At 37.7% G+C, this 72,089-nt stretch overlaps 1 protein-coding gene across 2 annotated transcripts; it reads right to left on the bottom strand.

The window, feature by feature from the left end:
- Positions 1 to 19,237: 19,237 nt before the first annotated feature.
- On the bottom strand, positions 19,238 to 63,583 carry LOC129514491 (protein disulfide-isomerase TMX3). 2 transcript variants are annotated; one of them, XM_055333103.1, is made up of 16 exons: positions 63,411 to 63,581; positions 62,329 to 62,383; positions 55,587 to 55,626; positions 54,026 to 54,149; positions 46,321 to 46,366; positions 44,939 to 45,019; positions 41,358 to 41,457; positions 40,654 to 40,731; positions 36,704 to 36,770; positions 33,168 to 33,266; positions 30,791 to 30,848; positions 30,549 to 30,602; positions 29,647 to 29,703; positions 25,449 to 25,578; positions 24,025 to 24,093; positions 19,238 to 22,632 (listed from the first exon to the last, which is right to left on the bottom strand). In XM_055333103.1, exons 1-16 carry the CDS (start codon positions 63,454 to 63,456, stop codon positions 22,375 to 22,377), a joined length of 1,362 nt encoding a protein of 453 aa, XP_055189078.1. In that variant the 5' UTR covers positions 63,457 to 63,581; the 3' UTR covers positions 19,238 to 22,374. The 2 variants fall into 2 exon arrangements, with proteins under 2 accessions (XP_055189078.1, XP_055189079.1); XM_055333104.1 differs by lacking the exons at positions 19,238 to 22,632; positions 24,025 to 24,093; positions 25,449 to 25,578 and adding an exon at positions 27,587 to 27,655 and having other exon boundaries at positions 63,411 to 63,583.
- Positions 63,584 to 72,089: the final 8,506 nt, after the last annotated feature.

The following is a 72,089-nucleotide window of genomic DNA, read 5'->3' as shown; positions in this document are numbered from 1 at the left end:
AGTATTAATATTTTAACCAAGTGGAAAACTTTGGAATAAATAGTATAATGTGAATTAAATCACTATTACTTTCCTATAATTTAGATTTATTACTATTCATGTAAAACTGCTGAGCCTTCTCCAGGGTACTCAACTTTCTAAGGCCAGCTTTCTGCTGAATCACACTTGTCAGTAAATCACTGATTCACTGATAATTTTTCAGGTTCAATGACAGTTTTTTTCTTCTTTTATATCATATTATGGACTCTGGGTCCCTTAAGATAGTCATATTTCATTTTCAGCTAAAGAAAGAATAACCTGGGTATATAGAGTGTACATTTAGATTTTTCTGGGCTTTCAATAAGTACACTGTTTCAGAAATATAGTCAGTTATGAGTCATGATGCCTTTAGCATTTTCCAGTATCCTTTGCTTGTATATAGTCAGATTATATATCAATATACATCAGAAATTCAGAAGTAGCAAATGACACCTTATTATAAAGCTGAAGCTGCAAATCAACAACCAATATTGATTGCTGTTTGTACAATACAGTCTTATTCACCATGACTCTCAATCATAAACCCTTCAAACTGTGCACACTAATTCACTTATTATTAGCGTTGATTCGTCACCTGCCTTAATTCTATTCTATGATCTTGGATTTCTTTTTTTTAAAAGATTTTATTTATTTATTCATGAGAGACACAGAGAGAGGCAGAGACACAGGCAAAGGGAGAAGCAGGCTCCCCGTGAGGAGCCCGATGTGGGACTTGATCCCAGGACCCCAGGATCACGATCTGAGCCGAAGGCAGACACTCAACTGCTGAGCCACCCAGGTGTTCCTGATCTTGGATTTCATTGCTCATTTAAATTTCAACAATCATTTCATATCCAATAACCACTTCAAGAACTTACCCTAGCTTTGTAATCCACAGATGTCTCCAGGAGCAGGTAATGAAAAAATAGTGGAAAGACCAGGTTTGAATCCTGGCTTAAGTGTTTCCTGCCATATGACTCGAGTTCCTGATTTGTAGAAGTGGATGCTGATTATACCTGTTTCTTGAGTGTACAAGTACTCTAAAATGAAATAATTCAAAATAAATCATTAAAAGCTATGACACATAAGGGCACCTGAGGTGGCTCAGTAGGTTAAGCATCTGCCTTCAGCTCAGGTCATGATCCTGGGGTCATGATATTGAGCCCCATATCAGGCTCCCTGCTCAGCTGAGTCTGAGTCTGCTTCTCCCTCTCCTCCTCACTTGTGCTATCTCAGTCTCTCTCTCTCTTTCTCTCTCTCAAATAAATAGAATCTTAAAAAAAAAAGTTATAACACATAAGTTGTTTTTAAATTTCCACAAATTTTTTTCATTATTACACTTGGAGTCTGTGCATATCTCCTAGCAGGTGAGTAACACATTGTTTCCTCTTTATCTTACCTCTCAATATAGATTAAAGCTTTGCGAGGCTAAATAATATGTACAGTGATTTTATTATGTTCTGCACAGCTAGTCGTATCCTTGATTCAGTAAAATTTGATTATAGATAGATTCTTTCTCTTATTCACTAGATAATGAGTTATCTAGTTTAAATGACTAGGTTAACAAATGATTTTAGCTCGATGGAACTTATCTGGTTTCACTACCTCTTTTCTTCAAAAGTGACGAAGGCATTTGTGCCATTTACAAGAGTTTCTTTCTGAAACAGAACATTGGAAGAGAGAAATAAATAAAACAGCCACACTCTTTTGTGATGGGAATGAAACAGTGTCTTAGGATAAAGCAGCAATAAATATCACTGAAGAAAAGATTATATGCACTGACAAAAACTAAAACTGGTAAGAGTTAGCCAAGAAAGGAAATAGAGGAATTTGAAAAATGGTCTGACCAGGGCAATCAGTCCCAAGTTCCTACTACAATGGGAGCTATTCGCCAGCTGGAGGAAACTCTGAGTTTTGGTGACCCTTCTAGTTCTGAGGTCTTGCAGAAGTAGGTTAGACTAGGATTACAAAATTTGTCATCGATAAAATTAGGGCATGATACCACCTGGTTCATAAAAGTAGTGAAAGATTTTTGTCAATTATTAATTTTACCAAAAAGCAAGCTCTCTGGTTCTCTAACTTTGGAGAATTTTCTCTAAAACATTAGCCTTAGGAGGAATGTACTAGAATGATCACATCTGAATAGGTCATTAACATAATTCAAGAGATACACAGGGTCTTGATTTTTCTTTGTGATTAAAGGAAAGCTAATCCTTAATCTGTTACTTATGTAGCATGTTTTCTAAAAGAAAAAGTTTCCTATTATCAAATACGTAATAAGTTATAACAATTCCATGTAATAAAGTACAAAAATCTCTGTTGAAGCTTTATTGGATTACATCATTCCCCCAAATTAACTCAAAATCATAGACCTACATGTAAAATGCAAAACTATAAAATTTCTAAAAGATCATGTAGGAGAACACCTAGATGACCTTGAGAATGAGGTACAAAGAAGTATTATTAATGGCTTTTATGATAATTGCTAGCCTGGTTTTGCTGAAAGTTACCATTTGAGCTTGAGTCATGTAAAAGAGACAAAACCAGGGAGGTCATGCAGGTTCCACACGGCCCTGCCGGTCCGTCCACGAACATGAAACTTTTATTTTTTTCACCTTCTTTCATCCAATCTTCTTCACACCCAACCTTGTTCCTGTTTGCAGGCTTTCTATTAATTGGTTTTCAAGTTCCTTACGTCCATACCTATCCCAACCTGATTCCAGTTTGTGTAACTCCATTTCTTATTTATCTGGTTTTGGTTCCTGGCTGTATCTTGTCCCTGTTTCACTCAAAGGAACTCAGAAGTAAAAATCCTGACCCCTTCCCTTCGCATAAACCAGAGTATGGCAAAGATGTTATGGAGAAGGTGCTCATCTATTTTTCTCAAAACGGTTAAATTTAAGCCACTTCCATAAACTCCCAGGTTAAGTTTCATTTTCAACAATAACACTTTTAGAGTGTAATTAAAATATAAAATGATACTTTACAATGCTAAAGTAGACTGCAAAACTTTGAAGATTAGATATTGTATAATTTACCTTATATATCTCTATATATGTAAGATAATTATGACCAACCAATAGAAACAACATCAGCAGCAATGAGAAATACACACATTCATAGACACAGGCATTAGGGTTTTAGTTTCCGCCTTCTGTTGGCACCTAATCAAGAGCTGATTTCTTTAAAAGCTAACTTTGAAAAGATCCGCTGGGGGAAACAATGTACGATATTCATATGTATGTTAGGTCTTGGGCTTTTCGTTCAGAAAAGTGACTGGTTTGATTCATATACAAATTAGGAGGATTGCTCAGTTTGATTCAGTTGTCAAGAATTCCAAGCCTGCCAGTTTATTGTGCAGAATCCTAAAGCAGAGATTTATCCATGAATACATACTTGGTGTCTTTCCTGATCAATAGGACAGTGATTGCTTATACAATCATCCTGTGAAGCAATTTCTTTGCCTCCCATCTCTATCACACTAAATTAGGAGGAAGAATATGGAAGTTTTATTTTCTCAAGCATGCCATGCCTCAAGGATTTCTTCCCCATATTTAAATACTAGAAAATAGAGATTAAGTGAGAAGCAGTTTGGAAAATTTCATGCTTGGATTTTATTTGTTCCCACATGTTCTTCATAAATTTTGAAGATAGTAGAAGATTTAAGATGCACACAGCTGACAGTGACAGAAAACCACATCACAAGCTAGTTTAAGCCATGAGAAAATGCATTATCTCACAGGGCAGGAAACCAGGCAGTTCCAGGACTCAGTAGGGGACTTGCTTACGCTTAAACGGAGGGTTCTCTTCATCCTTCCCAGTGTGGAAGTGTGCCTGCTTGGCTCTCAGTTTAGTGTCTCACTGTTACAAGATGGGTGCCAGAGGTCCGGTCGTCTCATGTTAACTTCACAACAGTTAGCAGAAAGAGATGGACTATCTTCCTGTGTATCTTTCGTTTGAAGGTAAGCACTCTGACGGGAAAACTGACAAAACGTGTCCCATGCCCATTTCTAAATCAGTTACCGGCAAGGGAAATTGGATTGTTATAACAGATTTAGGAATAAACACAAGTGAAGACTATAGATATAGAAATATATCAACATCTTTTTCTAGGAATGAATCCTGAGAAGCAAAATACCCCCCCCCCGCTTTATGGAAATAGAATTGACAAGCATTGTATATTTATGGAGAAAGTGATATTTTGAAATAGATTCCATAATCAGTTAACGTATATGTCACCTTACACACCTCCGTGTGTGTGTGAGTGCTGAGAACACTAAAGACCTACTATCTCTTAGCAAAATGCAAGAATACAACACAGTATTACTGATTATAGCCACCATGCAGTATATTGGATCCCCAGAACTTATTCATCCTGCATAACCAAAACTTGATAGCCTTTGACCAACGTCTCCCCATTTCCTTTACCCCCCACCCCCGACAACCACCATTCTATTTTTTAGATTCCACACATAAATGGGATCACACAGAACTTGTCCTAGTTTTATCTATCCCTGGGTAGCTCCAAAGGCCAAAATCCTTTGGCAGTTCCATGGTGTAATAGTGAGCATTCAGGACTTTAAGAAGCAAATTTTATTGACCATGAGGACATATCACTTGTATGAATTCTTTTTATGATTGGCTTCCCACACTAAATTTCAAAATCCTTTCTTTGGAAGATGATCTATTTGCGCCTCTATGGATGTTTAGTATCCACAAAGAAGATATGCAGGAAAGATTTTTTTTTTTGTTCATTATGTTGTGATTTAAAAACTCATAAATAAAATACTCTGAGGTTTGGCATAAGAACCCTGCCTCCAGTCATGAACTGCAAGATAAGAAATAGCGTTTTATTTAGGTTAGTGCAAGCTCTGTAATAATTAGTCCTCAAATATATAAAGTTAAAGAAACAAATAGCTTATTTCTTGCCCACCAGTACTTGTCAGATATTGTTGGTAGTATGTGGCCCACGTTCATGCAGTTATTTCTGGACCCAGGATAAGAAAAGTTCTTCCATCTTTAATTTTTTTTAAAGATTTTATTTATTCATTGATGAGACACACACACACAGAGAGGCAGAGACTCAGGCAGAGAGAGAAGCAGGCTCCATGCAGGGAGCCCAACATGGGACTCGATCCTGGGAACCCGGGATCACATCCTGAGCCAATGCAGAGGCTCAAGCACTGAGCCTCCCAGGTGTCCATTCTATATTTAATTTTTAAAGCTTTCCCTAGGGATTACCTCTCTTTCAGCCTGCTGGGATGGTCACATAGCATGAGAGGACCTCATGGACCCAGCTTGGAAATGTTACAAGTCATTTTCATTCACTGGCCAAAACTTCATTGTAGGATCCCAGCCAACTATGGGGCGAGGCTGGGAGAGGAGGCTGGTTCTGTTCCAGCAAGAAGAGAATCCAGACAGATGAACTATTTGATGTACACATAGCATGCTCTACATCGATGACCATGTCTAGTTCTCATAATGACCCCATGATATAAATATGATTAATACCCCCATATTGCTTATGAGAAAACAGACACATTCAAATAGGTTAATCAAGTATTTTACAGTAAGTAGTAGAGGCTGGAGTCAAAATTTCCAAGTTTTATCTTTTTTATGCTATAATATTTGGTTCTCTGAGGTAGAGTAAACTGGCCATTTGTACTTTCAACGTTCTCTCAATCATTCCGTGTGCTTTGCTTGACCCAAATTCCAGCTGCCAATATCTGATGCCTCCTGCAGAAGTAAGTGTCAGGGACCTGCTGTGCTTGAATGCTTAATGCCTGCCTCTGCCTTCCTGTGTCATTCTCACACCTGCCCACTGGTGTTCCCAAAACTTTCCACAGAAACTACTTTTATTCAAACCTGTTTTAGGGTCTGCTTCTGGGAGAACCAAAACTGGGACAGTGAATCTCAGGAACAGAAATTTGAAGGGAAAAAAAAGTTGCAGAAGAATTCATAGACTATCCTATTATTACACAGAGACATATGTAGAAATAAATAACTTACTGTGTAGGGGCATACACATATACAATAAATCATTCCTAAAAGGAAAGAATGATAAACACAGAATTCAGGAGCATGGTGTCCTGCAGAAGAGCATGTGCAGAGGTCCCTCTGGGAGCAAGTGGGTGTTGGTGTCATCTCCAACAGCCTGGCTCTTTTGTATATGGAAAGTATATTGTGTTTATTTATTATGATGATTCATAACTTGCAAGTGGATTAGCACACACTTATTCATGTGTATGAAATAGTGGATGATTTTAAAGTGAATATATTAAGAAAAGGACATAAAAATATTCCAAAAGAAATAAATAAAGTAGGTATCAGCTTAAACCCTTAAAAACCAATGGGGGGATTTAAGGACCTCTAAGCTACATCTTCAATTTATGTTTTTAAATGAATACTTTTCAAGGAGCGAGTCGCCACATTGGAAACAACCAGAATGGCTCAACTGAAGTTTATTTTATTTTCTATTTCTTTTATTTTTTAAGATTTTATTTATTTATTCATGAGAGACACAAACAGAGGCAGAGACATAGGTAGAGAGAGAAGCAGGCTCTATGCAGGAAGCCTGATGCAGGACTCGATCCCGAGACTCCAGGATCACACCCTGAGCCAACAGCAGACGCTCAACCACTGAGCCACCCAGGCATCCCAACTGAGGTTTAGAAAAAGTGCAGAATGCCCAATGACATTTGAACTTCAGGCGAGCAATAAATAATATTTTAGTATAAAATGTTCCTAGTATGTGTCTCTCACTTTAGTCCAGTGATGTCCATTTTATTGACCTCTTTTAGCCCAGTGGGATATATATCTATGTTACATAGTTTATGTGTTCAAATAAATATTGCATGGGATACATTAACACTAAAACATTTGTAGATTATCTGGAATTCAAATTGAAGTGGGCATTCTTTCCTGTTTTGATTTTTCCCAAATCTGTTAACCCCACCAATGAGCCTGCAATTCATCTGATTCTAAACACACTTGTTTATGACTGAGCAATTGGTTAGAAATTTACTTCTTGTTATGTCTCCCATGTTTGAACAAGTGAAAGTCAATTAAGATATATGTATAAATTAAGTAAAATCATACTTTAAGTTAGATTTTAGAGTAATCTGATCTTTGGCTCCGTGTGTCCTTTGGTCATATGCATTTCAATTTACAAAACATTTTTTAAGTCTCTTCAAACATAACTACTGTACTAAGCATCAGAGAGATGAACTTTAAATTTAGGTCATTCACACACAGAAGCTACCATCTACTTCCTATGAGGTATAGAACAGGTGATCAACAGACCATTCCCCAAGATGAAACTATCAAAACACTGCTTTTAGGTATGAAATTCAACTTGACTGCATATACAGTATTATTTACCACATTGCAATTCCATGTCATTTAGGAAAAGCAAAGTATTTTTAGTTGCGAGTTCCTCCTTGACAAAGGGTAATGAAAATAAAGATTAGAAGTTGACACACAAAAAATTTTAATTCTGCTGTGTTCATTCTATTTTTAGGCACAATTTAATTATAAAACAAGTCAAATCAAATGAAGTAAACTGGTGAAAGGCCAGAAAGGAAGCTAAGCTTAACAAAAATAACAAAATAATTATTTAAAACACTTAATCACATTACATGTTCAAATTAAATATCAAAGACAAGCAATGCAAAAATACAGCATGTTAAATTACCATTTTTACATCTTCTGTTAAATTCTCTAGAAAAATAGAAATAATGTATTATTTTAAATTGAAGCTGACTAGTGGAGGAAATGGTAGTTGTGGGAAGCTTAACAATTATAATGATGATACTAACAGCTAATATGTACTGTGTTTTAAAAGGGACACCTAAATGTCTCCATCAGTTAAGTGTCTGGCTCTTGATTTTGGCTCAGGGTCCTGGGACTGAGCCCTGTGTCAGGCCCCATGCTCAGTGGGAAGCCTGCTTGAGATTCTCTCCTTCTGTCTCTGCCCTTTCCCCTGTCCTCTCTCTCTCTCTCTCTCTCTCTCTCTCTCTCTCTCCAAAATTAAAGAATCTTTAAAAAAAATAATATATACCAACTAAATGCTAAATGATGCATTGTATCATTTATTTCTCAGGTCCATAATGTGAATTACCTCCACTTAACAGATAGGTAACCCCTTCAAGATAACAAACCTAGGAAGTAACTAAACAAAGATTCCCACCATTAGATCTGACTTTCCAGTAGGAATCACTAGATACAATTCTTTCATTACAGCTTTAAGGGCCAGAGGTGTTCTAAAATGCATTTTTTTCTATTCCTGTAACAACTAGATTTTTTCCAGTTTTAAATGGGAACTCAATTTATTAATTGTTAAAAATATATAGATTTTTTCATTTGGTAGATATGTAACACACATAAGAATTGAAATACTATACCGAATAGCACTGTTATACTTCAAAATGCACAGACAGTATTAATTATAAGGAGATATCATTGGAAAACCGTTTGACAGTTTTGTACAAAACTGAACTTACTCTTTCCATGTCATCCAGCAACCACACTCTTTGGTATTGACCCAAAAGAGGTGAAAACTTGTGTGCACACAAAAACCTGCACATGAAGCTTTACAGCAGCTTTATTCATAGTTGTCAAAACTTGGAAGCAACAAAGATGTCCTTTAGTGGGTGAAAGGACACTGCAGCACATCCAGACAATGGAATACTGTTCAGTGCTAGAAAGAAATGGGCTATCAGGCCATGAAAAGGAACCTTAAATGCATGTTACTGAGGGAAAGAATCCAATGTGAAAAGGTTACATGCTGTATGATTCCAACTGTATGGTATTCAGAAGAGTCAAAATTATGGAGAAAGTAAATGGTTGGGTTGGGGTTGGGTTAGGGGATGTATAGATAGAGCCCTGAAGATTTTTAGAGCTGCAAAAAGACTCTATAATACTATAATGGTGGATACATGTCATCATACATTCGTTAAATCCCATATTCTACAGTCCATAAAATAGTAGACATAGGATAGACTTTTTCAGCTACATTCTGAAGGTGTTTGCTCTTCAAGGATGCCATTAAAGGTGCTACTTTGGGATGCCTCGGTGGCTCAGTGGTTAAGCGTCTGCCTTCGGTTCAGGGAGTGATCGTGGGGTCCTGGGATTGAGTCCCACATCAGACATGGAGCTTGATTCTCCCTCTGCCTGTGTCTCTACCTCTCTCTGTGTGTCTCTCATGAATAAAGAAATAAAAGCTTAAAAAAAAATTAAAAAGGTGCTACTTTAAAAAAGAGAAAAGAATTTTGTAATGTAAAATAGTTATACCTAATGATTTCACACTAACAGCATACTACTTAAGAGTACTTATGAGTAGAGATTAATAAACAGACAGGTACTTTTTTAGTGTAAAAAAATTAGTAATAGGGATGGTTTTGTGGCATCTAAAATAAAGGTATTATCGGATAAGTAATAAATAATCTCTGTAATAATATTTCTATGTGGGGTTGTTGTCTTCATATCTGATAATACAATAACATGGCAGATGGAATTATTATAAAAGTTGAACTTTACAAAGTTGGCAAGTCAAAAAAATGTCTTAATTTACTGACCCACATCACTAAACTTTCTGGAGCTTTACCACTCTCATTTCAAAAACGTGAAAGTAATTCTGCACTTCTTCACTTTGCTAAGGCCAAATGAAATTACAGATGATACAATGGTTTGAAAATCTTAATGAATCATAGCTCAATAAAGCTGTCCAATAAAAAGGTTTCAGGACTAGAGGATGTTCCAGTGGATTTATAATGTAAGATCTAGGCTGAGAAGGCCCAGAAGACACAGCTTTGACCACAGCCATGAGAAATAATTCATGAGGGGAGCTCCGCCACTTCTGAAGAGCTATGTGGCCTCTTCCATGTCACCAGTTACAAGAGAACTGCTACATGGGAGTGTGCTCTCAGACAGAGATGGGGGTAAGAGGACCCAGGGTAGTAGGAGCTGAGGGAAGGACTTAACCACCAAAGGCAAGGTGAGTGTGGTCACTGTGATAGTACATAGTTTGATTTCAACGAGTCAAACTAGAACTGAAACCAATGGTCAGGCCAGTAAAGTCGAGCTGTATAAATAGAAAATCTGTAGGTCTGATGAACTCAAGTCTGAATTGAATCATTGAAAAGGACAGCCAATGCCCCTTGATTTATTTCTGATTCCCACATCCAGAGTCCCTCAAATGAAGGGAAGGCCAGATTCCACTATGGAAAGGATGCTACTACTCAGAAATATATATACATAGTTATCGTACATCATCTTCTCTTCCTTTCCCTTAAAGAGTACCATCAGCCATTGACCAGGTGACACTTTGGGGGAAGGAAAAATAATCACATATTGATGATTTATAGACATTGGCCCCAAACTGGCAGTACTTCCTGAGACCTATCCGAGTAGGAAGGTAAGGAGGTCAGATAATCAGTGGACTTTTGGCTTGAGTTCATCTCATAGTGAGCTCACTGATTATTTTCCTAGTTCTAGAAAGCGTAATTAGAATACATGTAGAACAGCTTGCAGAACTTCCACATGGTTCCCGAAGACACACCGAGGGCTATGAGAGAGTCAAACGGAAACCACTGGAACTGACTCTAGCTTTGAAAATGGCAAAGCAAAGGCCGTACCACATTCCTGAAGACACTGCAGGAATTATCACCACTGTCAGGGACTTAAAAAGTGACATGGCTGGTGATTTCATCCAACTCCCCTGTTGTGCCTGCGTGGAAAACAGATGAGTGTTCAAGAATGGAAGGAGATTATTGACTATTTAATCAGGCCCTGACTCTAATTGCAGCTGCTGTTCCAGATGTGATTTCTTTGCTTGAAGCAAATTGAACACATACCCCGTCCCCGGCCTGGTGTCTGATATGTAGCTGTCTGTCTGGTGAGTACTTTTTCTCTCTCTAGCAGACAAACTGTGGCTTGCTGACCAAATCCAGCCGGAGCCTGTTTTTGAAGAGGCCTTGAGTTAAAGGTTTTTACATTTTTAAAGAGTTTTAAAAAAAATAAAAGAGGGGCACCTGGGTGTCTCAGCCGGGTAAGCATCTGCCTTCAGCTCAAGTCGTGATCTCAGGGTCCTGGGGTCGAGCCCCGAGTTGTCAGCTCCCTGCTCAGTGGGGAGTCTGCTTCTCCCTCTCCCTTTCTTCCTTGCTTTTGCAAATAAATAAATAAAATCTTTACAAATAAATAAATAAGCAAAAGAATATGTGACAGAATCCATATGGGGTCTTCAAAGCCTAAATTATTTATTATCTGGCCCTTTACAGAAAACTGTTTGCTGACCCCTTGTGGGACTTTAAAGAAGAATATTTCTATTTCTGCCTAATGAGAGCTTTCTGAGCACATTTTCCCGAAACGTGGGCTATGGGCTGAAGGCAGGCCTTACCAGGCAATTTATGACGTTTGCATGGAACGTCAGAGAGTTTGCCTTCTGGAGATATGATTTTCATTTCAAGGGGGCCTGAGACCTGAGATGTGGACACATCCCTGCTTTGCGACATCTAATGGTGGTGTCTTTCCCCTGGAGAAGTGTACTGACTTTCCAAAGGGTTACAGTAAGCAGAACAGGAAGGAAGGAAGGAGCAGATTTTTTTCCCTTCTTTCAGGAGGGAAACTGGGCATGTGTATAAGCACCTAGTGGTGTATGCAGCACCTCATTTTTGCAGGATTTTTCACCCATGGCACCATTATGGCCTGAAGGTCTGTGCCCCGCTATAAATTCATATGCTCAAATCCTTACCCCCAACCTAATGGTAGTAGGTGGGATGACTGGGGGTAATCATCCAATCAGATCAGGATGCTGAGGTCAGTGTTGTTACACTAGACACCCCAGAGCTCTTTTGCCCCTTGACCCATGGGAGGACCCAGCAAGGAGGCTTTGAGTCTTTGGCTATGAAGCAGGAAGCAGTGGGGACTGCAGATGCTCCACTTTCCCTTGGGTCCGCCTGCTTTTCCACTCCCAAGCCAGGTATTTGTGTTTAGCACTGTGCAGACTTCAGAAGGATCCTCATACCGCCAAGGTCAGAGGCAACAAGAACCGACATGGGCTTCAGTTGGCTTCCTGCCGTCCACCCCCTTCCACCCGTCTCCCTGTCAGGTAGCCAGCTCTGTGTAGCACACACTCAAGCTCCACATGCAAAGACCACAGCCTGACAGAGAAGCTTCAACCCATTCCTACCACGGCCCACATCCAGATTCCTGTAGTGAATCCTTTTATGAGTGTGTGTGTGTGTGTGTGTGTGCACACACACGTGTTACAAATCACCTAGTGGTTCTGCTCCAGATACAGTATACTTACTGATTTAGCTGTCTCTGCACAGAGGGCATTTTTGTTTCCTTGTTTTATGGAAATATGCAATAGAAATGTTGCCTTGTGGTAGTGTCATGTGAAAGGTATGATTTTTGGAATTTATGTCTAGGTGTGTGCAGTCATTCCCAAGCAACAGAGAGTGAAGATAGTAGCTTTTATTTGAATAGTGTGTGGGAAGCAGTGTGATTTTGGTATTTATAGCCATTCTGAATCTTTGAAAATGCCATCTTGTCTATCTAACCATTGATCGATTCAGTCATTGTTCATTCAAACTCTTATTGAACATTCAGTCCAGGCCACATGATGTCAATTCTTAAAAATAGTATTAGCTTTGCAATAAACAAATATGTTGATTTAATTCATTAATAGTGCAATGTTGTACATTAAACACCATATATGTGTATATAATGTCCTGTGTAGCCAAGATGGTGGGAAGAAGGAATCAATATCCCTTAAAAGGGTTGTTAAAAGCTACAAAGAAGTGATTTATAAATTAGGTTGGTATTTGTTTAATAAATTAGGTTGGATTTTTTTCCCTTTAATTAGGATTAGTAATACTCTGATATAAGTGACGGTAGTCACTCGGAGAAGGACAAACATTATATAGTCTCATTCATTTGGGGAATATAAAAAATAGCGAAAGGGAATAAAGGGGAAAGGAGAAAAAAATGAGTGGGAAATACCAGAAAAGGAGACAGAACATTAGAGACTCCTAACTCTGGGAAACGAACTAGGCGTGGTAGAAAGGGAGGTGGGCGGGGGGTGGGGGTGACTGGGTGACAGGCACTGAGGGGGGCACTTGATGAGCACTGAGTGTTATTCTATATGTTGGCAAATTGAACACCAATTATAAATAAATAAATAAATAAATAAATAAATAAATAAATAAATAGTATTAAATCTAAAAAAAAAAACTCTCCAAAAAAATTATGATCAAATGTCTGCTAATATATTTATTATTGTCCACGTTGATTGAAAGGGATGAAACTTTCAACCTATGCTCATGGCTTTTGAATGTGATTTATTCTTTATTTTTTAATAGCAAGAGCCTTTAAGATTCCATGAACCAATTTGTTCAAACCTTTCATGTGCATCTTCAATATGTTATCAAGGTTTTCATTTTACATAAGGCCATTTGCATCTAAATTATTTGAGAGACAGTACTTCTAAAAATGCAGGTAAGGGGATCCCTGGGTGGCGCAGCGGTTTAGCGCCTGCCTTTGGCCCGGGCGCGATCCTGGAGACCCGGGATCGAATCCCACGTCGGGCTCCCGGTGCATGGAGCCTGCTTCTCCCTCTGCCTGTGTCTCTGCCTCTCTCTCTCTCATGAATAAAATAAAAATTTAAAAAAATAATAAAAAAATAAAAATGCAGATAAGCGCTGCCATAGCACATATTTTTCAGAGCCACAATGTATATTTCCATCATATTTAATGTTAAAAGCACCTTTGGATGCACATTCAAGATTATCACAATGAAACAAGAATTTACAGTAATACTTGCTCCAATTTCTCCCCAACATTTATTTTGAATCTTTTGAAACCAAATAGAAGTTGTATGAAGAGTATAATTGTTGATTCCAGTGAAGAGTACAGGACACCCTCCTTCCCTGTATTTAGAACCACAAGTTGTAAACATGTAGCTATATTTGCTTTACCTGTTTGCCTCCCTAAATATATACAATAAAAAGTATCTATGTTTTTTTTTTAACTAGAATATGTAAAATTGACTAAAAGCAGAACAACTGGGGCCCAAGCCATGGTGCTGTCCCTTCTTGCTTTGTAAGGACAGCATCACGCCACTGAAGACTGCGAATTTTAGTTCTTCTCTCATTATTATTCTTTGACAATGTGAAGTTCTGCAATCCAGCTTCTTAGGGAAGAAACTGCTTTTGATCACGAGAGTTCGATGAGCTAGGAATGAGCTGCACCCGACGACCACAGGCGGTTGAGCAGAAATGCCCTCCTGCAGAGATGTGCTTTGGTGTTTGAGCTTTGCCTTACACTGTCAAATGGGTATCTTGGGACACATTTTATATTTGGAACCTGTTACTGGTCACATGAAAACTTGTTTTCCACTAGATAGTGTAGAAGAAAGAAGTAAAATTGTGACCACTTTTGTGTTTTACGTTTCACTTTCTACACAAATGACTCATGAGGATGAATGAAAGCAGAAAGTATGACAATGACACTCTGACACTCGTGCCTGCCACCCCTGCCACCACTCTGCCATCACCCTGCCACCGCCCTCATCTCCAACAGCAAAGGCTCACTTTAGTCCTGAGCCATCCTGCTCATCTCTAGAGAAGGATGGTAGGATGCAAAGGGAAATAAATCATCCCAGCTGGACATAACCTACTCTCTTGTTCGCAAGAATAAAAACCACTTTCCTGAAGCTGCTGCTGTTGTGCAAGCAAGTTTACTCACGGTTGGCGGAGGCTGCGGGGTCGTGAAGGGGAAATGAAGCACATCATGCTCTTGTATCATATTTGACCTCTGGATGCTCACAAGGAATTCCCAGAAAACACAGCTTCTTTTAAAGGCGCTGACACTTTTTACCTTTCCTAATGATCATTTAAAACACTGTTTCCCAACTGGGAGTACACATCAAGATCAACTAGGGGAGGCTTTTTTTCCCTCTCTGTTTTGGCTTCAAGCAGAAGCTCATCCAAAACCAACCAAATGGATTTTCTAGGACTTTTGTGTATTTTTATAAAGCATCTGAGGCAATGGATGCTCACAGAATTCTGAGAAGCACAATCGGTTAAGAATCCATAACTTAAAATATAGTAATTACCACCACAAGGCTAACAATGTTATGTTTTTTTTAAAAAAAAATTTTAAAAGACTTATTTGAGACAGAGAGAGCACATGAGTAGGGGGAAAGACGGAAGGCGAGGGAAAGAGAATCTCAAGCCAATTCCATGCTGAGCATGAGCCCTATACTGGGCTGGATCCCACATCCCTGAGATCATGACCTGAGCTAGAACCAAGAGTCGGACGCTTAACTGAATGTATCACCCAGGTGCCAAGGCTAACAAATTTTTTTAAATTTTTATTTATTTTTTAAGGCTAACAATTTTAGATTGACATTTGCAAAAGGGCTAATTGTTTATTTTTCAATAATATTTGAGGGATGTTGAATATCTGGTTACCCAAAAGTTTTCATAGTTCTTGACCTCAAATCTATTTTTATTTTCAATGACTGTACAGATTTTAAGGTTCTGGATCCTAAGCTAAATAATATACAAATCTTCCATACTAAAACATAAAATATTTCCAAAGCTTATGACTCTTTCATGTTAATTACTCATCTTTTGTATTGTTCAATCAGTAAGCACTCAGATACTTTCAGAACATGCACTTAAAATTTTCAATTAAGTCTTTCTGATATTTTTAAAAATCAGAAACCTTCAACACTAACATACTCATAATAAATACATTGTCATATAAATACAATATATTCAAATATTTATTCATCCATTCATTTATTCAAATATTTATTTTATAAATATTTATTGAATGCATACTTCATGCCAAGGAACTTAGACTGTAGCCTTGAAAAAAAAACCCAGAAAATGTATCTGACCATTCAGGGCTTACATTAGTGTGTATTTCAGGGGGAAGCAAGCAGTAAACAAACAATATATAATATTATAGAGAAGTGTTTGTAAAAAAATAAAGCAGCAAAGGGGTTGGGGGGAGCTGGAGGCAGGGTGGTCTAATTCATGCAGGATGGTTAATAAAGGCGTAAATAATGAGGTGAGCTAGAGGAAGGAGGGAGCCAGGTACATATCCAGGAGGATGTCATTCTGGTCACAGGAAACAGCATGTGCACAAGACATGGTCCAGAACAAGGCAGCAGGTGATGGAATGGAAGAGCAGGAAGGGCGTGGAGGCGGGCGGGAGAGAAATGTGGTCAGGGCAGGGAGGCTGTAAAAAATAATCATGAGCTGTATCAGTTTGTCAGGGTCTCTGTAACAAAGTACCACAAACCCTGTGGTTTAAACCACAGAAAGTTATTGTCTCACATTTCTGGAGGTCAGAAGTCTAAAGGGTCTGCAGGGCTGGGGCCTCCTGAGGCTGTGGGGGAGAATCTGCTGCGCACCTTTCTCCTGGCTTCCCGTGGCTCCTTGGCCATATTTGGCGTTCCTCACTTTGTAGAAGCATCACCCCAAACTGTGCCTTTACCTTCCCATTCTCCCTGTATATGTGATTGTTTCCAGATTTCCCCTTTCTCTTAGGACACCAGTCATTTTGGATTAGGACCCACTCTATTCCAGTATGATCTCATTTTAACTAGTTATATCCACAATGACCTTATTTCCAAATAAGGTCACGTTCTAAGGTACTAGAGGGTCAGGACTTCAGCATACGAATCTGGGTGGGGGGCACGTTTCAATCAGTAACATAGTTCATGGTGAGGCCCTTCTTTGTTACACTAAGGTAGGAAGTCACTGGAATGTTGTTTTGAGCAGAAAAATGCCACGATCTGCCTTACATCATAAAAAAAAGATCCCTTTAGCTGCTCTTGGAGAGTAGCCTGCAGTCAGGCAAGGGTGCAAGCAGTGACGCCTGGCTATGGGATGTGGCGCCTACACCAGGCTGCTGACCTGTATGGTGGTGTGAACTCTGGCTTTTTTTTTTAAATATTTATTTATTCATAAGAGACACAGAGAGAGGCAGAGACAGGGGCAGAGGGAGAAGCAGGCTCCATGCAGGGAGCCCGATGTGGGACTCGATCCCAGGACCCCAGGATTACGCCCTGGGCCGAAGGCAGATGCTCAACCGCTGAGCCACCCAGGCGTCCCTGAAACCTGGCTTCTAAGTGTATTTTAAAGATATAACTAACAAAAATTTCTCACAGATTAGAAGTGTTGAAGGAAAGAAGTCTCAGATTAATCCAGGATATTTGGCCCAAGTAATTATAACAATGATGTTACCGTCTACTGAGATCAGGGGGACTGAGCATAAGCTGGTGCTTGGTGGACAGCCAGTACTTTGGATACGTTGCTTGAGTTCCTTACTAAACACCCAGATGGAGAGGCTGAGTTGAATATCAAGTATGGAGTTCAAGCTGGAGACACAAATTTGCAAGATGTCCACACAGATTTGTAACATCCACAGAAATTACCTAAGAATTTCTAAATACACAGCAATTAGCGCTTACATTTACTTCCTCACCGAATCTCAGTTTCAGAAGGCATTGCAGGAAAAAGGGGCCGTCCAGCTCCCATGTGATCTTGTCAGGGTGGGTTCTCTCTGGAGATTCCTCCCATGGGGATCCCCACCCAGCACCACCGTCCACAGCCCCTCCTCTCCGCCCACAGCACTGGGTCGGTTGTAGACACGCTGAATAGGTGAAGATAGCCTTCATCTATCTGAAGCCAGCTGCCCTGGCCTGCACTGCCCTGGTCTCTTTCCCGAAGTCCCAAAGATCCTAAAGACCTAACAGCAAGGATTTTAAACAGATTGAACAACAGATTATAGGAAAAGGCAAACAGAAAACAGGACGTTTAGTGAAGGCAGGTTATGGCCGTCCTTTACTGCTGTATCCTCAGTAGGACACAGATGTGCAAAAAACATGTATTGAAAGAATACATTGTCAAGAAAACAATTGCCACTTTTTTTTACTAGTTGTTGGAAAGTTAAGGGTTGAGGACTGTTGTCAGGAAGGCTTGTGGGAAAATCGAATCATCTATATTCAATATCTATTAATATTCTAAATCTGTATCCCAATAACACTGGTATCTGTCTAAACTATTTACACACACCATCAATAACCCTACTGGATACTCATATCCTCTTACATGCATTTTCACTGAAAGCATAAAACCCAATGGTTTTTTTTCCCCCCAATGGGGTTTTTGGAGATGTTTGTGAACTTAAATGTTAAAGAACTAACAACTCCCATTTCCATCCAAAAATGTTAGAGCTCGAATTGCAAAGTGGCCAAGCAAATTTAAACATACTACTATTTCATATTCATGAAGTCTTGGCTTTTCTCTGTGATCAACAATGATATAAATTCTAAAAAAATAAATCGAATATATACATATATTTCTGAGCTGTTTTCATATGCCAGTCATGTGTCTTATACGTAACTCAGTCAATCTCAATCCAGGGAGATGGGTTCCATCAACCCAGAATTAGACACTTCCCAACTTTGCACAGCATGTGATGGAATAAGGACTGGACTTCAGGCAATCGGGCACTGGGGCCTCCACACCCACGATGCAGTCCCCTCTCAGCAATGACCTGGGAGCCAGTTCATCACCCACGAAATTTATACAGCGGACATGGTTTGGTCGCTCTTATCTGGGAAGGTCCATTCTAACCAGTTCATCTGTATGAGTCCCACGTTGGGTGGGGCCCACTTTTGGCTGTTATTCCTGTGCCAGGACAATTCTCATTAAAAAATGTGAAGGTATAACATATGAAAAATAAATTACTAAAAAATTAGTGGTTCTACAGACTTCTGTTTTTTCACTAATACACTTTCTCCATTTGATGCTGTTTTCAAAAAGAACATCGAAGCGTTAGACTTTCTGTTTTACTGACAACAAAAAGGAGGGGAGGTTGTGTTGTGTCCACGATCACAATGAAGCTGTAGATCAGACTCAAGTCCAATTATTCCAACTCTAAACCCTGCAATGAATGTTTAAAAATAATCAAGTGTTACAAATACAGAAATATAAAACCTATGAATCTCAGGTTATCTATAAGAGAATTAGATAACAACTTGATCTCTAATCAAGTCTGTTTAAACTCATTTTATGTTTCTATAATGACAAATAACTTACAATTTAATGAAAGGAAAAATAATTTGTGGAAGATCAGTCCTCTTGCTTGCACAAGGAACTATTAGTATTGAAAATATATAAATAGTAAAAGTAACAACTACATTTTTCAATTAATTTATTTTAGAAAATCAAAGGTTTACAATTGGTGCCATAAGGCAAGATATCATTCAACAAGTTAGTAGTAATACAGACTTCCAAAAACCTTTATAGATTTAGTCCAAAGTAGAAAATTATTTTTTGCCCACTCTTGGACTCAGACACATTCAGAAAAAATATATATTTATAAAAATAAAATGGCAAACCTAATCCCACCAAATAATTGATAGTCTTAATATCTCACACTGGTTTACTTGAACAATGTCTGCATAAAGAGAATAGCTATAAGTTTTTTTTTTTACCTGTCCTCTGTATGATACCTCTGTATCATATGAAGCAATGATGAAAAAATGTAAATTATTTTAGAAAACCAAAACCACAAAAGCCCCTGAAACAAAACACAAGAAACATCAACAAAAATCCACTAAACAAAAATACAGTTGTCTAACTACTCACATAGGCCCTTCCTTCAACCTCTAGACATTTGGCTGTTTATGCTATTTCTAAGTCAGAAACCAGGAAAACACTAGGTGTGAGAAGAAAATAAAAATTCAAGTCTAATACACCTCAAGTTTCAGATAAAGTAGCTAGGGAAATATTAATGTGTATGATGAAGCAAATAGAGCAAATAGAAAGGACTGCAAGCTATAATGGGGTGCATAGCTTGATAAAAATATGTATTTTCTTCTTCTGAAATGTAATTAAATATTGTCTGAACACTAGATTTAGCAATAGCAAGTCACCTAGAACTCTGAATTTTAAGATTTAGAAAGAGAATTTTATTGCAACCAAAAGAAAAGACAAAAGGATACTCTTATTAATATGTTCATAATAAGATTCACCAGTGAATGAGGATATCTCTATTATACTACTAGATTCATTAAGAAATTAACTTTACTTGGGTGTAGTTTTTCCTGAAATGAAAATAGCATTTCTACTTAAATGCTGATACCACATTAAAGGGAACAGCATACTACTGAACAAAATTTTTAAATTTGTTTTGTGAGAAGTCTGATAATATCCTAAAGTAGAAACAAATAAAAAGCAAAATTTTAACACAAAAGAAAGAAAATTATTCCTTATAAACCATCTACACGTTTTGTTTTCCTAACAGACACTCTTGAAAAACACAAATAGAATATAGGACAACAGTAGAGAGTTGTGAAAAAGGTAACAGAAAATTAAGGCATTAACTTACTGACAAGCAAGTCTCAGAATACAAAGATCACCAGATGTCTTGTTTGTTGATACATATTGAGCTTTTACTATTTTTTCTTTCTCTACTGAAGTCTTTCATTTTTATAAGTGATGCCTGACAAAGGCCAAAAATGTGCAGATGATGGACATCTGATAATGATAAACATGAAGAAGAAAAGCCATGGCATTTTCTACAATTTCCTACTGTCACTGGTGGAGGCTATGCTTTACATTCCTTATTAGGTTAGACTTGAAGCATGATAGTCACCTAAGCTTTTGTCACTGCTGCAAAACAAGCTCGACCTCTGGGAACATTAATATTTATCCTCCAAAAGAACCCCTCATTACTCTTTGGAGAGGAATCCAATTGTTAAATTGGTAGCATTTAACTATGATATGCTAAAAGAACACATGGATACAATAAAACAATTGCTAGAAACTTCTTAGTAGATACAAGAGTTTCAGTTTAGCTGGGATCAGCATGGCATCAGAAGTAACCAACAGCTGGCTTGAGGACCAAAGCCCTAAACAACTTCAATATCAGGACCATGAGCTGCATATTTTTAAAGTGATTAACACTCATTTTTCAGTGTTTAATAAAAACTATTATATTGTTTAACTCAATTATTCAGTGAATAATCACCCACACAATGGTCATCTAATAAAAATCCTACAAACTTAGCTAAAATGAAGGACTCAAAAATAATCTACAATAAGCACACCATAACTATACTTAAAATAATGCCAATTTTTATCCATTACTCGGGATAGAGTTCTTATTTCATTATAGGGAGAAGAGGAGAGGTCACTGGCTGAAATAGGCGTCAGAAATGAGAGGATGGAGAAGGTAATTGGCAGATCTCTTACTCACTGGATTATCATAAATTTGTTGACAGGCTGATAATGTCACTCATTATGAATATAAACATGCCCATGTTATGTAACAGACATATGTCAATAAATTTTATATATGTGTATGTAAATATATTGTGCATGTGTGTATATACACAGATACACATATACTATGTCATAAGTTACCATATCATAAACATAAAAAATATGATATATATTACTTTTTAAAAAGCAGCAGGAGCTTTTTATCAAAGCAAATTTTTAGAAGAGATTCCAATATATAAAATAGAGAAAAAATAGGAGGCCATTCTGGCTAAAGCAGAGTAGGAGTAACAGAGACCCTCCCCTTCCTACAGTGACCACTGAGACAACTGCTAAGCATGTCCCAGGGTGTGGTTTGAAATCAATGTCCCAAATAAATCCATTTATTTTGCAAAGATTAAACACAAGACTATTTTTTCCCCACTCTATAGACGCATAGGAAATTTTTATAATGCAACTGAGTATAAAGTTAAAGAGGAACTTTTCTTCTCCTTTAAAAACAATAACAAAATAAAATCGCTAAGCTATATAAAACCAAATTATTTTTAAGTCAATCTTAAGTTGATCCATGGAAAAAGTTGTTAGTTCTCCTTTAAAGTGCCTAAATTTTAAAGACTTAATTTTGTCCACGTAAACCTTACCTAAAATATACGAGAAGAATGAATGGTAGGAGGTGAAGGTATTGTTTTTCTTTGTCAAACATGTATCTTCTACCTGACTGACCAATTTAAATATTCTGTCCAGGAATCTTAATGGTGTCACAGAATACTCAGAGAAACATGCAAAAGAACTGATCTGCTGTAACAGTATCTATAAGGTCAACTTTGATGGAGTGTCTGGATTTTTTTTTTTTTTAGACAAACATTTCATCTCTTTGCTCCAAATATGCCCCCATTTAGGAAGGACTACTTTAATCCATGCAAGTAGATATTAGCAAAATACAAATATCATATTCTTTTTTGTAAAGATCATGATTAAATGTCTAAATTCAATAAATAGACTCTTTAATAATTTGAAATCCTATGAAATATTCTACACTAGCAAAATTTCAATCTTTCTTCTTTTCTAATACATCTTTGGGTCCTTGCACCGTAGGCACTAGGGCATCTCCACTCCTTGGCTCCTGTTCTTTGCTTTCTTCTGTTGGTTCTTGGCTTTCAATTTCACTTTTGGATACTTCATATCGTTCTTCTATGTAACCTCCATCTGTGTCCGCTGTGTAGATGCCATAGCACATGATACTGACGACCCCCAGTGGAAGGCCAAAGAGAAAGCAGCCCATCAGTGGAGAGCTCTTGAATATAGACTGTGGGAAGAGAATCACAATTCAGTTCTCCTTGTATGTACTCTGGTATAAGATACATGAATGAATTTCAAACTACGGCAAATTTCTTCCACTTGCTAACCAGTCAACTTGCTTTTAGTTCCAATGAATCAATGTCAGGATCTCTGCAGCAGCTACCATGTTAGAGACACTGTAAGATAGAACTTTTACATGTATGTGTGTGTGTGAGAAAGACCAGCTACCAGCAGCAGAAAAAAAGCACCAAATATTTTATATCCTTTTCTAAGACATTTATCTTCCTCACATAACCATAAATGTCTCTTTGGAGATGGCAACTGCGTGCCCAACAGCTATGTAGTCAGATCCTGGACTACAGCAATGTGCTCACTGCAAAGGCTGCTTATCTACCATAAAAAAGGTACATACACACTCCTCTTCACATGGCATTGAAGATATTTTTTACGTACTGGTTAATGATAAAGCACATTAACTTAATTATTTCCCTCAGTGTATACACAATCCGCTTAGTTCTCAGAAAAGTAAAAGCAATTTTATTGAATAGGTTTTTCAACTATACTATCCTCTGTGGGTTACGACTGTAACTCAGAACTGTGCAAAGTCAGAAGAGGGCAAAGTGACTTTGGGTGGAGGTAACGGAAGATGGCTTCCCAGAATAAAGGTGTTTTGAGGCAGAAATTTAAGCATGAGTAAGAATGAGGCACTGTGAGAAGCAGCAGGAAGCACCAGAGAAGCTTCTGCAATTATTCGAAAACTAGTGAGGCCATTTGAGATGACAGATATTCCCATATGTGTTGATGGAAAAGGGAAGGAAAGTGATAATAGACCATTCTGGTAACATTCATTGTGTGGTAGTGTACAGAATGGATGGGAGCTGGGGTGACAGCAAGTGAAGTTAGAGCAGCAGCAGACAAAATGTCCTAAGGGCTTATTTTGAGGATTTCTACTTTGATGACTGCTTTTGGCCTTAATGAAAATGCCCATGGAGTAAGTAGCTAAACAATTAGAACTAAGTTTAAGGCCCAAACAAACTTAGGCATGCCTCTGCTGTCAAGCTGACCTAGAGTTGAAGCAGGTTCAGATTCAATGACTAAAAAGGGCAGGAGTTGGAAAGAGACTCTGGAAAACATTTTTAAAGTCATGCCAGTGAGGTAACGGATTCTGAATCCCAGGTAACTCACCCATCACGCAGAAAGGAGTACTTAGAGAAACTTAATTTCCACCTGAAAAAGATCTTTTTAATGTAAATATGGACTAGTTTCTAGCTTTCAAATTAAAGATGTATCTTTACCTAATCCTTTGAAATTTCAGATTTACCCTCAATTAGACATAAAGCAACTATATATATGTATATTCTCAATAATCCATGACACTAAGCAGACCATCACAACTTACCACAATAGTAGATTTGGCATCAAATACTATCCTCTTCAATCTCTGCAATATGCTATCACCTCCTTGGGCCTTGAAATTAACAGGGGAAAAAAACCCACAATTAAATTATTATTTAAGTACTAAGACTTTATTTTTGTTATATAACTTTACAACTGCAGGTCAAGGGTTGACCTCAGGAGATTATGAAAAGCACCTGAAAGAGCCATGCTGTATATATTCACAATTTTTTTTTTTTTTTGTCCCCTGCTTTCTTGTGTGAACACACTCTGATCCTCTTCTGAAGAATTCAATCTCAAGCCTGCCCGATTTTGGAGTTCAGCTGAGCCTGTTAAACAATAACTGCTGTAGGACATCTTTGTGATTGTGTAAGGAGAGTCTCCCCAAGAATGGCCCTCCCCTCACCTCAAAAGTGCTGAAAGGCAGAGAGAAAAACTTCTGATGCAAATATATCAAATCTCTGCATTTGGCCATCCCTGAAGTCTGGCTCAGTGCTTGAATTCCCAAACTATATGAGCCTCTCCTTGTCAAACAGTTTGAATTGGGTCTCACTAGCTCACACGTAGAAGAATTCTCACTCATAGAGGTGAGTTTTATTTCAAGTAGTATTATTTTCTCAACTAAAAAATTTCTACTATGTGATTGTTTCTAAAAAGAAATGCTTGTTCTTCTGTGAGCTAACTTTCAAACAAAGTTTGTAAAAGCTGAAACAAAACGCTCACAAAATAGTAATTTAACTTCATAAAATCCTAGAAGTCTCATACTTTTTTTCTATTTCATTCTTGTCTGTTGAATTAAGATGCATGCTGGTCACAATGTCCTGAGGCAACTTCATGGCCCTATAATATGGACTGCAATCCACAGTTTGAATAACACTACAGTAAGATTTATAGAAAAAAATGAAAAGCTAAGACTGTCTATTATTTCTGAGAAATATTTTATATAAATGGATTTGGAACTCTCCCCTGAAGCTCTGATTCTCAGCATATTTCCTTAAGAAACTGTAGTCTTATACACAGGTTTTCTTAGAAAAGCAATCTGAATAACTTAATCCAATTATACTCTTGAACCCAGAAAGGTTAAGGGCCAGGAAATTTCACTCCTGGGATAGCTCTGCACACTGAAGACCTCTCAGCAGCCATAGCCTGACTCCAAATGGCAATAGCACCTCCCACTCACTGTGACAATCAAAAATGTCTTCCAAATAACCCTAAAGGAGACCTTTGCAGCTATGAGCAGAATCTTTCACAGAGAACCTTCTATGTCTCTCAGAATGTGGTTCTGTGACAGGAGACAAGCAAGGTGGGGAGGACTGCCCCTCACACCCCAGGTGATTGCTCTTCTTTCCAGAATCAGAGGAGAAGAAAGTTTGTTTCTCCCCGACCTCCTCCTCCCACCATCCCTTTGAAATGGAGTCATCGACTCACCTCCACTGTGCCATCCAAGATGTTATTAATGAACTGCACCATGTCCTCGGCACTCTTGATCTGTCTATCTAGTAAAAAGTACTGTTGGTTGGAAGTATTTAGTACAACCACCGTTGGGACTTTGAGTTCACTGAAACAGAAAAATAAAAGAATCAAAATACACATTAAACACTGAGATGACAAGTATTTTGATATTCATTTATACTGTATCTAAGTAACTATAATTACAAAAGGGGGAAGCTGCATTAATGGCTTTGCCTCCCTATGCTCACATGAAGAAAATCTCAAATTGTCCATCAGTTTACAAAATAGCTAAATTTAGATTATAGCAAAAACACTCTAGGGCACTGGGTGGCTCAGGCTGATGAGCATCTGACTCTTGATTTCAGCTCAGGTCCTGATCTCAAGGTCACGACATCGAGTCCCATGTTGGGCTCTGCACTCAGAAGGGAAATGGCTGGAAGTCTCTCCCTCTCCCCTTCTCCTTCTTTATTAAGGAAAAAAAAAGTGAAAGAATATATTCTAATATATAATATCAGAGAGCTGAGTATTTGCTTAAACTGAAGGCTAAAAATTATGTATGAAGTATCAATTTCTGGGCAATCTTATTCTGCCATCCACATACCACCAGTGTTGGTCACACACAGCCCGTTCTGGGTAAGTGGCACTAGGGAAACAAGACAGGATAGAGCATCATCTCTGCAGCCACATGGCTTGAGCCCAGAGCTTTCCCATAAGTCAGGTTTCTAGGCCTCATGCTTGTCATTTATAAGTGAATAAAAGGGAGTAGTAGGAGGGTATCTATATTGTAAAAATTAAGTGAGAAAACTCCAATTTAAACACTCAGCACACTACCTTGTGTTCAATAGACACTCTTCCAAATTCTCTGAACTCCCACTATCCCACTACACATCCCAACACATCCTCAGGAAGTGCTCACTGATGTACTAGACATCAATTCAGTTTGCAGACACAAAACATTACTAATAGGGGCCATTTAATTGAACTAATTATTTTTTCCTTCCAAGGATAGGCTGTTGCACAGTCATAAAAGGAAGGGAAGTGCTTAATTCTGTATGTCACCTACACATGGGTTTAAGGTTATTTGTATGTCTATATGAAAATATTATGTAAAAGTACAAAACTCTAGAGTAGCAGCAATTCACACCACTGTATTACCACCACATGAGTGAGTTCAGCAGATGGCTTTCTTGCTCCTAATTCTCTACTCTCCCCATGCAATGCTCTTTTCCCAGGGAGGCAAAACACACTCATGTGACTCCTCATATGTTGGGTTCAGCCATGAGACATATAGCCAAGGGCAAAGTAACATGTGACTCAAACAGAGGCTTGAAATGTGAGTGCATGGGTAGGCTTGCTTGCCTGTGTTTCTGTGACTGCCACATGATGACCTCCCAGGAAAATATCCTTCCAGGATCAAGGACATGCAAAGACTGCAGACCTGAACCTCAGTGGCAGTCTGGAGCCATATCTATCTGTGCCCAGGCAATATCAGCCAAGCCCAGGTAAGTGAGAGAAAGTAAATATTACAGCTGGAAGTCACTGGGTATTAGAGTGGTTGATTATCCAGAATTATTATTAGGCAATAGTTAGTTGATTATATAATTAAAAAAGAAAAAAAAATTTAGCTTCATTCTTGTTCATAAGACTAGACAACTTTCTGATTTATAGCAGTTTAGTTATTAGTTATAATGCATACGTAGCAAAAAAAATTCCATTTTTACACAATAGATCAGAACGTGGCCTGCCTATAAAAATACATATTATAAAAAAGTTAAATACACAGTGGGACTAGAATTCAATAATTTGAATAATGATGGAAAGGGAAAATATAATTTCATCCTATTCCCTCTTAATTACATTCACAAGAACCACCCCCCCAAAAAATATTTAACAAATCTAGGGTCTGATAGTACCCTATTTATTTTGAGACAACGTAAAAAACATAGTGCTGCCGTATAACTATCTTACAAAATATCATGTATTTGCCCTAAGTTAAAACCCCTTTCAGCATCAATACCTATTAAATGCTACTATTTATCTGACAATATTAATGTCACAGAAGAGCTTTGGAGTAAGAGAGATCTGGATTTGAGAACTGGATCTCTTTAACTTACTTGTTGGGCATCCTTTGGCATATTATTTAACTTCCTTGAGTTTCTTCTAAGAAATTTCAATTTCCTCATCTATATAAAATGGAAATAATAATAGTACTTACACCTTACTGAGTTATTGTAAAAGTTAAAAAATACCTATTGACCACTCAGTCCAGTGTCGGTCACAGAATTAAGTGCTCAATAAGGACTTTCAAATATAATCACGTAACCATCATCATATGCTTTCTCTTCTTTTGAAAAAGAAAATAAAAAGCAAAATATGAATAAAAAACAAACAAAACAACACAACAAGGTGTTGGTGGTAGAGATTACTGTTGTTCTTGGACCACAACTGAAGCTCAAAATTTCTTTCTCACAACTCACATTAACAATCATACTTATGAAGGAATATCCATCCATCTGTATATATTCCGAATATCATCCTGGATCAAGGAGTTGTCTCTTGGACCCAAATTCTTTCAGCCTTTTACAACGTTTTACTGAATGCTGGCTTGCCTTGAAGGACATTGTAAGAAACGGTTCTGTCAAATTCCCTACTATATATACTGTAAAAATCCTATCAAAAATATATTTCTATTATAATATCCCCCTCTTTATGAGATTATATAAGGTCTGTCATACTCCTTATGACCAAGTTATTTTACAGGCTACAGGAAATATGTAAATAATGTTTTTCTACTCTTGAATATTAAATATTCAGGACCAAAATTTTCAAGTACCTTCAGTAATGACCTATAAATGATAAATACCTAAAATAATACAGATCCTTTATTTTATTTTCCTTTGTCTTGATTCCTTGGTTATATATTATATCACATTACTTTGTATCACTGGTAAACACTCTCAAATTCTTACTGGACTAAGAAGATAATAAATATAAATGAACAGAAATAAAAATACTTTATAATTTTAGGCTTTTAACTGGAAATTATGAATGTTACTTGTAAGTTTGGTTTGTATTTCCTCAGTGCTCTTACTTGGAAAATGGAATAATACCCTAAAATGTGAATGAAGGCAACTGCCACACCTTTGCTGCTAAGCAAAGCTAGAGAACACCAAAACAGAGCACAATGCTGTGAACTCAAAATGGAACCTCAACACCGCTGGACAAGGTCACTTGTCTCTAGTGAGCTTTCCCCATCTTCACTTCAGGGGCTATTTTACAACCCCATTCTCTACAAAGCCCCATTTCCTTATCACCTCTTGTGTGCTATAGTGCTCTGCCTAAAATAACTTATCTTAATGACTGCCTCCTCTGGCAAACATTTTCTGATCCCTTCCACTTTTTTTTTTTTTTTGATCCCTTCCACTTTTATGTGCCTTGGGGTGTGGTGGGAGCCACTCTGTTTCCAGAAACCTCTACTGCAATGAATTTTTCATACAGTTTTGCAATTACTATGTTGTCCTACCCAGCAGACTACAGGCATTTTGAAGACAGGAGGAACTCTACTCTTTTTCTGTGTCAACAGTACTAAACACAGTGTGTGATATACAGTAAACCCTTACTAAGGGTCTACTGCATTGAGTAGATTCCTATTTGAAATTAATTTAGTATAAATATGCTAAATGTTTTCTAACAACTTTTTGAAGTGACAAATCAGATTTTTATGTCATAAACACAACTGATGGAATTATTTTAAAATTGTGTATTTTCCCTATAAAGTTATTTATACTTTCTTAATTCTTCTCATATGGCAGTTAAGACTTAAATGTAAAAATTTTCACTTAAATTACATTTACTCACTGAAACTGACCTTAAGGTAAGATGCGTGTTAAACAGAAACTACAAGATTTAAAAGTTTTGAATGCTATCTTCTTTCCAAAATATATGAAATTTAGAGATAGGTATTTTTTAATATAGAACAATATTAAAGTTTAATGTGTTTCAAATTTAGACTTAAAAACTAAAGTGAGATATTTGATGGGAGGATATCTGCTTTGTATATATGTAGACTTCCTTTTTTGCTTCCCACCTAGTAATGCTTTTATCTCTCAAAAACAGAAACTTAAAAATTGACAGATTTGGTAGCAGTCATTTAAACATTTAGAACTCTACTTACTCCATCAGCAGGGTATTTATATAGTCATTTCCATCCATATGGCCAAACTGAAAATCTCTAACCAACAACAATCAAGAGAAAGAGAGAGAGAGAGAGAGAGAGAGAGAGAGAGAGAGACATTAGATACAAAACAAGGTAAATATGAACCAAGAACTGAACTTCAGGGTATGGTTAGCATGTAAACACTGTAAATGTTCAACATATAAGTTACATGAAATAAATGTAGAAAAGAGTATGAATTCTACTGGCTTCTGAGATACAAATACACGTGAGTAAAATTAAACAAATTCTAAGATATTTCTACTTTACATGTATTTAAAATGCAGGGCAACATAAGCTTTTCTAAGTAATATATATTTAAGAAAAATTAAATCCACTCTGTTTAAAAAAGGACAAATAAGAAGATGTTCATACTATGGAACAGGAGAAATATAAACATATATCACTGTTGTATCACTAGAAGACTCAGAATAAAAAGGGAATAACAAATATTGTAACAAATTTATACTGACTGTCTCTTATGGCAGTAAAAAAAAGAATGACTTGGCATAAAACAAAAAGTCATTCTCTGAATTCCTGTTATAATCATCGGTCTATAACTTGTGACTATTCAATTTAACTTAAATCTCAAATTTATGAGTACATGTCCATATTTTCTTACCACAAATGTATCCCAAATCCTATCGTAAAGCAAGTATGATACAAAATATAAAGGAAATCTTATTTGCATGACATACGTCAACAAATACCAAGTCCAGATAATTCATATGGAAATGTAACATACAATAATTCACTTCAGTATCTTGATTCACCTTTAAAAGTATAAAATAGTACTACTTTTGTTTTATTATATTACATAATTAAAGAAAGATAAAGGAATCTTCCTGAATGTAAGCACATACCTGTGGAACTGGTCTCTGTAATCTCTAGCAACTTCCTGAATAATTGACTTTAATCTGTGAAAGAACACATGAATGTTTCATCTCTTTGCTTCAAAAATATATTATCATTTTCCAACTATAATAGCTGCTGCCTTATCTAATACTGTGGGGAAAAGGAAGATGCCATATCAAGTTTATCTGAAGCCATGTAAAGTCTGAATTAGATGGTATTTGAAGCTTAAAACTATTTCAAAACACTATACCTGGTGTGTTCAATTGATGTATTTTTCTCATCAATAACTGCAATAGCCACAAGCTTTCCTGAAATTAAGAATGACATATCTAAATTCAATAGCCCTCATTATACAAACTTTTCAATTATTACTGTAGCTGTGAATCGGAATTAGTAAATAATTTCTAGAATTTAATTCCAATTATCCTACATGTTACGCACAGTAGAATGAATCAATGAATTAGTCAATTCAAAGTGAGATGTTCCCTCCCACCTCCCATCCCACAAATGTAAATAATAGTAAATATTTAATAATTTATATATTCAAATTGTACTGTTTTCACACTACTGACAAACTAAATTACATACTTTGTCAAAAGCTAGGATATTAAGAAATAAATTTATTATTAATTGATAAAAGAAATTTATTAATTACTGTAGCTCTAAAAGAATGACCTCTAACAAGAGAAAGATTTTTACATGCTATCCTTGCAGTACCATGGGTTACTACTTGCTAGTAATAATACACAGAACAAAACTGATTCAAAATTTACTGAACCCTAAATACAACATAAATCACATCCATTTCTAATATCCTCTAGGAGACAGCACGACGTAATAACTAGAGCACTGCTCCTGGGAGTCAGAAGACCAGATGCTGCATTTCAGTATGCATGTTCTGGTCTAGGCCAGGGGGAAGAGCTGTGAGGCACATTTATTAGCTATGGGTCTTAGCTGCAGAGTGATGAACACACACACACACACACACACACACACACACCTCTGAAAGAGTGGGAACTACAGTCTAGTAGGGAAAACAACAGACAAATAGAGATCATTTATGACACACAAACAGATGTACGGTTAACAATGAGAAGAGTTCCAAAGGAAAGTAACAGGTGCTATGAGAGAGTACTGTAGAGTAAACATAAGTAGTTTGAGGGGATCAGTAAAAGATTGTCTTAAGAATTAGCATTTGGTCTGACTTTGATGAATGAAAATAAACTATACCTTCCAGGTATAAAGGTGCACTCGTGCAAAGCGCACAGCCTTTTTAAGAAAACGGAGAAGTCAGTATGGCTGAAGACGGTAGAGTGAGGAGATGGAAGATTCAAGTGGGGGTCAGAAGACGCAGGGACCCTCCATCACCAGCGCTTCTGAGAAAGAACATGACATGTCTGAAGCCACCCAGAGCCAGGATCTCTTGTGCTTATGAGGTAAGCAGCCAGATGGGACAATGAGCAGAATCAGAGCCACAGCAGCACAACGGAACAAGGGCAATTATGTTGTACAAAACGGGAACATTCCATAGCCAACTTCTTTCCAAATTAATCTGGGAGAAGAAACTATTCGAGTAGAGCCAGAGCTGTCTACTTTAATTACTTCAAGGTAATGCTGTCTCCTATGATTACCAAACCGAAAGCAAAACTACTGAAACTACTGTATTCCTCCTCTGTTCCCCTTTTCATCAGTCTGTAAAAATCCAAAAATAAACTCACAATCTTTGACAGTGTTCACACCGACTTCTAATACTGAACTACCACACACCTCTCTCTATAGCAATAAGCAAAGACAGAAATGTCACCGGACACAGAACATGAAAAAGCAGGCTCAGGAGCCAGAACAAATATCCTAAGTTTGAAAATAACATGGGAACCTATAGCATTTCTAATTTGTATTCTTAATCAGATTCAAAAGCAAGAAATCACGAAGACGGAACTCTATGCACACTACTTCTCATACAAAGAAAATGAAACTTGAGCAAAATTTTCCCATTTTTAAAATCTAAAACCGTATCTCCATCCCACTTATCATGAAGTTATGAATGAAAACAAATGTGACAATACCTATGATTTCTCCACTGTAATTCATTATAAATTTACAAAACACCTCCTCTTAAAACTTACAGGGTTAGGCCTCTTAGAATTTTGGTAGTTTGCATCTGAGACCCTATAGTTAGCTTTTGTTTTTGCATCTATAAATACATTTACTTTGCTCATCATTTTTGATCATATGCCACTGGTGTGGTGCCCATGTTTTCGTCACAAGTAAAAGCAGGCCTCAAAGGTGGTGAGGAGTTGTATCCCAATTCCTATTACAAAATCAGCTCTTAATATAGCTTCTTGGTTATTTCTTCTCATTTCTTTATTATCTAGGCTCTGCTCTTCCTGTCACTTCAGTTCTAACTAGGAAATCTTTTCTAACTCATCTTTGTTTCCCATACAAATATTTGCTCTTTGTTAATATTAATGTCTATTCTCATGAAAAAGAACTGGCATTCAGGTCTTAAAAAGCAGTAAAATTATGAAAGAGAGCTTAAGATTTATTTCTCACAGAATCAGATTTAAGAAATCAATTAAGGAAAAATCATGCAGAGTGATGGAGAATTGTATATATACGCTTGTTACCGGTATCTCCCAGTTCATATAAGAGGAAGCCATCCACAGTCAGGTAGTTTTGAAACCTCTCCCTGTTGATCCAAGATGACAGATCACCATCCTCGTATTCTTAAAAATTAAACAAAGCTAATAAGTTATATGCAATAAGAGTTTAAAATGTTTATAATGTTCTAATCTAGCAATATGTATAAAATGCCTTGACACAATCATAGTCTTAAATTCATAAAATTAATTTTTAGAGATCTATTCTAAGGAAACAATGAGACATACAAAAGGATTAATACACAAAGCAATTCTTTACTAGAACATCATTAAAAACAGCACAAGACAGATAAATAAAAATATAGGAAATAAGTGAAAGACCCTAGATAAGAAAAAATTTAAACAATTTTGGTACATAATGAGGAAGACTCTTCATTTATAGATTCTTTTTAATTAATAATTTAGTGGTAAAGCAGGTTGCAAAACAATACTACAGCATGACTGTAGCTTTGAAAACACAAAGTATGAAAAAAAACCTGACAGAATGATCAAATGAAGGCGAACATTCCTACCAAATGGCTATCCTAAAAAAAAAAAAAAAAAAAAAATGGCTATCCTGGGTTGACATTTATCCTTGAATGGTGGCAGTATCGTAACTTACTACAATTTCTTTGCTCTTCTCTATTTTATGACATTTCTTCCTCAGCTTAGAACCCTTTCTCATATGTAAAACTAACACATTTAAAGCCATTCAACATCAAATTCTCCTGCTAAGCAGATAAAAAACATATGTAATATCAAGAGAAATATTATGTCCTGATTAGAAATATAATTCTGAAGTAACTGTGAACAATTATTATAACTGCATAAAAAAGAAGGTAATGTAAAAGGCTACCAATATGTTTGGTGGAAAACTGGATTTTAATGATTTCTTGGAAGATGTGCTTTTTCTGTCACTTGCATTGCTAAACAAAACATTTTCAAGTTACCAAACCTATAAAATAAGTGACATAATACGAATCTGAAAGTATTTATGGATTTGAACTTACAAATTAGAAAAATAAGCATAAAACTAGGAGTTGAGTACGGGGCCACAATCTCTATTCCAGGTCAAAAGCAAATGTTTTAAGATTGCACCAAGTGATATATCTGAAATACAGAAAATAAACTATCCTTCTAAGTCCCTACCCCAAAGCTTCTAAACTTCATGACAACAATTAAACATTAGAATAAATATTCAAGATAAATTCTGTGTGTTATCTGAAGACTTTGGGCAGGTTCTAAATACTAACTGCTGCATGTTAAAGAATGATGGTCCCTCACAAGAGCTACAGATACTTCACCCATCTTCTTGTGCACTCGAGGGAGGGCACATCTGAGGGCATATCTGAAATGTGGAGAGAAGAGGAGGTGCACTTTCTTAGCCATGATTAAAGAACATATTAACATCTAAACAGATATGATCAGGCTTGTTCCAAAAACAAAGTGGCTTTCTGAAGTGTGAATAAACTCACAGGAGAACTAGAACAGGAGATCTGAAAGCAGACACTTGATTATACTATCAATTATTTTAACTTGGGGGAGAGAAAAAAACCTCTTTAATCCTTTTACTTGTAAAATAGTAAGAATACTGATCTCAAAAGCATGGTTTTAATGACAAAATAAGACAATATAAGCTAAGTGCTTATCATTCAAGCAGTGTAGTAATCAAAGAGCAAATGGATAGAATCGGTGCAGATATGCACTATTTTCTTTCTCCTATTTTCATATATCCAAGTTCCTCTAAACTTCCTTTTCAAGCCCAATATCTAATACAATCAATAAGTATCCAGTGAGCAAATGAATGAACCTGTGATTTAATTATACATCTATCATCTTATCTAACACTCTTAATTATCTCTTTCATAATCTCAGGACACTCATCTGCCTATCTACCCTTCCAGATTATGGCAAGGATAAAATGAAAATATCACGTACATAATTAGTACCTGCTGCATAAAATGTAACAAATAGTAGTTGTTCCACTACAGCAAAAATTAAATTCACATTTATTTAAAAATAATGAAAACAGGAGATTTTAGATTTTAGATTTTTTCATGATTGTTAAAATAATTAAATATTCATTTTACTAAAAAAATCAGAATATTCCTTTTATTAGATATTCTATTCATTGGAATTATTTACGTAATCCAAAGTTTACAGCTCTCAAGTAGTTCTAGTTTCTTTTCTGTTATAAAATAACAACATTCTACAATTTTTCTGTAATGAATACAATATTCCATATCTGTACTCTCCAACACGGTAACAAAAAGCCACACAAGGGCATTGAGTATTTCAAAAGCAACTAGCAGAAATAAACTGAAGTGTCTAGTTTATTAAACTGTAACTTAGAAAGTTACAAAGAAGGTTATTAGGCATAACTTTGCATTCACTTTTGCTTTTGGGTGGCTATATGGTATCTAACAGATGTTGAGTTTCACTGTTTCCCTTTGTATTTAAAATTTCTCTTCAAGCCCCTGTGATTTTGCTACACTGGCCTGAGGTACCTCAATGCACAGTTTGGGGATTGTGGAAGTAGGTATTTGATGATGCCAAGAAATTTTTGTGAATTTTATTAAGTATTATAACAGCAGGTAGTTATTCTATTGAAAAAAAAAAGGACATCTTTTAAAAGATGCATAATGAAGCACCTGGTGATGAAAAAAACCTCTAGGGTTTGCTTTAACATACTTCAACAAACAAAAAAAATTGTTGAAGAAAATATGGTAAGATCTTGGTAATTGTCTAAACCCGGATGATGGGTACATACAGAGGATTTTACTATTCTAGCCATCTCTTTATTTTTATTTTTTTTAAAGATTTTATTTATTTAGTTGAGACAGAGAGCTACAGAGAGAGAGCATGAGCAGGGGGAGAGGCAGAGGGAGAAACAGACTCCCCACTGAGCAGGGAGCTGACAATTCCAGACTTCATTCCAGGACCCAGAGATCATGACCTGAGCTCAAGGCAGATACTTTAACTCACTAAGCCACCCAGGTGTCCCAGCAGTCTCCTTATTATGATGTATGTTTGGCATAACAAATGTAGACCAAGTATTTAACTTCATTGAAGAAATGCTGACTAGCTGGTGAGTGGTTAGGGGGAGAAGGAAGGAAGAAAGAGAGGGAGAGATGAGGCTAGGAAAGAATATACCCCCCAAGGGGCTTTGCCACTACTGAAGGGGTTTTATTTCTTTACCTTTTTGTGAGTCTAAGATGTTAGATCCCTTTTTTTATACGAATAGTTTTGAATGTTTTAAAATAACAGCAATTGCATACAGTTCATGTCTCAAAAGTCAAATGACCTGACCAACCCCCTCCAAAAAAATCATTGTAGGCAGAACTCAGAAAACACATTAGATGTTAAAACTAAAGTTGAAGGGGAAAAAAAATCTGTCATTCAATTAATGGGAAAGGCAAAAAGTAGTTGCATCTACCAAATCTTTCATCAATACCTAAGTCCTATAATAGCCACAGTGTTTTAATTTTAACATGTTTTACATGAGTTACAACTTTGGAACTTACCATCATAAATAAAGTAAGTTTCATCTTTGAAAACAAGCACAGCTGGCATCTCCTTCAGTGTCACATACTGCAAAATCAGATATGTAAATACTTTGTATCATTGAAAAAATTTTAATTGGTAGCTATGATTTCAAAAGTATTGAAAAATGCCAGAAAAAAAGCCACGAGAACGAAACCGTTACAGTTAAAAAGAGCACAGGCGATCCAACCTCATCCAAGGACAGGTTTATCTCTTTATACATCTCCTGGCCCAGTGCTGTTTGTTAGTATGAAAACCACAGAATATTCTTAGAGTTGGTAACAGACCCAAAGATATCAAAGAAGTACAGTAGGAGACACACTCTGAGGTGGCTAAGGTAACAATCAGCACTGGGTAGGTTTGAGTCCTTCCTCAACATTCCTGGGCTTTGTGGCATGGACTCCATTGCTGTCCTGGGGAGTTGGCTTCATTCTCTGTGAATCAAGGAAACGGAGTCTCCACCTCACCATAGAGTTAGGGAAGTCAGATCCACTAACATACGTGAGAGCAAGTTTAAAATGCAAATTGGCTTTAAAAATGGGAATTTATAATGGCAATTAATAATATATTATTTCAGAAGGTACCTGCTTCTTATACCTGTGCTATAATTATTTAAAAATACTAAAATTATAAAGAAATCAGTTTCCATACAGAAGAGATATAATTGGGTGAGCCATATAGAATTATTACATGATGTGGTAATAAGTGAAAAGTAACAACAAATAACCAACTGATAGCTAATAAAATAAAAATAACTGCCAACAGGATAAAAATAAAGATGGCTGTCCTTGAAGTATGGAGAAGACGGGAGGCATACTTCAGGTAATTAATATACAATGATCTCTTACATGACTACTAAAAAATGGTACAGCATCACAAAAATAAGTATTTGAAAGTCAGCAGTAAAGCTTTTAGGTAAGGTTCTATCATCAAGTAAGCCTCTGCTCATCTGCTCTTGGCAACTCATTCACAAAGGTGCTCTGGAAGTATTTTAGAGCATCCAGCATGCCTCTCTTTCAATGCCGGAGTTGGCCACATCATAACATTACTACGGAGATGGAATCTTGCAGCTATTAATTTCCACATATTCTGAATCCCTCTTTCTCTTGCTTTCTGTTCCTTAAACTTACTATATTACAGTTGTTTGCAGGCTGTTTTTCTCCATTCACCTCTAAATATCCTGAAGTCAGAAATTATGTCAATTCATCTTTGTATCTCCTTAACATACTTATGAGGGCTTTCATAAACACTAGCTGTAAAGCTAAGGAAGCTTTGCATGACCAAACATTAAAATTAAAAATATGGGGGGGGGGGATATAAAATCATGGGTTTTGTCCTTATTTGAAAATTCTCTATGGGAGTAAAAATCCTCATATTACCCTGAAAGAACACTGACTCCCCCTTAGCAGACTTTTACAACCATATATACAGAACTATAAAAGAGATGACAAATATTGAGATTTGCAAGAATAACTAAGGAATGTTTGAGGAAACTAGTTGAGAGGTCAATAATAAAAAACAACACATAATAAGCAAAAGTGTGCCCACATAGCAGATACTGTTTATGCTCATCCACACAGATGTTCCAGGCCCTAGAATTCTGATCTAAGACATGTGTCACTACTCGAGGACTGGGGTGAGTGTCAGATGGTGTCAGGGCCCAGGAGGCAGGTGCCCTCTGGAGCACTCCCAGTAAACTGCTGGGACAGCTTCACAGGAGAGGGTACAGTGTACATTCTCGCCTCTCATACTAACATTGGGCTTTGGAGAAGAGAATGGACTAAACGGCCTGGGCCTAGAACTAGATTCCATCCATTCTAGGCCTTTACATCACACTGAGAGATCTTAAGACATTTTAGAATAGAGCTTCATAACCTTTTGAGGCATCTATTTGAGAATCTAATGGCAAATATAGCTCTCCTCCTACCCTATCTTCTCTTCCCCTTCAAAAGAAATGCATAAAATACTGCAAATAACTTATGAGACCAAACTAAGTAAACCTAAAAATGAGTTTAAGCTGACCAGATCTGTCTGAAGTTTTCCCAAGGAACTGAAAATCATTTCAGAATACATTTATAAGATAAACATTTATGAAAAAAAAGATAAACATTTATGTACACATTGCAAGAGCACTACACATATATATTCTAGGTGATTCTGCAATCTTCTTAAAAATATTTAAATATTAAAAAATGTCAAACAAAAATTAATCAAATGTGTAATATGAAATAACTTTGTGGGAAAAAACTGTTTTGATTTTTTGTAACCTATACTGATTAAAAAGAAAAAGCTTCCCTTGACAATTAATTTCATGTTTCCTGTCAGCTATTGCAATTTCTCAGGTTCCTTTCTCAGGAAAACTTTTCCAAAGAGAAGTCTATACCTGTAACTTACAATTTCTTACCTGCATTCTCTCAAATGACACCAATGAGGCACCTGTACTTCTTGTAAAACCACCAATAACCTCCATGTGTACAAGTATCATAGTTACTTTCTTCAACTCATTTCGATCACTTTCCAAGTATCTTGTACAACTGATCCTCTTTTTAAAAGTATTTATCTTGGCTTTCCACCCATCTTGTTTTCCTACTCTCCAGCTACTTTCCTTTGCAGTCTTTAGCTCATGGGCCCATTTATTTGCTTAAAAATTTGCATCCCATGTCTTAGAAGTTTATAGAGCCTTAACGCCAGACCACTATATCCAGCTGTGAATTTGATGCTTGTATCTGGATGTCTAACTAATATGCTGAACAGGCTAAAATAACCAATTCAAAGCTCTTGATCATTCCCGCATTCCCAAACTTGTTTCTTCTGCAGTATTCCCAAGCTCATAGATTAACATTACCAATTACCCAGTTGTTAAAACCAAACACCAAAGAGTCACCCTTGGTTCTTCCCTGCTCCTCCGGGTCAGCAAGCTCAAACAATTCCATCTCTAAAAAACAACAATGCTTTCACTTTTCCCCCCATCCCTTTACAAACCTCCAAGCTCAAACTCTGCAGATTACTTCAAGAGTTCAACTGATCTCTCTGGATCTATTCTTCTCCCTATCCAATTCATTCTGTTCTCAGCAGAAAAATGTCCTTAAGATGAATGTCAGATCAAATCCTTCACTAACTTCAACCCATCACATGCATGGTCATGACCTGCAAGGTCTTCACTGGTCTCTGCCTACTTCCTATCTATCTCCTTTCTCAAGCCACACCGGCCTACTACCTATTTCTCAAATATGCCAGCAGTGTTCTTATCTGTTCCCTGTTTCTAGTTTATTCTGGGCACAGATCTTTGCATGGCTCCTTCACATCATATATATCCCAAATCAAATATTTTCTTCCCAGACAGACATTTCCTGATCAACCAATCCAAAGAAGTCACCTACTCTCATGCCCCTGCTATCACAATAGCAGTTATGGCAGTTATATCCTGTTTACGTATCTGTTTACTGAAAAATACTATCCCAGTCTAAGGACCCAAAAGCTGTAACCTGCAACACTAACATTTAGTACACTTCCTCTCCCCATGAGAATGTAAGCTCCACCCTATCAGGACCCTGAAGATCCTACTTGTCATCAACTATTCAGGACTTAATACAGGGCACGGCACAGGATGAGATAAGCAGCATCTATAAATTAAGAGATATAAATACATTAACCATTCCATTACTTATAAACCAATTTAATAGTTTGAGTTCTCACTTCTTACTACCACTGTTATTTTAAAAAGAAAAAAAAATCAACATAATAAACATAATTACTAAATGCTATGAATCCAGTGGTATTTGCTTATTAACAATAAGCAATCTGGTGCCAGAAGTAGAGATAACATGTTTACTGTTTCTACACATATGACAGTAAATAAATCTGATAAATATAATCAAGTAATAACTTAAAAAGTGGAATTAAGTCATTAAAATCCAATTTTAAACGTTACCTCAGGAACCACTTCTTCTGAGGCAGAAAAGAAGTATGTATATACAATTAATTCTGAAGCAGCATCTATGTATTTCTCCTGTGAAGTTACAAATAGAAAAGAGGTGACCTTTAAACATTAAAATCAGAATTCATTCCTCATTAAACATTCAGAGAAAGTAGTATCATCCTCAGCAATATCATACCAATTTGATGCCATAAGCATTTTTAACGTGAAAAGACGATGGAATATAAGCAGCAAATGAAATATACGGTTTCTAAAGCAAAAAGACTACTGATACTTAATATTTTGACACTCCTCTAAATAAAGTATAATATAAGCTCAATTCATATTAATTTAATTTGATAGTTACAGGAAGATGCACATATATAAACACACGCATGCAAAATGATCTTCAAAAAGTTTCAAAAAGTTTACATTCAGACTGCACTCCATAGTCACAAAGAGCCAAAAATGCTAAAAAGTAAGCAAAATTTGAATAACCCTGTCAGTAACAACAGAAATACTAAAGCAAGCATCATCTGTTTTATGAAGGCAAACACAATAGAGAGCAAATAAGAAAGTGTTTTGTTAGAAAAATGCTTAGATTGAACTAAAATATTTCCAATAAGAGTGAAATAATTGAGTTTGGATCAAGTTTTGGGAATAGAGAAAACTAAATTACATTTGTATTTGTGAATTTAAAAAATAAACTCAATTGATACCTTCAAAGGTGACTCTCCACCAATGTAAACAAAAAATACACGATGTCTCTTTTGCACATGTTCAAACATTTGCTGACTTGGAAGTGGCCGAATTAGAGCCCTGTTTGAAAACAAAACAAACAAAAAACAAATCTGCACTTGAACATAAGACAGTATATAATTTACATCTGAAGTTACAAAGTTTTAATGTTGTATTAACTGCATTTTAAGTCATCACCCAATCTACATATATCTAATAAAACTTTAGCCCATGACCACTACTGTACTCACATAATGAAAATAAAGTACCAATTTAAGCTATCAATTAAAAACAAATTAAGTTTAAAATACAACCCTTTAAAGAATACCATCTTAGTCAATATTTTGACAGGCAAGACAGACCTATAATCCATTTAGAGTACTTAGCTAAAAACAAATGATCCACAAGAGAATTCTTTTTTCCCTTTCATAAGATCATATACAGTAACACACTGAAGTCCTATCTCAGAAAATTATAATTATACTATGTTAAGATTTATGGCCATTTAAATACAAGTTTTATAATACCCTATAGAGGTTAAAATCTAAATGTTTCACAAGTATATTATTCTTTTCAGAAAAAATAAAATTGAAAATGATAATCATAATAGCACATAAGGACCTCATAAAAAGAAAACAAAACTCTACAGTTTTACTATACAAGATATTTCAAAGCCAAGTACAAGGAAGAAATAAATTACATCAAGGTTTTTACAAAACATCACTTGCAAAATATTATTAAAAAACTAAAAAAGAGGCATGATCCATATGATCAGATTTTTTATTCCACTAAATTTGCAAAAGAGTAAACACAGAGTTTGCAAAGGCAAACATATTTTCAAAATGCACAATTCCTTAGACGCATTGCATCACTCCACTTCGGCCTCTATTTTCATACTTCAGTAATTAACTACTAAGTGATGCAACCCCAGAACGGAGTCATGAAATTTCATTTGCAACAGAGTCTTCCCTAGTTACATCAGGAGAAGGCCATCATAAGCTTAAAATAAAACTCATTAAAAATTTCCAAAAATGAAGACTAATCTAATCACAGGGAATAAAGTACATCTCACCAGCAATTCCCTCATATAATATAGTCACCTCAAAATTTATATTCAGAAAGCAAATAAAATATGTAATTGATGAGAAAATACAGTGATAATTATATAGTAAGTTTTGCAAACTTGAATAAAGATCTTTCCTAATTCTGTGCCTTTTCTCAAATAATTTAAGCCATACAATGTCAGGCCACTCAACAAATCCATCCTGATATTTCAATTCACTTTAAAGCTATTTAAAGTATCAATATATCCCTTCAAACTCAGAAGAAAGTACTTATACTTTCAAAGTTAATATAGGTTAACCTACTTTGATGAATGGTCTATTTATCTATTTAAAGATTTTATTTATTTATTCATGAGAGACATGGAGAGAAGCAGACACACAGGCAGAGGGAGAAGCCAGGCTCCCTCCAGGGAGCTTGATGCAAGACTCGATCCCAGGACCCGGGATCATAACCTGAGCCAAAGGCAGACACTCAACCACTAAACAACCCAGGTGCCCCAAATATTCTCTTTAATAAGTTCCACATTAATCGCACTGAATAAATTATAAGCACCAACTTTCTTTATAGCCCCGCAAGATAGATGTAGATTAAAATACAAAATCATCACATTCAAACCAATAGGAAATGCTTATAGATTTCTTAGCAGTAAAAACTCAAGAGATCAGTAACTCAAATAAGTATGTGGGTTCTAATTATGTCACATTCTAAGCAAAATGTGTAGTAATATCTGACAGATGGCATAAAGCAGCATGTGACAGATCAGGGAAAGTACTTTAGGTGTATCCAAAAAGAATTTTCCAATATCACAGGCCAGGGATTAAAGCCCAAGTCTATTCAGAACAATAATATTGTGGGGTTTCTTTTAAAAACTCTGAAATTAAGTAACAAGAAAAATAAGTTGATATAAATAAAGCTGCATAAAAACAAATTTGTAGTAAAATAAAAATTACAATTCATAAGGTTGTTAGAAGTAATCAAATTCTGAAAGTGCATTAAAAAATCCACTGGGGAAAAAAAAAACCCCACTGGGGGGAATCTCTGGGTAGCTTAGTGGTTTGGCACCTGCCTTTGGCCTGGAGCGAGGTCCTGGGTTCCCAGGATGGGGTCCCGTGTCAGGCTCCCTGTGTGGTGCCTGCTTCTCCCTCTGCCTCTCTTTCTCTCGGTCTTTCAGGAATAAATGAATAAAATATTTTTTAAAAAATCCACTGGGAGGAGCACCTGGTTGGCTCAGTTGATTGTCTGCTATCGGCTCAGGTCATGATCCCAGGGTCCTGGGATTGAGCCTGGCACAGGCTCTTTGTTCCAGGGGGAGTCTGCTTCTCCCTCTCCCTCTGCTGCATCCCCCCTGCTTGTGATCTCTCACTTTCTCTGTCAAATAAAAAAATAAAATCTTTCAAAAAATAAAAAATAAATAAGAAAACTGGGGAAAATTTTTTTTTCTACGTATGAAATGAATTTAATGTGAGATTAACAAATATATAATACAAGTCACAGTTCCTTTTGTTTCCTCTTTTGGTATACTACATATGCCTACCTTTTGTCATAAATGAACAAATGTCATTTACGTTAAACCTAAAAACATACGGGTTCAATATGGTCTTTTAAAATACTTTTAGCTTTATTTTTATTTAATTAATTAACTTTTTAGAGAGAGAAAAAGAGTGCACACATGGTGGGGAGGGGCTGAGGGAGGGAGAAAGAATCTTAAACAGGCTCCATGCTCAGCACAGCAACCACCATGGAGCTCGGTTTCAGGATCCCAAGATCATGACCTGAGCCAAAATCAAGAGTTGGATGCTTAACCGACTGTGCCACCCAGTTGCTCCAAAACTGCATTTAATTTTAAAGTATTAGTATCTTTTTAAAAAATATTTTATTTACATTCAATTTAGTTAATATGTAGTGTATTATTAATTTCGGGGTAGTATTTAGAGATTCATCAGTTGTATATCACACCCAGTGCTCATTACTTCACATGCCCTCCTTAATGCCCATCCCCCCATTACTCCATTCCCCCCAATCCCTCTTCCCTCCAGAGACCCTCAGTTTGTTTCCTAGAGTTAAAAATCTCTCATGGTTTGTCTCTCTCTCTGATTTCATCTCATTTTATTTTTTCTTCCCTACCTTATGTTCATGTTTTGTTTCTTATATTCCACATATCAGTGAAATCATATGATATTTGTCTCTCTCTCTCATTGATTTCTTTCACTTAACATAGTACCATCCACATTATTCCAAATACAAGATTTCATTCTTTTTTGATGGCTATGCAACAGAGTATCGCCTATATATATATATATATATATATATATATATATATATATATCTGTATATATGTATGCAATAGTATATATATATATATAAAATCTCCCATCTCTTCTTTATACATTCACCTGTTAATGGACATTTGGGCTGCTTCCATATTGTGGCTATTGTGGACATTGTTTCTGTGAAATGTAACCATATAGTGAAAAAGCCTTTCCTAATAAAAACTTACCCAGACACTCTGTGAGCAAACTCAATAATATCATCTTTAGTTCGTGGTCCTCTATAATTATATGCCAAGTCCCCCTTTAATCTTAAAAAGAAAAAAAGGATAAAAGCTTAGATTATTTCAACTTAATAGTTAAATAGTCTTAATAGTTAATGCTAATCACTATTGTTACATAAATTATACTATGTAAAATAGCAAATGCAGAGTTGAGAAGTAGCGTAACCATGTAAAATATAGTAGGCAACTGGCTTCAGGGGACCAACAACTTAGAATATAAAGAAAAGGTTGTATTTTATTAAAACTACATGAAAATAGTTTATGGTGTATCTGATACCTCCTGAAAAGTGTATGCATTCATGGTCAAGAGCTTGTCAAAGCATTGTATTTCTTACTATCTTCTCTAGTAAAAAAAATGATAGAGAATAAATAGTATTTTGGTATTGAGAAAACAAATTTTAAGCAACACAACATCACACTAACTCGAAATATGCTCCAAGATTACAGAGTAGAACAATGCATAAAACACTTATTCTAGAAAATTAAGATAATTTTTCAAAAGTCTGTCAATGATGTGTCTAAATGAGATTTTTAAAAAATGTGAAAGTACAATAGACCATCTATGATTAAACAAAAAGAACAGAAAGGATATTTTACTTAACACAAGTAAAAGAGGCTGAGCAACATTTTTTAAAGGTAGGGGAAGGGGGAAGTCAACACAAAACCCAAGAAATTAAAAATTAAGAATAGTCAAATTTTGAGATTTGAGATTTTAAAACACCGAAATAAAGCTTACTTTATTATAAAAATAAGTTTTAAAATAATTCAACTTGCACATTACCAAAATAAGAATGAAACTCAAGAAATAAACTCAATAAAATGATTATAAGATAAATCGGTTTAGAATTAGCATACCGTTTCTCCCAACTTACATACACTTTATATTAGACTTTGTCAACACTTACAGATTAGAATTAAATCCATCAATTTGATTTTTTTTCCTCTCTAATGAATTAAGTCTATTTCAATTATAGAAAAGTAAAACTTTGTTAGGAGACAGGATTCAGGTGATACAGCAGAATACACTCTTGAGCTCCTCAAGGGTAAAAGGGCTTCCATACTTTACAGCTGTACATCTTGTGTGCACGATGCCTGCCACGGTAAGCACTCAGAGCACATTCGGTGAATTAGTCGTAAACAACACACTCACTTAAATACACAGAAAAGCAGGAAGATGCAGTCCCTCTCTCTTTGATCACATGCTGTACCTAGAAAGAATTGCTAAACCCAAATTTTCAATCCTTCAAGGAAGCTACCAGAAATTAATGTAATAAAACGTAAGTAGAGTGAATAAAAATACACATATAAACATACAACACTCAACTTACAGCTTAATTGTTGGATAACCTCGAACTCCAAACTCTGAAGCAATGCCTTGATAAGAAAAAGAATAAATAATTCTAAATTTTTTTTAAATGAGAAACTAGGTAGTAAACGAGCCTTTTACTTAAAAAAATATATATATTTATACAAACTCATAAAAACGTCTTGCTTTTAAGTCTTAAAGAATATAAATTCACACCCAAAAAAGGAAAAAACATGACATTCTCCTAAAAAACAAATACTTAATAATACAACTTATGTCTAGCACAAAACACTATGACAAATTAAGAAATTAATGCCAAAAGAATAGTTAGTATTTTATCTCTAAAGTATTTTAAAAGATAAATATATACAGATGTGTGTATATATATATTTAATGTGTGTATATATATTTAATGTATATATATACACATACACACACACAAAGTCTCACTTGCCATTTGATTTCATTTTCCAGAACAAATTTTTCTAGGTCTCACTGGTTCCTTGCAAAAATAAATAACATAAAAAAAAAACAACAAAAAATCAAAGCTCATCATCCTTTTCTTTAGTGTTTTCTGAGTCTTGAAAGAACTGCACTGTATTTTAATTTTAAAAAGATAAACTGTATTTGCAAAATTACTTAATTTCTGCCATCAACACATGATCTAAAAGCAACCTTATTTGTTTTAGAAGTTTCTGCTTTTGTAATAACCTAGAATTCTAGTTATTTTTGAAGATTATTCTGAAGTCCTCACATTAAAATGAGATATGGCATCTTTTTTGAGGGAAAAAGAAACAAAAACAATCAAATAGAGAATTAGAACTTTAAGAGGTATAGAAATCACTACTGCAAATTAGTATCTGTAACTACAGATTCAAAGCAACCAGGACAGCAAAGAAATGAACTGCATCAGGTAAGAGGTGATATACAATATACTTATACATATACCAGTTTAAGTAAAATATGTCTTTATTCATATGATCTCTGTTAATTTTACTTATTTCGAGGACATTTTACCATGGTTGGGTATAAGGACACTACTATATGTGGGATCTGGTTCACCAATCACTTTAGTAAATATTACTCTGGTTTCTTAGCACTGCCCAATACACAAGAATAATGAATAAGTAAATTTGTGGCAAAATAATAATCAAAATCTCTCATCCTTCCTTCGTCACCAACAGTTTCTACCTTAAACATATGGAGAAAGGGGACTAGAAGGTTGCAGTGATCAACATTGGTTTTTATTAGAAGCAACACAAACAGTAGAGGTAACAAAAATAACTCAGTCCTGAAGATATAGGTCTTTAAAAAAAATAGATTTTGTTTATGAGAGACACAGAGGCAGAGACATAGACAGAGGCAGAAGCAGGTTCCCTGTGGGGACCCCGATGCGAGATTTGATCCCAGGACCCCAGGATCATGACCTGAGTCACAGGCAGATGCTCAACCATGAGCCACTCAGGCGTCCCTGAAGACATAGGTCTTGCTTCTAAATAGGTATGTGAACTTAAACCAATTACAGAATTTATTTTGCCCATCTCTAATGTAGAATTTAATTCTGTCAGAGTCTAACTAAAGACTGGTTATTGAGACTGATTTCTAAGTAAAAAAATAAGAATGATTTGGGGGAGGATTATGTGAGTAAAATATGTTAATGCCCCCCCTTCCCAAATGAAGAAGGCAGGAAAATATTAGCCCTTAATTACTTTCAATTAAGACTAATATAATTGATGGGGGGGAGGGTATCCCACTATCAATTCTTTGTTTATTGAAAAGCTTATTTATAAACAAACCAAATAAAATACGCAATGAGAAAATACGAAACTTGTTTTGTGATTCTCAAAACAAGTTTTAGAGAGAAAATCCCAGCTCCACATTTAATACCATCACACTTCATTTCCCTGGCCTCAACTTATTTGTAAGATGGAAATGTATAATGCTAACCCACTCTCTAGTACCTTGACTCTTTGAGCATTAAATTTCATTTCTGATAGAATTTCAATTGACGGTCACTCCTAAAACCTTAAACTTAGGTTTCCCTCTGAAAACAATTGTAAAGGGATGCCTGGGTGGCTCAGTGGCTGAACATCTGCCTTTGGCTCAGGATGTGATCCGAGGGTCCTGGAATCGAGTCCTGCATCAGGCTCCCCACAAGGAGGCTGTTTCTCCCTTTGCCTGTTCCTCTACCTCTCTCATCAATAAATAAAATCTTAAAAGAAAACCCTGTTGTATAATTAATAATAATAATAATAGTAATAGTAATAATAATATAAAAAGCACACAAGCAAAGCATGGGTTATAGACTTAAAATGATGTAGGCTAGGATTCTAACATCTCATTTACCATGCAAGCAGTTCTTTCCCTTCTGAGGACAGTACTCACCTTGCTCAGTTTATGGGTGGGATTTAAATGAGAAAACATGTGGAAAAGAATCTAAGAGAAAGCCTGGCACACAGAAATCCTCAAATGCAAAGTCCGTTTCCTATTTCTGTTCCAAATCTCACTGTTAGGTAATTATCTGCTGACACATCAGTGTGCAGATAATAAGAACTATCACATGTAAAATATAACTGACTTTAGCAGACCTTCAACTACACCTTGAGACAATTTTGTGAGGAGAAAGGTGCTGATGTTACTTTTCAGGTAAAGACACTAATACTTAAGAAGATCTGGTAATGTGTTTGAGGTAGCAGGACTACGAATGAAGCTCAAGTCTGAGTTTAACTTTTTGTTCTTTATTTTTTCATATTAAACAACAATGGTTTGCATAGAAACCTGAGATCAATTCCTTCATAAATTCAAGAATCCATTTGTAACATGAATAACTTCTCTGAAATTCTGTAATTTTAAATGCTCAAAAAATGAACTTAAACATGAAGCTCCCTACTTCCTTCCTGTTTTCTCTTTGAAATGATAACAACCTGATGTTAAAGCTAGGCTTGGATATGAATCATGGTGATCTCAAATTCTGGTCCTAATTCTGCCTCTAAGTTTGGTGTTTGAAATCACTGTCATTTCACTGATAACTACCTGCTATTATTTCTTTTACTTTTTTTTTTTTTATCCTGCTATTATTTCATCTACACAACAGGCTGGGGGAAGAAGGGAGGAGCTGGACTTAATGTCAAGTCCTTTTTCAGCTCAAGATTCTACCTTTTTTAGTATTTCTGGAGTGTTACTATGTGTCTAACACAAAAAGGAGAAAAAATACAGCAGTTGTTCTCAACTGGGGGAGATTATGTCTCCAGGAGATTCTGGGTGATGTCTAGAGACACTTCTCGTTGCCATCACTTAGGAAGACACTAGGGGACGAGAAGATGATCAGAGATGTTGCCAAATATTCTAAAATGCACAGCAACCCTTCCCCTAAACAGAATTATCTGGCCAAAGTATCCTTCGTGCTCAGACTGAGCAACTCTGAAATATAGTCACTGACCAAAAAGGGCTTCTAATTTAGAAAAAAGGTAAAACTAACTTGCCAATATAATCTGTGAGCAAGAAATCAGAATATTATTAGCCAAATGTCATTCCAAGTTCACACATCACTGAGAAGTAAATTATGACCTTTAACATAAAATGATTATCACACTTATGTTGAGGAATAAACAGAATTTTAGTGGTTCCATATAGAAATCAGTACACCATTAGAGGTGGTATCACACCATATTTTAACTTACAAAAGAGAAACAATTTTGGTACTTGATTTTGGAACGGATATGTACAGAACGAGAAGCTAAAATACGTATCTTTACAGGTTTTTTTTAATGTTAATTATAGCACTATTAGTTAAAACCATGCATCAAGAAAATTTTGATATAATTCCAAACACACAGGGCAGGGTAATCCATGATAGTTCAAATTTCTCTAGTTCAAGAATTCTATACCCAGAGATTTGTTGGACTGAATATGATGGCACGTGCTTCCAATCTCTGCACTTACATGATTGAGAAATAAGCTACTCTCAGAGATTTTCTATACTTTATCACTGAATAATCCTAACCCACCTCAAGCCCACTCCTATCAGTAACTATTCATCAGAATAATACTTCATTCTATGGTTCTCCAATTTAGATGTGCAGCAGAATTACCTGAAGTCCACGTTAAAAATACAGATTCTCATGACCCAGTCTCAAAGACTTTCACTGGGTAGGGCTGGTGTGCGTCTTCAGAGTCTAAATTTACATTGAACAGCCCAGGTAATCCTAATGCAGGTGGTCTGCAGACTAAATGCTGAGATACACTAATGCTGTAAATGCCTGAAAAGTGACCTATGGAGATGGATGAAATACATATGAAACAGCCAATCCTTCAGTATTTATAGTTAGACACAGAAAAATGTTGACAGTGAGTTTAAAAAAAATCAATTTCTTTACCTGTTTCTACTAAAATGCCTGTAATGGAGCTTCCTTGAGGTATTTAAGTACACTTAAAGAATTATATGTCTAAAATCTATGTGTAATCTCTAGACAGTTTTCAAATACACTTTTTTTAAATACTAGTAAGATAATACGCTTTTTCTCCATAACACATAAAATATCTCCTTGATTCTATAATTAAAATAGAAAATGCATCTATGGCAGACATCAAACACTAAGTAACATAACAATTTACTTATGTCTATTGGTTATTGTTGTCTCTCTCTTCTAGAATATAATTTCCATGAGAGTAGAAATTGTTGTCTGTATTGGTGACTGATGTATCATAGATGCCTAGAATGTGCCTGGTTCATTCTGGCATATAGTAAGGGCTCATTAAATACCCATTGAGTGAATACTGACTGTACAAATTTTTGACCAAAGAACGATTTTTCAATAGGCTATGTCTGTATGATGCAAGTAGTCCAAAAGATTTACAAGCAAGCATTACCAGGTGGCTTGGGAAAAGGAGTGGCGGGTTTAGTGCTGCACATCCAACGCATAAAGGATATAAAGTATAGAACACCCATCACAATACTTGGCAGAGGATCATTCTCATATATACCAGCTCCCCTATCCCTTTTCCCAAAGCTAGATGGTTTGCTTGAGAAAATGTGCTCTGTGTGTTCTATACAGGTTTCTTCCTCCTCTTAATACAATATAATATATAACACAATGCTGAGTGAACAACAAATCTATAACAACCACATATGGGAGGCAAAAATTAAACCTTTTAATGGATTATGAATAATGGGATGAAAAATAGTCCCATCATGAAGTATCTAAAAAGCTACAAACCATATATGAAGTCTTAATGCCTATAAGAACATTGTATTTTAATCTGAGCATTTAAAACATTTTCTTTTCTAAGCTACTCAGAAAGAAGTCTTAGATATTTTTTCCCTAAACATAGTGTCACTTAATAGTGACATACATGGGTACTTACTACATACTGAATAGTAAGCTAATAAATTAGATACTGTAAAAATAACTGACTTACTGTAAATAGTTATTATCATTGTAGCATCACATGAGTAGTTCATCATTAAGGTTTTTACTGATTTATTGGTACTAATTTTTTCATTGATTATTTGTCATCACGTACCCACACCCCTTTATACATTATTTTACTTTATGACTCCACTAAATGATTCAAATAATCACAAGAATTTGTCACGTTTGAGACTTTATTGTACTTGTTGGTTTATTCATGTTTTTCCTTCTATTAGACTAAACACTTCCTGGACAAGAAGGATTTGTTTTGGTCTTCCTTTGATCTCTAGAGACTAACAGAGAAGTGAGTAAACACGCTGAGTAAATACAACTGACTATGCGAATGAATGTATGTACACACAGGTCGAATCAACAAGATTGACACAAGATTCCCTAGACACAGAACTTATTTTCAGGAGCAACAGTTCAAAGCAATAATTTCTCAAACATTCCTAAAAGCTTATTTCAAGAAATCAACCCAAGCATTATTCTCTGTCTGCAGTAATTCTTGCCATTACTCTGGTCTCTCAAACTTTCAACGACTCATTTGTTTGACTGTGATTCCAGCCCTCATATCTAACTGCTCTCTAGTTCCCTGTTCCCAAACTTTAGTAAGCCAAAAATGCCATAAACTCACAATAGCTACTAACATGGAAACATACAGAAAATTAATTACTCTTTTTATATAGCCAGGAGTAGTGTAGTTCAGTAACTACACTAAGAATCTTACGCTGTTACTTCTGATTATTCTTTGTATTACAGAGCCAGTCTATCACATCTGTGATTTCATCCTTGAAGATGTCTGTAAGGATCAGTTTCCTCTTCACTGTCACTACGAAGTCTGGGCTCCTACACCAACATGCATACAAAAGTTGAGTTACATGATCTTCTTGTCTCTAACTGCTTTTCTTTTCTATCCTACATGTTGCTGCCAAAAAACAATTTTATCAAGTCAACTATCTTCTCAAAAATGTACAATATCTCCTAATTGGCAACTGTAAAATCCAAAACTTTATGACATAAGGGACCCCTAAAATCTGGTCTTATACTTCATGTTATATGCACTAGCCGTTGTGTGAGGGGTTTTGAATATGAAGCGTTAATACAATCCACACAAACTTCAGGATTATTACTCCTCCATTTATAGACAGAAACTAAAATTGAGAGTTTAAGGCCTTCCCCAAAGCCCCAGAAGTAGCATATGCCAGATCTGGGATTAAAGCATAGGCCTGTCCTTTTCCAAAGCTGTATCCTGAACACAATCCTGATTTCCTAAAAAGAAATGTACATTATATAATTCTACTCTCTTCAACAATTCAAGGAAAAGGGAACCTATATGTATTGAATACTACAAGGGACTTTACAGGTGCTACATCATTCAAATCTCAAAAAAACCAATAAAAGACACACGATAATTAAATATTTACCAATGTGGACATCAAAGCTTAGAGATGTTAAGAAACTTTCCCCATGTTACATGGCAAAAGTAGCAGGCAGAAGCAGGATTTGAATTCGGGTCTGCTTTCTGAAGCCATGCTCTTTCCAAATTTCTATACTTCATACTTCTCTAAACTTAAATTCTTCTTTTCTCAAATCCTTTAATATAGGCATTGGTAAACTTTTCTGAAAAAGGTCAGATAACAAGTAGCTTAGGCACTGAGGGAAAACAATCTGTTACAACTCAACTTACCCACTGATGCATGAAGACAGGCACAGCAGTAAACAAATGAGTGTGGCCGGGTTCCAATACAGCTCCCTTTACAAACGTGGGCAGTGGGCCAGATCCTGTCCACGGGCTGTGGTTTGCCAATCTTTGCTTTAAGACATTCTATCCTCTGCAACATACTTATTAAGCTCATTTTCAACTCTAAGGTTTTCTATCGAATGTGAATAACTTTCCTGATCCTCCACTGTATTTATTCTACTTCACCTTGTAGGTCCCCGTTTATTCCTCTAATAGGTCATCTCTGGCTACTCAGACAACAACTCTCATTCTGAAGTCACACAGCAATGTCAACAGTTTAACACCCAAATTTCAGAAGTTGCCTCAGGTAAACAGAGTATCTCAAGCAGGCTCGATAGGAACAATAGCTTATACACCGTTAGGCACAAGATTAACATACACTGCATATTACACATTTGGTGGCTAATTCACTTAACTCATAAAGTATACAATCTTCAATTATTAAGATAACCTTAATTCATCTGAGCAAAAAATAAGTGTTTCTTCCTCCTACCTTGAATACTCCTTCACGTAATTAAACCACTTTCAGTATGAGAACAGTGAAAAAAACAATAAACTGAGAAAATGCTTACTAGAATAGGAAGTAGCATCCATCTTTCCAACTTTAACTGGAGAACCAATGCTTTTCATCTCAAGACCAACTTCATTCCAAATCGGTTCCAGTTTTTTACAATGGCCACACCATGGTGCATAAAACTTGTTGGGGGAAAAAGAAAAGACAGCCACTAAAATGTTGCGCTATTGTGTATAGCAATTTTAATTTTTAAAGAAATCTCTTTGATTAATGAGGAGATGAACAGTCCATTTTAGATACAAAGTCTAAATATAATTTCCAAAGCAGTTTCATAAAAAAGGTAAAACACAAAACATGAATCTAATTATTTTAACTCCTAGCACATACCTCAACACTGCTTAGTTTAACTCCTAGCACATACCTCAACACTACTATTACCTTATATTCATTTAAAATTACTGATTCCTATTTAAAACAGATATAATTTACAACAAAAACAGCTTTGCTTTAAAGTCAGTGTATGAAATCACCAAATACACATAAATCCCCCCCACATCCCATAATAGTTCATGATGTACCTCAGTCTATTTCTATTACAAAAACACCAACACAGTAGGTACCTTTGCTGCTTTAAGCATAACCACTGGTAAGGCATGGGGGTCAGTAAAATGACGGGCTTGGCAGAGGGACAAGTCAGGTTACTTAAACTAAAACTAGTTCCTTTTTTTCTTCAGGGCCACCAGGGCACTGGGGTGGATATAGGTTCCTCTAGTTAAATGGTGTAACAAACTGATCGTTGTACTTTCATGGGGAAGATTTATCTACTTTTTTTTTAAAGATTTATTTAAGATTTATTTATTTTATTCAGGGAGAGATGGGGGGGGTGGGGCAGAGACACGCTTCACGCAGGGAGCCTGACATGGGACTTGATCCCGGGTCTCCAGGATCACTCCCCGGGCTACAGGCGGCGCTAAACCGCTGCGCCACCGGGGCTGCCCCACCGGGGCTGCCCCAGATTTATCTACTTTTTAACATTATACTATAGAAATGTTCAAACATGCACAAAAGGAGAGAGCAAGAATTAAACAATGGACTCTTGCCCCATAGCTTGCCTTCAGCAACTGTGAACTCTGCTCTTCTCATTCCATCTCCTCTGCTGCCACTCTACTTTTTTACTGCAACAGGTTAAAAGGAATCCCAAACAACATGAAGTTTAAATACATTCCAAACTTGAAAGTAAGGAAAGGAAGGAAGATGAAAATCTGACTTTGTTCCCTATTAAGATGAAAATAGGACTTTACTGTCAAGTGCTATTTAGTAATTTCTTGGATAATATGAAACAAGAAGAGTGAATTCTTTATCATACCACAATCTCCCTCAGACATAATCCGTATTTTGAGTTCTTCAGAATTTCAGCAAAAACAGGTTCCCTTGTAGGAACCTTAAGGCTCTGAGATTCATTTTAATTTAATAACCTATATAATACTATGTGACAAAAACTGAGTAATATACATAAACACTAATCATACATAACTATATCTGTGTGGAGGAGAATCGGAAATACTTAAAATGGCATGGGTAGTTAATGAGTACAAAAATTTAAAAATTTACATACTCACATCTACAAGCCAAATGTCATCTTTCCGATTATCTTTAAACCTAAAACACAAAAATGAGAAAACAAATCTTTGCATGTTTATTTCTACCTTAAAATACGTGAGGATAATCAGTAAATATCGGAGAACGAAACAAATTCTTTCAACAAATTTTTACATAGAATTTTTACTACACGACTTCTAAATCTTATCCATTAAACATCTTTAAAAAAAGTAGAGAACTAAGAATCAGGAGTAAAGAAGAAAAACAAGTGGGACTTGGTAGACACAGATACAGACCTCAGTTCTGGGCCCCTCTATCCCACCGACCCCCATGCATTACAGTTAACCAGGCTAATCTGAGGCTACTACCCTTAGAAAGGTCAGCTTGGTTGACCCTTGGCCCTTGGTTGGCATCCGGGAACTTGAATTCCAGGAGGGTTTCCACCATTACCCGATAAGATGGTTCACTGTTCCAATGCTATGCAATGTGCTTTTATGATGAACACCTGCTTTTCTTCTAGGAGTCTGAAATCTTGGTCCAGACTAGGCAGGAAGGTCCTGACATGACCACCCTCCAATAAGAATCCCTAAGCACTGAGTCTCTAATGAGCTTTGTTGGTAGAGAACATTTCATACATATGGTCACAACTCCTGATGGAGGAATTAAGTGCATCCTATGTGACTCTACCAGCAGGGGACTCTTGGAACTTGTTCCTGGTTTCCTCTAGAATTCACCCCACACTGGTTTTTCCCTTTGTTGGTTTTCCTTTGGGCCCTTTCACTATAATAAATCATAGCTGTGACTTCCACAACAGGCCAAGTCCTCTGAGTGTTTCATGGCCAATAACCAAGTCTGGGGACCCCCTGTCACAACAGCCTACATTTAAAGAATTTTCCTATACATAGTTCTGATCATCTGATAATGTTACTCTTATCTGACACCTTCTTGGTCCCCTTCCACCACCTGCAAAAAGAAGTATAAATTGCTTTATGTACTTATGTGCTGGCTCCAATTATCTTTCTACTCAAATGTAAGCATCCTATGATTTCCAATCAACCCATGGTATTTATCACAGCTGAATTCACAATGTTTATTTGACTTTCTACATTCTTTCATGTTCACATCCTATCCAGCTAAGTGCATTTCTTACTCCCTAATACCTTCCTAAATTCTTCACCACTAGAAACAATCTCTCCACATCATCTTTATCTTCTTTAGGATTCTTATCAATTTCCACATGTTGTATTTACATATTACCCAACCATAAATACGGTTGTTTCATCTCTTAGTACCTTGCAAAGTGACCTATGTTTAACCTATACTGAATGAATGACAAAAATTCTTTATGAGAATATTTAGTAAGATTCTTGAACTTACGGTTAAGACTTAGAGAATACCTGGCCGTTATCTGAGCTCTTTAGTCCAACGGGGCACTTCTATCTTATCCAGCTGTGACACAGTCTGTCCTATGACATGGGCAGGGATAGCACCCTTAATCAACCTCCCAGGTTGGTAAAGCCAAATCTTCTAAGATTTGGAGCCTTTGCTCCTCTTAGGTTTAGTAAAAGGTTCTATTTTATATACTGGTATTGATCCATGGAGCTATCCAGGCCAAGCAGCATCGCCACCTTAAGTAAACTTCTGAGCTACAAACCTGTAGTTAATGGTCACTACGCTTGAGGGGAGGACCCATACTTTGCACCCAGTGGTAAATGCAAAAAGTTACTGTCTCCCAGTCCTTGGTGTTTAGTAGCCATTTTCATCTTTCAATGATCTGAATCTTTGGGAAGGAGCTGAAGGCTATGGAGGTAATTTATAGCCCCCCCCCCCCCCCCCCGCCATGCTGAGGCTACAGAGTCAGTGATTGTCACATTGAAGGAAGGGGAACAGACAACCGGGCCAACCCTAGTGCATAGGACATCCAGACTGGGGTAATCTTGTCCCTTCCCATCAGCTGATTAAGCCTGTACTTCAAGTGTTCATTAAAATGCTCAAGTACCCCTGTGGATCAGGGGTGACATGGAGCACAGAGATCTGCTGTATGCCCATGACTAGGCAACTGATGCATAGTCTGAGCATAAATTCCAGGACTGTTATCAGATGCAGTGTTTCAGGGAACCTGGAAAGGAAACAAATGTTGTCTTGCAGGGCCTGGAGACTGACTGTGGCTGGAGTCACTGGGAGGTATGGAAATGGCTGGACCAAACAAAGTGTCAAACAATATCAAGATCCACTGGAATATGATTGACGACATAAGGGGCCCCATCTGCTCTATCTGCTAAGGATGCCCTAGTCCACTCACTTGCAGGAAACTGTTCTGGGGCAGTATTTTTAGCCTTGACTAGGGTCTGACAAGTGGATTGGCTTTTTCATGCCATTTTCGTGTCTTCTCACCACAGCAGCAGCCCGTGTACTGCCAGCCTCATCTAGGATGACATGTGAATTTCCATGGGCTATCCTCTGGTGGATCCAGGAGATAATTGATTGTGCACCTGCTTGCTTTGGTGTGGAGAACAATTCATTTTCCACGTTGAGCTAAAATCATGAAATGCTCATTGGTTTTGTTTCCTTTTGCAGCACAGGGGCCTTTCTGATGAGCATTCACACAGGTTACAAAACATTCTCTTGATGGGCATTGCATAAGGCACAGAACTGTTGCTGTACATCTGAAACAATTAGGAAAAAACATTTCTGAGGATCAGATGATCTTCATCCAAATGTCTCATTTCCAGAGAGGGCCCTGTTTTACATGCTACACAACCAATGGCCAAGCCATTAGCCACAGCCCATGAGACAGTGAAAAACACAGCAGAGCTCATTTGCTGGGGCTGTAGCAGTAAGCAGGACGTGTAGGGACAGTGGGGCAATGTGGGATCAGTGAGGCTCAGGAGAGGGGAGGCCTTGGTGGCCTATGAAAGGGCCTTCTGGGTATCCTGTTGATTGGAGACCCTCTCAAGAGCAGCAGCCCTTCCAGTAACCTGATAGAAGGGAGCCATCAAAATAATTTTCCACACTGCATGAAGCTGCCTATGGTGTGAGGGCTCTTTACCATACTTGGTGAAGGACAGGTTTCTTTCAGGTTGGATGGTAGCCACACCAAATTCCTACAAGTTAACCCAGGGAAGACATTAGCGCCCAGGCCCACGGGTGGTCTGGGAGGTCTGCCTGGTTCCCCAGTGGGCCAGAGTAGGCAACACCTCCTTCGATGTTATTCCTGGGTGGTGGAGGGGCACTCATGAGACCTTTTCATGGATTTGAAAGATTCCAGTTGGGCTCCTGTAAGTTCCATTTCCACTTCACTAGAGACCCAGAGCTGGCCCTACTTAGCAACATGAATGGGAATTTCTATCTGTGAACCCACTACTGCACTCATCCAAGGCCAATAATTGTCTCTCAAAGGGCATGTACCTTTCAGCCAACTTGAATTGGTCCATGCTGACCTATAGTGTTGTCCTCCTGCCATAGGCTCTGATCAGTGAACTGAGAGTTTGCTGACATGTGTAATTCAAACAGCAGATGTGGGATCAGTGAGGCTCAGGAGAGGAGGAGGGTTGGTGGCCTGTTAGAGGGCCTATCCTGTTGGTTGGGGCCCCTCTCAAGAGCAGCAGGCCTTCTGGTAGCCATTAAAATCCTCACAGGGCTATATGACAGCATCAGTAGCCAAACAGGCTCACCAATCCCTGGGCCTCTTTATTTTTCTCGGGTCAAAAAAAGTCAAAAGTTTAATAATGATCTCCTCTGGAATCTATGATATACCGCTTCCCAGATCAGGTTCAGAAACTAGGTCCTTGTACCTCATTTATGTTAATGCCCAACCACAACTGCTGCTTTTGAGTCATCATGGCATCCAGTCCTTGCTGGGCAGTGCCCTGTCTAGGTCCTCTAGGAGGTTGTCATCAACATAACGGAAAGCCTATACTCCCTCCAGAAGCACAACTTTTTCCAGATCATGGTCTACCCATTGACAGCAGACAGATGGGGAATTAACCTGCCTTGCAGGACATTAAAGGTATGCTGAAATTCATCCCACATGAAGGAAACTGCCCTGATCAACCCACTAGAGTGGGGTGCTGGAAAAGACATTTTCAATGTTAACTGCCACAGACCAAGCTACCTCCAGTAGCAGTCTCTTCATGATTTCAGTTACCACCAGTGGCAAGAGCAATACTTTGGTATTGAGAGACCTATAACCAGCAGCCAGTCACCTGGTACCCAAGGCCTTGTACAAAGGCCAGACGGCACTACTGAGTGGAGGAATAAGTCTCACAGAGCACTTTGTCTCTCTTCAGCTTAGCAGCCAAGATGACTGTTTCCTTTTGACTGACCAGGCAGCCAATATTATTTTGGAGCTAGTAATTGAGTAGGTTCGTAGTCTTCCCCATGTTCTACTAAAATGGTCCTAATAGTGGCAACTCCCATTGGGGCTCAGGGACAGAGACGAATGGGAGTACACAGAAACAATACCACATTTAGTAGCATGGGCTTGAAAGTACTCATCCTGAGTCAAGCTGGGCAAACGTGCCTATATAGGTCATCACAGACTCAAACCTGGGAGGCATATGTATCCTCCTCATCCTGATAGCAGGGGGAAGTAGAGATCACACTCACTTGTGCACTGATATCCAAAAGGCCCAAGAAGTATAATTCTCCCGTGAACTCTGACCTTGGCACAGGATGTCCAGTCTACCACTGGGACAGAGAAACCTCAACCTAATACCTACTCAAGGTCTGAGTAAATATTTCAGTGTTCCTCCACTCATCTGGTGGGGATACTACTAGTGACAGAAGGGCTGTCATCATACAGACCCAAGTGGTACTGCCCATCAGACTCTTCATGACTTAATATCTGGCCATCAGGTGTCTGGTGAGGAGTCGATTAATATCCTCCTTTGAGACCCCATTATTGAACAAACAGACCTAGAGTTTTTTTTCAGAAAGGCTCACACCTGGTTTGCCCAAGAAAGGGTGCTCAGTTCCCATGCTTATGTCAGTCTCTGTGCTTGTCAATCTTTGCTGTCTTAGGGGTGGCTGCTTCTTCCGTGTCTGGATATTTCTCAGTTAAGACGTGGACTGTGTCACAGACTGAATGGATTAGGTGAGGAGGCTTACATGGACTTGGTAACAAGCAGGGACATTAGAGAGAAACCTAGAAATCAGAGTCTGTGTAACGGTCTCATTATCTGCAGTTTCCTACTCCCTTCATGCAGACCCAAGGGATCACCAAGATGGCTCACAGGACCACTACCACCTCTGTGAGAGCGGGCCAGCCATGGTTTTCGGTGACAGGAAACCTGTCACGGAGGGCCAAACCTGTCAAGTTCAAAGAGCACCCAGCTGAGAAAGATGTCTGTGCCTGCTCATATGCTTCCTCATACTCTCCACTGTGAGGGCATTCTAAAAGAGGAAGTATATAGCGACACAGCCCTCAAGACATCAAGTTTAACAAGATTACCTTCATGTTAACAATGCTTTTCCCTTCAGGGGCACCTGGGTGGCTCAGATGGTTGAGCATCTGCCTTTGCCTCAGGTCTTGATCCTAGGGTCCTGGGATTGGGCCCAGTTTGGCGAGGAGTCTGCTTCTCCCACTCCCACTACCTCTCCCCCCCCCCGCCCCCATTCATGCTCTTTGCTATGCATGCTCTGTCTCTCTCATGAATGAATAAAATCTTAAAAAAAACAAAATAAAAAAACTACAACAGTTCCCTTCAGAACCTACTATCACTCAGCACAGCTAATAAAGTGCTCCCTGGGATCCTCAGGATTTCTGCTCTTCTAGAACAGCACTGTGTTCATATGACCACTTGCTACTGTACCAATTTTGTTGTGTATAGGTCATTAGGACAACAAGCAAAACTGAAAGTAATAAGCCTTTATTCACTCACTGTGACAACATAAGCCAACAGGCCAAAAAAAAAAAAAAGGTGCCAGCTCCTCAATGTTCCATTTTTCCGAGTGGAACAGTACCAGACAAGGGTCAGGTGGATGCAGCATAGACCAAAGAATTCACTTCACTGCAGAGGAGCACTGAACCAAAGGTTTCTGCCTTTTTATGAACCCATGGGCAGGAGAATGAAAGAGGAGGAGGGATAGTTGTGGAAAAGTACCGACTCCAATCGAAGAGGAGAGGCTCAGCCAAGCCCCTAGATAAGATCTCAGCAGAGATGCCCAGGAAGTGCCCCAGGTGACGCCCCCAATAAGGAGGCCTCTGGAAGAGGCAACTTGGGGCTAGAGATTCAAATATGCACGTGAGCTAGCCTCGGGCCCTGAGTCTCTGACTACAACTCTCCCCAGAGACTGCAACACGCGGGCTGTGCACCAAGTCTGGTGTGGGGAGAAGAGCTTCCCTCCTAAGGCCTGCCAGGAAAAGCCTTGAAATTGCCTATGGTCAGGCCTGAAAGACCACACATAGGATATTTGGTCTGTCTGGAGCTGTACTCCTCACCTACTCTAAGCAACGCATCGTGATTAATGCTACGGTTCTATGAAAACAAACACACGGTACGGTTACTAAATTCCAGCACCGGCTCACAAATACAACAAAAAATGATAAAACAGAATATGGAACAGTTAGTAAACTCCATAGAGCACAACCCCATACATTTGTATGTAAATAGAACTCGGGACAACTTCTGAAAACGTTAGTGCCATACAAACATCGCTCATTACTGTTAACTATTAAAAGACCAGATTCATGGAAATATTTAGATAATACCAGAATTTCAAAAAGTCAAAATACTATTTAAAATACATATATATACTTACGATTCATCCAAATCTTGTACAAATCCTTTACTGAAAACCACATCCAGTAAAAACACTGGAAAAAGAGGATAAGAGGACAAAATGTTTACAATAAACGCTGACTTATTACTTGTCTCATACTACATGCTTAGTCATCTATAAAATGTTTTTGATTTTTTACAATCTACCATAAAACCCATCACTGATCCATCCCAAGGCACAAACCATGCATAAGCCTAAGTAGCTGATCCCTTCACGAAATATTCGCTCTGTCAGCAACTATACTGTGACCCGCAAGGTTTATACAGGCTAATAAACCGGAGACACAGAGGTTCTCTTTCAACATATTTTTATTCCCTTATTTTTCCTTGTTGCCATTCCACCTTTTTTTTTTTTTTTTTAACCAGAGAACGCGTTCTTCTCTCTTTCTCCAGTAGTCATTACCTCCTCCTCTGTATAAACTCCACCTGCCATTCAAAATGCCGATTTAGCTTTTTTCGACCTCACAGGCGTGTCACGCCCGAGCTACACTACACCTGCAGCGCTCGGCGTCCTCACAGCCTGGCACGCAGGCGGCGTCAAGGGGATTCTAAGCGAACACACGGCGGCGGCGGCGGCGAGGACCCGGCCCGGGCGTGAGACGCCGGAAAGGCCCCCCCCCCGCCCGCCCCCCCCCCCCGACTCCGCCGTCGCTTTTCACGCCGCACGGTCCGGCGACCCGACCGCGACCTGTCCTCGGCCATCTCTCTCAGCCCCCAGGTGGGTGAAAATTCTCCGGACGTGACAAGCCTCGGAACCTGCAGCCAAAGCCAGGCGTGGCCGCAGGCTGGGGTGGCGCGGCCCCCACGCCTCTCCGTGCAGCCGGCGCGACGGAAACTTCCTGCCACACGAAGCCAAGCACCGCACGGGAGGCAGGAGCATCTTATCCTGGCCCGGTCCCCGGCACGGCCGCGCTGGGGGAAGGACCTCAGCGGCCGGGGGGGTCTCCCGGCGGACGCCACAGCCGTCGGCACCCTGGCGGGGGACCCCGGCCCGCCCCCGGGAGAGGGTCCCCGCGCGCGCCCGCCTCGCCGCCCCCGCCCCCGCCCCCGCGCGGCCCTTACCTGTGGCGCAGAGCCGCAGGCCGGCCCCGAGCGTCCCAGCCGCCATGCTCGCCGCAGGGAGAGCTGCAGAGGCCCCGGAGAAGAGACACGGGCGGCCGCAGTTGGCACCGCCGGAAAGGGAAGCTGGCCGTGGGCGCGCGGAAGGGAAGCCTGGGCGGAGGGCGGAGGGCGGAGGGCGGAGGGCGGGGGCGGGGGCGGGGCAGGCGGCCGCCGCTACCCTCCCAGGACCCCGCCGGCCTCCGCCTCTGGGCATGCGCGGGACTGCGGCGCCTGCGCAGTCGCGACGTAAATCTGTGCGCTTCCCGCTGCCCCCCCCCCCCCGGGAGCGTGGGAACCGAGCGCGCGGGCGCCTTCCTGTGGGGCCGGGGCGGGTGCGGAGTTGGGGCGCTTCCGGGAGGCGAGACGCCAGCTAAGTCTGGAGGGGAACGGGAGAGAAACGCCGCCGCCCTCGAGGCTTGATGCTGCCACATTTTTTTCACTTGCTGCTCCTGTGCAGCAGCGATCAGATTCGTGGAAAGAGGTGGGTGTTAGCAGCGCGTGGAAAGATGGAGGCCGTGGGTTCGTGTGTGAGCTTCCTTCCGCGCGTCTCCAAAATAAGTTTGGGATCTTCCCTGAACCTGTTTGCGAAATGAGGTACCAGCTCCATTAATGCGATTTTGCCAGCTGAAAGAGTGCCATCTTAAAGACTCCTCTTGGAACCTGAAACAATGAAGTTGATCTTAAGATACAGTTTGTTTTTTTTTTTTTTGATGATTTGTTCCTGTTTTCTGATTCTTTTTGATAAGACTGAAATACTGTGAAATATTTGCTATCTCCTCCCACACGACAAAAGTGTGAAAACGAGGTATTTTTTCATATGGCGGCTCTGCAATCACTACATCCAGTGTAAGTGACGTTTTTATAGGACCTAACATTCCAGAGGATTTAGATTAAATCAGTTATTGAGCCTGCGTTATTGGGAATAGAAATAAATCATGATGTCAGGCAGGTCACCTGAGGTTCAAAATTCCGACAGGCAGAGACCTCAGAAAATTCTACTCCTAATGACTGAAAGGTTACATTGTGAGCTGATCGGGAGCAAGCCCGAGATTTCACCTGTTTTATGGATACAGCGCAGGATCCGTTGCAGACCTCCAGCAGATTCAAACGTTTTTTGGTTGTCTAGTTTATTTTGATTTTAACATACAGAAGTATTTAAATCTCCTACAGGTTCTCAAAGTAGGGATTTTATAGATCCTGGGGCACAGAAGAGGTAGTTTGCTTAATTTAGGCTTTGAGGATGGAGTTGCCATTTGAAACGGAGTTTCGGACTCCGGAGCTGGTCTTATTCTAGCACCACGCTGCCTCCCAGACCTCTCGCTGCTCCAGGATTCTCTCCCTCCCTCCCTCCCTCCCTCCCTCCCCTTCCCCTTTCAGTCATCCTGTTTTCACTAATGGTACAAATGTTTGATCAGTTTCCCTGGGAGTTATGTTGGGTTTTTCCCAGCTTAAGAAAGGTACTGCTTGTGTGATTTTATGCACGTAAGGTTAAAATCAGGGAAATTAATAGTCTTAGAAGGCAGAGGTACAAGGAATGTTTTCTTTCTTGATCTGAACCCTGCTACCCAGATCTGTTCATTTTGTGAAAATGCATTGAGCTTTATTTACCCTTACAGTTTGTGTACTTTTCTGTATACGTAACTCTAGCTCTTAGATGAAAGTTTAAGAGAAATAAATCTATGTTTTTTTTTTAATGGAAAAGTGATCATTATATGGTGTTAAATAGTGCTTCTCAAATTGTACTAAGCATCATTTACTTTGATTAAAACAGTTTTTGAATACTCCTTACAGAATCTGAACCAGTGGGTCTGGATTTGCATTTCTTACAAGTTCCCAGGTGATGCTGTTGTTCTGGCCTTCAGATCTCATTTAGCCCTGAGGGAAAATAAATCCAGAAAATGTCATTCATTTTTAGATTGTTCTGTATAAAATATATTAAGTAAAAAAAAAATCTATAAATAAAAATCAAGTTTTTTGTAGTTTTTTTCTTGATGGCGTGAAATGGTTTTATTGTTAGTGTTGAATGATACTTTTTTAAATGTCTATTTTAATTTAAAATTTGGTGAATATGATGAGACATAACCCACATTAAAGAAAGGTCTTTGGAGATCTTCATGTATTTTTAAGAATGGACAGAGGTTTTGGGAACAAAAGTTTGAAAACAAACTGTTAAATAATCAGCGAATGCATACTTAACATACGTTAAGGAAAATTACAAACCTACCATATTATTTTCAACAGATTGAAAAAATGTATTATCAGTGTGTTTTCTGACAACACAGTTAAGATTATAAATCTATATAAGATAAAATCTCCTAAATCTGGAAATTTAAAAACACTTTTAAATAATGTCTTTGTAAAAAAAAAAAAGAATTAAAATATACTTAGAAGTAAACAAAGAATATGCCTATTAAAATTGTAGGTTGCAGCAAAACCTGTGCAAATTTATAGGTGTAAATATCTTTTATATTTTAGAATGAGAGAAATGAAAATTAGTTAACTGGATATTCTCCTTAAGAAGTAGATGAAAAGACTTTAGAAAAAGGAAGGATGGGCTCCTGGGTGGCTCACTTGCTGAAGTACCTGCCTTCTGCTCAGGTCAGGATCCCAGAATTCCAGGATGGAGCCTCACGTCTGACTCACTGCTCAGGAGGGAGTCTGCTTCTCCCTTTTCCTCTGTTCCTCCCCCACTCTCTGTTCAAATAAATAAAAATCGTAAATTTCCAAAAAAATAAAAAATAAAAAATAAAAAAAGAAGGATGACATAAAAGATACACAGGGATGTTAGATTTTATTTGCCAGAAACTGTGTACTGAGAGCATAACATTGAGCAAAATGGACCCTGATATGGTTCATTTCCTTTTTTTTTTTTTTTTTTTACAGTTCACTTCCTAGTGTGTTGTAAGAATTATCACTTATAAGGCTTATATATTAGTCAGTCAGTGTCTTAAAGGCTTTATGTGTTAACTCATTCAGAGAGGGAAAAAAGATACAGTAGACTCAAAAGAAGTCCCAACGTGTTTTTTGAAGTAATAAAATGGACAAATTTCATGTTTTAGTGAATCCAGAAATGACATGTAAGAAAGAATGAAAAAAATGAGAAAATCCAGAAATCATGGCTGCCTTCCAAGAGGCCGGCTAAATCATCCTTTACTCCCAAAGAAGGGAAGCCAATTCAAGGGGACTCAGTTCAGGGAAGAGAACACCTGCACTTATGTCATGTTCTCTCTCAACACACCACCCTTGAAGGATTCACTAAGCCCAGTTCACTAACTGGGAAAGGCAAAACAGAGAGAAGGTGAATCAAGACCCCCCCCCCCCAGTCCCACAGCAAGTTTCAAGCCTAAGAGTCTCAGGAGAAGGGAGGAATTTTTTGATGATAAATCTGTTTCAGAATTTTAATATTAGGACTCAGTATGAAAATAATTGAACTGATTTTTCAGCTTAATTAGATCTTTTATCTAGATGGACTTGTTAGAATTTTCATCCAGGGACAGGGGAAGAATACCCATACTGAGAAATCTTTAAAGGGATGATAGGAAGAGAGTTATTTTGATTATGTTGCCATTTGTTGCATATTCAGTGTAATTATATTAACATTAGGACCAAAACAAGGACATAGATATAGACAGAAGAGGTTAAAGAGATAAGCAAATTTTGTCTACAATATAGACAAAAAGAGTAGACCAAAAAAAAAAATCAAAAAGTTATAAAAATATAATTTGCCTTCCAGAATCGAGTCCTGTGTCAGGCTCCCTGCGTGGAGCCTGCCTCTCCCTCTGCCTGTGCCTCTGCCTCTCTCTTTCTCTCTCTGTGTCTCTCTCTCATGAATAAATAAATAAAATCTTAAAAAAATAAAAAAATATGTATATAATTTACCAGTATCAGTTCAACAACTAGAAGAATAATAGGATAACCATGAGAAAATTGAATCAAAACTTTGAAAGTGTCTTAGAAAAAGTGCTAACTTTTATGAAAAAAAAAAAAAAAAGATCTGTTACAAACTCTTGCAGAGAATTAAAAAAAAAAAAAAAAAGGAAGCACTCCTCAGTTTGTTCAAAGGCTAGGGTACGCTTGGTTTCAAACCCAGAGGAAGCATTTATGAGAAAGGAATTATACAGATCAATTCATTTATGAACAAAAATGCAAAAAATTCCAAAGAAAATGTTATCAAACCAGATCTAGCAGTGCACCAAAAAGATTAAATTAGCCCCCTCCACCCCCAGAAAAACCAAGTGTGGATTAATATTAGGGTGAAAACTTTGTGTAAATTTTCTACACTACCAGATAGAGATGAAATTTATGTAACATTTAAATAAATACAATAAAATTACTTGAATTTGACACATATTAACCTTCAATCATAATAGTAAACCGGGACTAGAGGAACAATTCCTCAGCATAATGTTCTGTTCAGGTTAATCTCTAGCAGTCCTGGAATTAGCCTGAGATGTTTTTGCTAAAAGTTTCCATCTGGAAAAAAAAAAAAAAAAAAGTTTCCATCTGGCACTAACCTCTCTGCCACCCATGAAACATGCAGACTAGGAATGTTGCTTTTTGTTAACCATGGACCCAAGGAGTTTTGTGGTGGTTTTTAACAGCCTGTCCTCATTATTTATTGGTAAGAGTGTGATTGCTGACTTGCAGCAGCTCTGCTGTTGAGGCTGGTTTTGTACCAGGAATATGCATATATAACCAGCAAAATATTAGGAATCCCAGTAAGACTCCTAGGTTCCCTTGTTCCAAGGTGTCTTATGCACGTGTAGGGGGTTCCTTATCTAAGAGAGAAAGTGCTTACAACCATAATTATTGTACAAGGTAGAAGACAAGCTTGTACCAGTCTCCACAGACCCTTGCTGTGAGACAGTCTTTAACAGTGATCCAAATTCTTGCTTCCACATTGTTTTGCATCCTTTTCCCCTAGTGAGTAATAGATTTATAAGTGTTTTTTGGGGTCAGTCTTCTTAGTTGAACCCTGTTGCAGTTGCAATTGGTGTTAGAGGTGGGATAGCTTAGAAGACTTTTGACTCATTTTTTTTGCTAAAAATATGACATAGGCACTATTTAGAAAGAAAAAGGAGAATCCTGACAAAGGGGATGGAAAGGAAGCATTCATTGATGCAGAGGTGGTTTCCCAGATACTCTTGGTTCAAAGTAAGCACAAGCTTTGAAATCAGTTACTTACTGATAGGTAGACTTTCTGTGACAGAAAGGACAGCCTGAATGCCAGGAGCTAGCAAAAGTAGAGGATGAGCAAATGGATAGCAAGTCAGCTAAATCAGTTCCTAGTTGCTGTTTTCAGCATGAGAGCTGAAATGAGAGTCCGGAATCTCCCTCAATTGAGCTTCATCATCCTCTCTCACTAGCAAATGGAGCTCCAGCCAAAGGAACATGGGCACTATAAAGTCTGATGGGTTGGCTAAGCCTATGAGGCCCACTACAACTACGAAGGTAATTCAAGTAGGATGATTGATGATGGAGGAAAGCAATGAAGTAAGAGATTATTCACTAACAAAATAGAGGCCTTTTATAGACTGTCGTAAGCATTGTCCTGATGACCTTTGTTGAAATGGTTCCTGAGAGTTTTAGATCGAGTAGCAGTGTCTCTGGTTTTGAATACTGTTCAGTGGAGATGATTGCACTTGTCCTGGATCCTCCTTTGCTGTCTTCCCTAGGGATAGTTCAAGGAGAAGTCTTTGAACTTGATTAGAATAGATTGAGACAGGGAGCTACTAGAGACTGGTAGGTAGGTCCTCTGCTCCTTCCTTGTCATTTAAATGTCTGTGTCTACTTTAGCTGCGGAAATGCTGCCAACCTGGACTGTACTGGACAGGCCATGGGACAATGAAAATCAGACCTGCGTGGGATGCCCCTTACTCAGATTATGATAAAAGGAACCCTACCACTGTGGACACCATATGTGATACTGCTCTTAGACCTCAGAGGATGAAAAAAAAAAAAAAAAGACCTCACAGGATGTAAAAGATAGTTTTTGCATCTCCTGTCTCAGCTACCTCTGATGAGACTTCAGGTTGATACAAATGTTAAAGTTTTAAAAAGAAAAGGAAGTCAAGACAAGGAAAGGACACAAAGAACTTCTACAACTGAACACCAAAACCCCAAAATAATCCAGTTAAAAAACAGGCAGAAGACATAAACAGATATCTCTCCAAGGAAGATGTACAGATGGCCAACAGACACATGAAAAGATGAATTTTGCAAATCAAAACCACAAGACATCACCTCACATCTGTCAGAATATAAAATCAAAAACACAGGAACCAAATATAGGTGAGGATTTATGAAGAAAACGTAACTCCTGCACACTGTTGATGGGAATGCAAACTGGTGTAGCCACTGGTAAATAGCCTAGAGTTTCCTCAAAAAAGTAAAGATAGGAATTCCACTACTGGGTATTTACCTAAAGAATACAAAAACACTGATTCAAAAAGATATGCGCTCCTATGTTTATTGCAGCATTATTTACAATAGCCAAGTATGGAAACAGCCCAAGTGTCCATTAATAGATGAATGCATAGCGATGATGTGGAATGGAATATTATTCAGCCATAAAAAGAATGAGATCTTGCCATTTTTAACAACATGGTTGGATCTAGAGGGCATAATGCTAAGTGAAATAAGTCAGTCAAAGGAAGATAGATACCATATGATTTCACTTGTATGTGCAATTTAAGAAACAAAACAAATGAACACAAGAAAAAAGGAAAAAAAAAAAACCAACCAGATTCTTAAATATAGAGAAAACAGTGGTGGTTTCTGGAGAGGAAGTGGGGGAATGGGTGAAGTAGGTGATAGGGATTAATAGTACATTTATCTTAATGAGCACTGAGCAATTCATAGAATTGTTGAATCACTATATTGTACACTTGAAACAAAAATAACACTATATATTAATTGTACTGGAATAAAATTAAAAGTTAGAAAAGAAAATAAAAAAGCCACTCCCTTCCAAAAAAGGCAAAGACAAAGATTTCAGGACTGAATAGATGGTTAATTTAAAACGGCATTAAAAAGGGGGAAATTGGTAGAGTGCCTACTAAAACCTTGGTAGACTTTTATAAGAAGCCAATAAAACACAACTGCCTCTTCTCAAACTTCTCAAAGACATAAAAGCCTGCATGCTTATCTTGCCTGAGTTTAGAAGAATTCCAGGTAGAGAAAGGTTCTCACAAGCCTACAGCATCAAGTTCTAAAATACCAATTTTTAATACTAAAGCAAGATATCTGTTTTCTATTACAGAAACTTAAAACAGCAGAAATTTATCTCACAGTTTTGCAGATTAGAAGTTCAGTAGGCTGAATCAGTTTATTGACTCTAGGTTCCACAAATCCAAAAGGCAGGGTAGGGTGTCAGAAGGCTCTGGAAAGGAACCCACTTCTGGGCTCATTCAAGTTGCTAGTATAATTCACTTCCATGGGCTATAGGTTGGCCACCCCTGTTTCCTTGCTGGCTGGTGGCTGGGAGTTCTCTGCTGCTGGAGATCACCTACTTTCTTTGACTGTGGCCCCTTTCAGAGCCAGCATCAGTGCATCATTGCCCCATGGGGCTTTAAATTTTTCTAACTTCCCCTTCTGCTGTAATTTTCTGACTCTTCTTCCTTCTTCTTCTAAGTGCTCGTGTGGCTACTTTGGGTCCACCTGGATAATCCAGGATGATCTCCCTACCTTAAAATCACCTGTTAGTAACTTCATTCTATCTGCAAAGTCCTTTCAGAGCATTGCCTGGATTAGTTTTTGCCTGAAAAAGGGCAGTATGTGAGTCTTGAAAACAATTTTTAAAATATTTTCTACTACAGGTGTTAATGGAGGAAGCACATTATATGAAGGACAGGGTCTCTTGACCAAATCCCTATGGGAGAACCAAGGCCTTTGACAAATGTGTGGGTGAAATGGCCTGCAGATAGAGAAATTCTTTTAGGTTGCTTGGTTATAGGAGCACTATCTAGGCCTACTAATGAGGCCCTCAGGGGTGATAGAATTAATTTAGGGGAACAGGGAGATGCTACCGTAAAAGGAATAAAAATTAAATTCTCATTAAAAGTTGGAATATATGATTTTAAAGAGTATACTGTGGGGAAGTCTCCTCACCTGAATGTATAATTGTTATGGATATAAAGATTGGATAACAAATTTTTCCCTCTACTGCATAAAATAGAAAAATAAATAACTTGTAGATCTGCCCTAAATCCAGTACTAATTGGATATGAAAAATGGGAGCTGTTAGAGTGATCTAAGCCTAGTCAAATAGTTACTTCGAAACCTTATCATTTGCTAAGGGCAACAAAAATTTACTGCCTTAATTAGGGACATATTAGATGCAGCTGTGTTAGTGCTCATACACTCACTCTGCAATGATCTGAGGTTGCCAGTGGGGAAGTCTGATGGCTCCTGGAGGGGACTCCAATAAAAGGTAACCCTAGTCACTTCGGTGGTCCCTGATATGGTCCAAATTATTCAAACGCTGAACGGATTGTTTCACTAAACTGAAGGTGGCCAGTTCTCTGTAATTGACATGGCTAATGCCTTTCTTTTGATATTACTTGCTAAGGAATGTCCACAGCAATGTGTGTTTGTGTGGAATGGTTTCCAGTATATGTTTGCTTCGAGGGTATTTGAACT

Source organism: Nyctereutes procyonoides, unplaced genomic scaffold (assembly GCF_905146905.1).
Source record: "Nyctereutes procyonoides isolate TBG_1078 unplaced genomic scaffold, NYPRO_anot_genome, whole genome shotgun sequence".
NCBI classification, from domain to species: Eukaryota; Metazoa; Chordata; class Mammalia; order Carnivora; family Canidae; genus Nyctereutes; species Nyctereutes procyonoides.
Note: the sequence above shows the minus strand (reverse complement) of the source record. Positions and strands in the feature narration are given on the sequence as shown.

Bases quoted from the DNA above. Each gene is read 5' to 3' on its own strand.
- LOC129514491 (XM_055333103.1), bottom strand. From the start codon at position 63,456: ATGGCGGCTGGGACGCTCGGGGCCGGCCTGCGGCTCTGCGCCACAG. The intron at 54,150-55,586 runs GTGAGTATGTAA...TCCCCCAACAAG, and splicing joins ATGACATTTGGCTTGTAGAT to TTTTATGCACCATGGTGTGG. The intron at 40,732-41,357 runs GTATCAATTGAG...GTAACTTCACAG, and splicing joins GTGGAGAGTCACCTTTGAAG to GAGAAATACATAGATGCTGC.